This window comes from Prenolepis imparis, unplaced genomic scaffold, assembly GCF_030444845.1.
Source record: "Prenolepis imparis isolate NDT839.2.m4 unplaced genomic scaffold, iyPreImpa1.0 SCAF_1, whole genome shotgun sequence".
In the NCBI taxonomy this organism is placed as follows: Eukaryota; Metazoa; Arthropoda; class Insecta; order Hymenoptera; family Formicidae; genus Prenolepis; species Prenolepis imparis.
Window position 1 is genome coordinate 24555162 of NW_028141159.1, and position 72089 is coordinate 24627250.

The 72089-nt window shown below is 35.6% G+C and overlaps 1 protein-coding gene, 1 long non-coding RNA gene and 1 pseudogene across 3 annotated transcripts; 2 read left to right on the forward strand and 1 right to left on the reverse strand.

Moving 5' to 3' along the window:
* Positions 1-31930: 31930 nt before the first annotated feature.
* Positions 31931-37111, forward strand: LOC145934067 (uncharacterized). Its single transcript, XM_083034289.1, has one exon. It carries the CDS (start codon positions 31931-31933, stop codon positions 37109-37111), a length of 5181 nt encoding a protein of 1726 aa, XP_082890415.1.
* Positions 37112-53387: 16276 nt separating this feature from the next.
* Positions 53388-55513, reverse strand: LOC145937339 (uncharacterized; annotated as a pseudogene). Its single transcript, XR_014425545.1, has 2 exons — positions 54203-55513; positions 53388-54100 (listed from the first exon to the last, which is right to left on the reverse strand). The product of XR_014425545.1 is annotated as an uncharacterized LOC145937339 (transcript).
* A 9620-nt stretch (positions 55514-65133) lies between these two features.
* LOC145937356 (uncharacterized) lies at positions 65134-66172 on the forward strand. The gene is made up of 3 exons (XR_014425550.1): positions 65134-65623; positions 65700-65877; positions 65970-66172. It is a non-coding gene; the product is annotated as an uncharacterized LOC145937356 (long non-coding RNA).
* Positions 66173-72089: the final 5917 nt, after the last annotated feature.

Sequence of the window (72089 nt, forward strand, 5' to 3'; positions counted from 1 at the left end):
ATAACGGTGCGATTATGACCGAATTTGTAGGGCTTAGAGCAAAAATGTATGCCTTGCGAGTGGATGGCAAGAAAGATACAAAAAAGGTTAAAGGTGTCAAGAGTGACGTTGTCGCGAGAACGATAATGTTTGATGATTATACGCGGTGTTTGAATGAAGAGATGTAATGACACGTAGTCAGTCGTGTATAAGATCGAAATTGCATGAAGTATACACCATTCGCGAGACAAAAATTGCTCTAAGTCCTCACGATGACAAGCGGTATATCATACCTGAAACCACTGATACATTACCATGGGGACATTATAAAATACCTTTGTAAATAATATTTGTTGTAATATATATATATATTTTTTATATAAATATGTATATTATATGTATATTTGTATTTATAAAATTATTAGATAAATATATTGTAAAATAAACAGTGTACAGATATTTTAAATAAATGTTTATAATACATTATTTTTATGAATCCATGAGTTGTGAGATTTATCCAGTCCCAACCATTTCACATAAACATCATCGCCTTTTTTCCGCAAAATCTTTTCCACGAGATATACATCGGGATTTGCAACATGATGTAACTCGTACTCGTAGAATCCTCCGGCGACGGAATTTCCGCGCGAATCTTCAAGTATATATGTCGCAGAATTAGTTTTCTGCACTTTGATAATTTTAAATATTTCGGTAGTCCAATTTGGTGTAAAACCTTTTTCGAAGATGGTCTTGAATTTACTCACGCGTACCTGACAGCCTACTTTGAATCTTGCCGGAGCAGCAATTTTTACGTTACTGTATATCGTATTTAAAAGTTTTTCGGCAATCTCCGGAGTAACATTGATAGGTTTCATGCCGATAGTGCGATGTTTTTGCGCATTGTACTCTGCAACGAGTCGCGACAGCGCGTCGATCCACTTGTAATTGCCATTAAGTGTAAACATTTTCCACATATTGTTCTTTAAAGTACGATTAAATCGTTCCACCACTGAGGCTTTCATAACAGAATATGTCGAGTAATGATTGATGTTGTGTTTTTTTTACGAGTTTCTGCACATTTGCATTGTAAAATTCTTTTCCTCTATCGGTTTGTATGTTTCTCGGACATCTCTTGCCATCTCGAATTATCTCGGCGATAGCGTCAGCTGTTTCGCGTCCGCTCTTATTTTGAGCGGCACGGCCCATGCATACTTGCTCAACACATCGATGACGGTGAGTATGTAATTGTATCCTTTGTTGACTCTTGCATAAGGACGCATCTCGACCACGTCAGCTTGCCACAGGTCGTCGTATCCACGTACTATGACGCGTCTACGCGGAAAATTTCTTCTCGCTGGAGCGTGCAATTCCTCCATAAACATGTTTTGGAGATGTCGAGTATGTACATGCCGACATAGATTGGTTTGTAAAATTTTACTTCGAGTTTACGTAATTCTACAGCAATAAGATTTTCCGAAAAGATGCTTCTACTGTGGAAATTTGGTTTCGCAATCATTGCCTCTGCACCGTATCTTCCTTCCCAATGTGTGATAAGTTTTACATCAATCCGATTACGCACATTTTCCATCGTTTTGCCGAATACTGCATTATTCATCAATTTATATAAATTTTTTTCAAAATCATTTTTCGCGTGTGTTCTAAATTGCGTATTAAGTTCGATATAATTTCGAAGCCATGGAGATTGCGCGAATTGTAATATGCGATGTATTTTTGCAACGCGAAGGCCGTGACGCGTACATTGCTGCAGGTTGCGGTAGTGTATCACATATCGCTTCTTATCATATAGCGTTGCGAGAAGCTTATCTTCCCGCTTGCCTGGCGGCTTGTCTGATCGAGGCATATTTGTAATAATGTGATATAATTTTCACGTACAGTTCTTTATGTATCTTTTGATGTAGTTTGCGTTACAGCCATTTTATCCAGCGTTAATAATAGCGCCTGCATATTCCTTTCAAGTCTGATTATTTTTTTCTCAATTTCTTTCTGTTGATCTCTCAAAAGCTTGACACTCGCTTCGACATATCGTTTGTTGGCTGCATAATTATCATCTTCCGGTTGCGCTACACGTCGTATCTTGCGCGACCTTGCGTCATAGTCGGAGGCTGTTAGACACAGAGTGTTAACGCGCACGTAATTTCTTAGTAATCCATTCCATTGATAATATGAATTATTATTCGACGTTCCAAGTGATAATCCAAATTTATTAATCGACATTTCGATACCACTAATATTGACAGACTGACTCGTATCATGGATGTATAACTTATTTTATAATAATACCAGCTTCGTAAAGTTCCTCGATAATCGATAATATTTCATTGCCGTGGGCGTTATTGCCGGCTTGACGTGAAGCTTCGAGCAATCGCAGACGATCTACCAACTCGTTGGGATCATTCCAATGCACGTAATCAATCTTATTATTGTTTAAGGTCATAGCATGCGGTATACCTTTTCCAGATTTTTTATCAGAGAATAATGGTGCGATTATATATTTATATTTGTATCCCTTGTTACCTAATACTGGATGATTCACATTACCATTTCGTCTGTGCGCATTTGTTCTTATTAATATACTTTTGTAGTTTTGCAAGTCATTTGCAGTATATATTTCATCGTCGGGAATTCTCTTGAAAACCAGCTCGTAAAGACCTGCTGTTCCAACGTATTTTGATCCATCGATAATTATATTATCATTTTTATCCACATCGAAATTTTTATTACCGAGCATCATTCCTTTGTCGATAAATTTAACACCGTATACGTAATCCATCTTGGAATTTTTATCTTGACTCAATATAGCTGCCACATATTTTTGAGCAAGTGGACCCAGGTGATTTCGCAATGAATTTTGACCCTCAGATGTTTGTAATGAATGTTGAATCGATGTTACAAGCGATTCAGGTGAAGTCTCGAAAATTTCCTCGATAGATATCTTATCATGTAATAATTGTCTTGGTTGTACATCTTGTATCGGAGTAGAAGTAGTTGCATCCAATAATTGTTGCATTCGCCTGCTTTTGATTCGCTTTGGAGTAGAAGTTATACCGCTCAATGATATATTTGATCGCTTTGTTTTAAACTCTTTTTTCTCTCCGAGCATACTCGATGGTTCAATCTTTTCTTCACCAGACTCAACACCGACTGTATTTTCAACAAGCTGTTTCAGAGGTTCAGAGATTGGTTTAAAATGCCTCTCCAATGCATCGTCCTCCTCCATTTTACCAGTTTTCAAGAAACGATATTTTTTGCGGATTGAATCGCTCTCGTTTTCGCAATCTCTTTCACAATCTTTTCACGATCGTTATTCATCATGTTGCAATTTAGACGTTGCTCGATCAATGTGTCGAAAGCGACTAATTGCTTTGCGGTATTGCAAATTCATTAAATCCTTTTCTATATCGTCCATTAGTCAGCGGACTGTCCTTGTCAATCGTCGCGAATCCATATTTATGTTGCTAACATTTCTGGCAAAAAGCGCGAAAATTATCGTAAGACATATCTGTATTTACGTGATCGTTGTACACATGTTTCAAGTTTGTCCCATCTTGTTTAAATAAAATTAATAAGTTTGCATTGTCACGTATAAGATGCTTGGGTATCTTGGCATACGTTTGACAAAGATAGAAACAGTCGACGCTCGAGTGTCGTCCCATTGCAAAGTACTCTCTTATCATATCTTGCTTGTCGCATGCCACATCATCAAAGATAAAAATAGAATTCGGAAGCGCCTCACTCGGTGGAATGACATCGCTATTATTAGAGAATGTAAAATAACCAATTTCTTCTATCGGTGATAGCAAATTTTCCAAATATTGATATTTCGGTTGTTAAAGCGATTTCGAGTAAACGTACATGTTCTCGAAGCGAACACCATACGGGCTTTCTATCAAACTAATCAACGTGTTAGTTTTACCGCAATTCGAGGGGCCGCAGATGATACCGCGTATAGTATTTGGTAGCATGTTTCCATGTCTGCGTATTTCTTTATCCAACATTAACCGTGTTTTATCGTCGAAATTTGTAACTTTGATTATCGTCGATTGCTGAACGAACCGCATGTTTTCTCTCGAATGAATAAATGAGTCATGGAGAGCCTATTTATAGCTGCGCGGAACCATGAATCGCTCAGCATCGAAAAAATGTTTGTTCTGCTAACAAGTGCTTCCGATATTCACGGTTTAAGCGCCGAACAGCTGCAATTTGTGCCAAAAGCATTTTTATTGCGATACGAAAATCACATCCACTACGTGTGGGACAAGCTTCCGGAACACATAAAGGCGGATCCAGAGATTCAGACCTGTCGCCGCTGTTTCAAACATTATAATCGATCGTGGCAGCAAACGCACATCGACGGTCCAGCGCCGATGATAAAGGATTGCAGCGAATGTCAACGAAAATAGGTAGTGATCTCTTTAATCGCGCGATAAACGCACTTCCGATCGAATTCCATATCCCCGGCTATCAGTTTTGCGATCCGGGGACTCATTGGTAAAGCGATTGGCTAGAGGTGATAATCGAGGCAATCAAATAATATTACCCATTGAAACATGGAAATCTCTAATGCGGAAACGAGCAGACATTGAGCAGCTAACTGAAACTCCACTATGGATTAGTGATCTGATACTCGAAGCGATTAACATGTATACTTCAAAAATTATAAAAATTACATTATCTGATAATTCTTTGTACATGAAACCATCAACGTTACTACATTTATTCGATTTCGACAAATGTATTGATCATATGTATTCCTGGCTGTGTGAGAATACTCATAGTGTTAATGAAAAATTTAAGCAATTTGTAAATGTATTACAACGCAATAATATCCGCGATGTGAGCAATGCCGCAAAGGCGATACGTGATAGCAATATGTTTAATAGCGAATCACTTATAGATTGTGAATTGATAACTTGTGCTATAAATGAAATTATTTATAATGCTTGCAACAAATAAATTATTTTACTGTTAAACTGTGTTTAATTATTTCTTTCCGCCCCTGTTCTATATGTATATGAATAGTATGATGTGCACATGCATTATCAGCAAAACTCTTCAAAAAATGATGAGCTAGATGATACTCCAGTTAGAACAGAGAGATGAAGAGAGATGTAGAATTAAAATCAAGAGGGGAGCAACATTATAATATATGTGTCGTGTCATAGAGTAGCAGACTTATACTCGCATGCTCGTGCTGTGCGGTTGCATGAAACTGTATGATATACTCTAATTGAAGGGAAAACGTGTTGCAAACGTGTAGATGCTCCCTAAATCAGATTTTATCGTGCAGTGTGTCCTATTTGCACATATTAAACTGTTAAAAATTAAAACACTTAAAGTGTGAATTCTGCAAGTGCTGTGAAGATGGCAACTCTGATGAAATATATTGCATCACTGGAAAAAGATGTGTTAGAAATTGCTGCTGTGATGGAAAGAAAAAATTTAGCAGTGCGTCCGACTGAAAGTGGTAAAGTGAGTTATCTGTTCTGGGAGTTAGATTGTGATGAATGTATCGACTTGTTAGAAGGACAATGCTCACAAGAACTTTTGACATTTGTAGACCTGACAATAAACTCGAAAAACTTTTTAATTAAAAATTTGCAATCACGGACAGCTCGAATCGCGCGACTTGAAAGAGAAAGAAAATTTCTATGCAAATGTTACTTAAGCATAGATACCAATGTTCCTGCGCTTTCGACACACACTCCGGTGAATTCAATCGTCCAGATGATACATGGACGAGAAATAGGTTTGAGAAAACGTCATACAGCTACTCTACAAATTCAAATATCTAATAATTTCCTAAAACCTACATAACCCTAAGTTCCGTCTCCGCGGAACCAGGATATCTCCTTGGAGATTTCCCCTGTGATATAAAAAAAAATTTTTTTAAAAATTAAAAAAAAGATATCGCAATTTCCTTGTGAGTATGGCGACTACTTTGAGAAGGAATAAATGTAGTAAGTATCTCTTTAAATTTATAATAAATAAAAAATTTTAAAGATTATTAATATTTTTTGTGTTATACAGGAGTCCCGCCCAGCCGTCGCCTCCGCTTGCTGCTTCAAACATCATCACCTCATCATCACCATCACCATCGCTCAACACCGCCCCACATACCCCTATACATTTTATATTTTTATATTATTATTGTATTATTATATTTCATATTTTAAATTTTATATACTTTTTTACATTTTATATTAATTTATATTTTATATTTTATATATTTTATATTTTAAATTCACACACACACACACACAAAATTGTATCATTGCACACACACACCTATTTTATAAATAAACATTTTAAATATTAAATAAATGTATTTATTTTAGAATAAGTCCTCTCTCCCCTTCCTCCTATTAAAAATATTAATTAAAAAAAAATATTATAAAAAAAAGAAATATTTAAAAAATTCTCTCTTACGAACGCCTCTCTCTTTGCGTTCTCCTTCGCTGCATCAGCTCTCGCGCTCTCCTTCGCGTCATCTCGCTATCTCTCATCATCTCGCGCTATCTCTCTCGCTCTTGCGTCATCTCTCTCGCGTGCGCCTCGCGCTCTCCTTCGCGTCATCTCGCTACCTAGCCATCTCGCACTATCTCTCTCGCTCTTGCATATACGCCTCGCTTGCGTTATCTCTCTCACGTGTGCCTCGCGCTCTCCTTCGCGTTCCTCTCTCCCCGCGGACCCCTCATCCAAAAAAAAACTTCATGCGGTCTTTCGCGAATTCCTCTCTCCCCGCGGATCCCTCGCGGACCCTAAAATCGCGGACGCTCCCCCTCCCCGCGGACCCCTCGCGGACCCGGTACCAAAATCGCGGACGCTTCCCCCTCCCCGCGGACCCCTCGCGGACCCGGCACCAAAATCGCGGACGCTCCCCCTCCCCGCGGACCCCTCGCGGACCCGGCACCAAAATCGCGGACGCTCCCCCTCCCCGCGGACCCCTCGCGGTACATCGCGGACGCTTCCCGCGTGACGTCATTCCCCCTCCCCGCGTGACGTCATTCTCCCTCCCCGCGTGACGTCATTCCCCCGCGAGCTGGGTTCCCCTCGCCCCTCCCCCCCCTTATTGCCCCAGTGTTAGAACCGGCCTTATATCATTACTGCTCTCCTGAGCGTTACGCGAGAGAGCGGCCTATAACCCGCATACCAGCACCAAGCCCTCGACCCCGCCGCGTTCCACCTCACGCGCCGTCGACATCCTCGCACGTCAATATAATCGGGATTTAAAGACCCGGCCTTTTAAATTTGATCAACACGCGACACGAGACAAATATTGCGCATTCCACAAGTCGAAATTTACACGACACCGAAACTCATTTCTAACGGACAATTGTATAAGCGACCAAACACACATACACGCATACATGTACGCACACATTATATGGATACAAATCCGCACACATTAACACAAATTCTCGACCATACACACACACACACACACACACACACACACACACACACACAGCTGTACTCACGTTAAACATACAATAAACTTTGTTTTTTTTACTTTACGTAAATCACGCCTTGTGCTTTCATGCCGAATTTCCCCCCCCCCCTCTCCATCTCTCTCACCTTTCTTATAGGTATATATATATTATGTATATATTTATACTTGACTTTAATTTAATAAATTAAATTTTATATCATCGTTTCTTTGATTAAACTAGGGAATATTTATTTGATGCAATAATTAAGCATTATGACGAAGAGATAAATATATGTATTATAGTCAAAGATCAACTAAAAAGAAATAATAGCTTCATAAGGAGAAAAAACAATATAATTTAAATTAAAAAAGAAATGTTAAAACTTTTCCCTGATGGAAAGGAAAAATAAGCAAAAAAAAATGAGCAGTATATCGTTGTTGGAATCAAAAGGACAAATTATTATAAATCTATTTCATTTAGCTTGTGCATTACATGTTCATATGAATTTATATTGTAGGCATTTTTTATATTTTATTATTTATGTGTTATATTTGTGTATTATATTATATCATTTGAAATATTGTATATTCAAAGAGAGCGAGACGTTAGCCGATGTTTTATTAGGTGACTTTACTTTGTATTATTTTGGTCTTTGTTTTTGATTGTTATTTATTCTTACGACCGTGAAATCGAGAGAACCTTCGAAGGTAAAAGCGACACGATACCTATCTCTGCCGTGGATTGTAAAAGAATGATTTGATTGGTTTACCACTTAGGAGTAGGGCGCAATCGAGAAGTCCGGATATAAAAATCGCGACTTTCTGAGAAACGACACACACACATTCTCGGATCAATAGATAGGCAACACATCGAAAGGCTCAATCTCTACATCGAAGAACTCGCAATAAACATATATATATAGATATATCACTTGTGATATACTTTAATTTAAAAACATGTTGGCACCCGATTCCTCTATCCTGACAATAATCATATAACCGCACGAGAGTTGTCACCCGCTCCCGTCGAGACAAGTCTACAGTTTCTCAGAAGTGGGATACGGAGTCCGCCCTGGCGTTAAGAGAAAAATTTGGCAAGGTAAGCCATTATCTTTTCCGGAGCGCGGTGTCGGGAGTGCGGAGCGCGTAAATATATATGTTGAATTACCGCTGGATATCGGGGGCGTGTTTCGAGAAACTTTACGCGAGCGTTAATTTTTGTGAACGCGTCGGCGTGCAGCGGTTTCGTTCGATTGTTCGGTTCCGGAGAGACATTCAAAATGGAATGGGGAAACGAGATGACGGTAATCGAATTGAAAGACGCTCTTCGTCAACGAGGGTTAATAACGAGTGGAGCAAAAGCCGAGTTAATTAAACGGTTGAATGATCACGATGCGAACGTGTGGAGAGAATTGGAGGCGTCGCGAGAGAGTGCTCAGCGGGAAGTCGAGCCGAGTCCTGGGTGTTCGCGTCGGTCAACGGAGGATGACGGAGCGCCGGCGGCGAGCGTGGAGGCTCGTGCACCAGGGGACAGGAGCTTCACGGCGATGGGCTTGGAGGAACGCGTTGACGCAATGAGACGGGAGTTAGAGTTATTCCGGCGTGAGAAAGAGTGCTGGCAGCGAGAGCAAGATTTGCTGCGGCGGGAGCTAGAGATTGCGAGAGGTTCCCCCGCGACGAGAAGCGCGGCGTCGGAGGGCAGCACAGCATTTACATCGGGTGGCGTTCGGAATATCAAAGAGTTACTCCCGGAGTTCGACGGAACAAACAACACCTTCTGGAGATGGAAACAGCAGCTACGATTATTGATCCATACATATAACTTGGATGAAAACGCCACCCGAATATTAGTCAGCTCGCGATTGAAAGGACGCGCGCTGGCATGGTTCTACTCAAGGGCAGAATACCTGGTGTTGAGCACTGAAGAATTGCTCAAGTAAATGGAACAGATGTTTGACTTACGTCCGGGCAAGCTTACAATGAGAAGGGAATTCGAGTCTCGGAGTTGGAAGTCAGGTGAATCATTTTATGATTACTATCATGATAAAATGATCCTGGCAAATCAAGTACCGATCGCCGCAGACGAAATCCTGAACTACATAATCGAGGGCGTGACGGATCAACAGTTACAAAACCAAGCCCGCATGCTAAATTGCAAGGCGGGAGCCGATTTACTGAGGGCGTTCGAAAAGATCCAGCTCGAAGGAGGGAAAGGCGAGGCTAAGAGGAAGGATGTGTCGAGAGCTACGAGCGGCAGGAAGGCGGAGACATCGGCAATCGGCAGGACGAAAGAATGTTATCGGTGCGGCGAGGCGGGGCATGTCGCGGCCCACTGTAAACGAGCGGCGACGAATAATAAGAGAGCGTGTTATGTTTGCGAATCGACGGAACACATGGTGCGAGAATGCCCTAAACGTGGTCGGCCTTCGGAGGCATCTGGGAGCGCTGCGCGAGCCGCTACTGCGAACGTCGTACACCCGGTGGATGTATATACGGCCGGAGCCGTATATGATACGCGTGAAAATTACTCCCGAGAGTACAGGGGATAGATGCGCGCACATGGTCGACGCGATGATCGACTCCGGGTCGCCGATCAGTTTGGTGCGTGGCGACGTGATTCCGTGCGAATTTAAGAGCGAGAATAATGAACGTCCGTTTTGCGGAATCAATAGTTCGCGGTTGAGGGTCGACGGCGCGTTTGACGGGTGGTTGGACGTCGGCGGCGTGCGTATCAAAATGAAATTTTATGTGGTGCCCGATGGCATGATGGCATTTGACGTTTTCCTCGGGAGAAACTTTTTAAATAATCCACAGATACACGTGACGTTCGGTGAATCGATTAGAATAGCGGGTGTCGAGGAGATGCATGCAATTAATTCATTGATGCATATCAATTGCAGCGACGACATTGTTCGGTCGAGCGATGAATTACAGATCAATCCGGCGATCGGTGAGGGGGCATCGGCGCGAATTCGTGAGAGTTACAAGTCGCATTATCTAGAGACAAACGGAGAAAGATACGCCTAATTACGAAATGATCATCGCGCTCAAACACGAGCAACCAATAAGTTCGCGACCTCGAAGATTGTCGTTCGCGGACAAAGAGATACTGCGTAAAATTTTAGATGACTTGTTGGAGAGATCGATTATCCGCCCGAGTGTCTCTCCGTACGCGAGCCCGATTGTCCTTGTCAGAAAAAAAGACGGCTCTTGCCGACTATGTATAGACTACCGCGAGTTAAACAAAATTACCGTACGCGATAATTTTCCGACGGAATTGATTGACGACAATATCGATCGCTTGCGGGGAAAAGAGTACTTTTCGATTCTCGATTTAAGGGACGGGTTCCATCACGGGAAGATGCACGAATCGTCCGTAAAGTATACTTCGTTTGTAACGCCGCTTGGGCAATTCGAATATCTGCGTATGCCATTCGGTCTGGCTAACGCGCCTCGCGTCTTTCAGAGATTCGCGCACACAGTTTTTGATTCGTTGATCCGCGAGAATAGAATAGTGGTTTGTCTCGATGACTTATTGACCGCGACAAAAGATTTAGACGAACATATTGAAACCTTGTCAAGGGTGTTCGAGATAGCCGGTAGAAATCATTTAGAATTCAAACTCGATAAGTGTCATTTTGCTCGGATCGAAATTAAGTACTTGGGATATTGCGTAAACCGGTGCGGTATTCGGCCGAGCGACGAGAACATTACCTCGGCGATTGAGTATTCGATGCCGCGGAATGTAAAAGAGGTACACCGATTTGTTGGGCTGGCAAGTTCTTTCCGCCGATTTATTCCGAATTTTTCATCACTGGCGAAGCCCTTGTACGATTTAATAAAAAAGAATGCGGAATTCAAATTTGAGTCTGTCGAAATTGCGGCGTTCGAGACGCTCAAGCGTCACCTGTCCAGCGGGCCGGTGCTTGCGATTTATTCGCCGCGGGCAGAAACCGAGCTGCATTGTGATGCGAGTGCGAGCGGATTCGGCGGCATCCTGTTGCAAAAACAGAGCGATAATTTATGGCGACCAATTTCTTTTTGGAGTCAGCGGACCACATCCGCCAGATCAAAGTATCATAGTTTTGAGTTGGAGTGTCTCGCGGCCGTGTACGCTCTTAAAAGATTTTATATATATCTGACAGGACGAAAGTTTAAAATAATTACTGATTGTGATAGTTTTCGGCTGACTCTAAATAAGAAAGATATTAATCCTCGGATCTCGCGCTGGGCGTTATTTTTACAAAATTATGATTACGAAATAGTTCACCGTCCGGGAAAAGAGAATGAGCCACGTCGACGCTCTTAGCCGCGGCCACAGTGTACTTGTCCTCGAGGGCAGTACACTGGAAAAGACGCTATCCGTTTGCCAGGATAGAGACATCGAGATCCGAGGGATATAAAAGAAACTTGGAAAAAGCGATGCAAAATATTTGAATGCGGCCCTATATGCGCGTATAATTATTAATTATGACTATGACTGTAATTTCTGTGACTAGCGTTAAATTACGTGATAAGAGTTTGTTGACCGGGTCGGTCAATTGTCAGAATGGCCGAGCTGTAGGCATTTTTTATATTTTATTATTTATGTATTATATTTGTGTATTATATTATATCATTTGAAATATTGTATATTCAAAGAGAGCGAGACGTTAGCCGATGTTTTATTAGGTGACTTTACTTTGTATTATTTTGGTCTTTGTTTTTGATTGTTATTTATTCTTACGATCGTGAAATCGAGAGAACCTTCGAAGGTAAAAGTGACACCTATCTCTGCCGTGGATTGTCAAAGAATGATTTGATTGGTTTACCACTTAGGAGTAGGGCGCAATCGAGAAGTCCGGATATAAAAATCGCGACTTTCTGAGAAACGACACACACACATTCTCGGATCAATAGATAGGCAACACATCGAAAGGCTCACTCTCTACATCGAAGAACTCGCAATAAACATATATATATAGATATATCACTTGTGATATACTTTAATTTAAAAACACGTTGGCACCTGATTCCTCTATCCTGACAATAATCATATAACCGCACGAGAGTTGTCACCCGCTCCCGTCGAAACAAGTCTACAATATAATATTAGTAATATTTATTTATATTTAATTTATATAATTTTATATTGAATTTATTATATAATATTTAATCCTCTTATTTTTTCTCTAGATTTTCGACATACAAAAGCAAAGAGAGATTGTTTAACTATCTTTCCATAAAGATTCTATTACGCAGTTATTTTAGGTTCTGGCTTCCATAGACATTCCAATTTTATTTTTGGTGACAAATAATGAATTAGCTTCGTGGAACATTGCTTTAGCGAAGAATGAAAAGAATATAAGAAAAAGTCGAATGGATATTAAATATAATAGGAGTACTCCTTTATTTGGTCTAAATGCATTCAGCAATGATATACGAATACCTAACAGTCAAAAGCTAGATGCTAATGTATCCAGTTTACAAATCAACGATGTATGCAGATAACACTCAATTCCATTTATATCATGAGTAAATATTAGACAAACAAGACAGGTAAAAATTCTGAAATACTAGAATTATTAGCAGTTATTAAATTATTACTAAATCCGAATACAAAGCTATATATTTCTATAAATTTTATAGAATTTGTCACAGTTGACAATTAATGATTTATCAATCTATCAATATATTTAACAATTTATCAATATATTTAAACTCATTAATCACAATATTTCAGAAATATAGAGATTATGAAATAATTTAAAATGCAATTTTGTGTGTGTGTGTGTGTGTGTAAACGTGTATATAATAGTAACAGCAAAATAATGTAAATATATGAACAAAAAAAAAGACAGTTTCCGATGCATTTATGTTCGTTATTGCAATCTAAAATATATGTGATAATATTATATAGTTATATATATATACAAAAACTTAAAAAAAAGAAAAAAGCTAATTTAATATATAATGTAATATAGATTACAATAAAATATATATAGAAATTAGTACGTATATCTAGAATATTTGTAATGACGAAATGTATATGTGTCGTAATACTGTGTTTTACTGCTTATTATATGTATATGCTCAAGTTTACGTTAATGAAATGTTAATTTAAATGTTTGTGAATATTTCATTAAAATTAATATTTGTTTAAATGTATTATTTAAGGCTAAAGAAGAGATGAAGAATAGGCAATAGAAAGAAATAGAAAGAAGAAAAGAAATAAAAGGAAAAATGAAAGAAAAATGAAAAAAGATTTGAAATCAGAAAAGGTATAAAGAATAAAAAAAAGAAAAAAGAAAAAAAAGAGAGGGGGGAAGAAGAAAGAAGAAGCAAATAATATTTAATATTAAGTAATAATATTATCTAATATCATATTAAAATCAGCTGATTTCTGTCAAAAACATTAATCGAGTTTAAAGAATTATAACATAGCATATTATTTAAAACATTATTATTTTAATTTTTATACCATATTATTTTAAAATTAATTAGCAAATTAACACTTTAATCAGCTGATATTTGTCAAAAAATATTAATAAAGTAAAAATTTGAAAACTAAATTTTAAAATAATTATATATTATAAAAATTGAAATAGAAATATGTTGTAAATAATATGTTATAATACCTTATCTGCGATTAATATTTTTTGATAAAAATTAGCTGATAACTATCAAAAATATTAATCGAGTTTAAAGTATTATATTATATTTTATTTAAAACACATTATTATTTTAAATTTTATATCATATTATTATATTATCATATCAATATTATTATTATTATTGATAGGCGTATCATATAAATTGAATGGAGTTAAATTTTTGATGAACATGCTCTCAAACAAGCACAGAGATGAAGTAAACTAACAGATTCATTCCAAAATAATTATCATAATTTTTAGCTAATTAAGGATGAATAATAATTAAGCGAAAAGTTTCTCTATTTAAATTATTTAATAGGTATGCCTTTCGAGTTATCAATTTATATAAAAATATCATTTTTTTATGATGGATTAATTTTAAAACATAATGCGATTTGACATGACCCAAAAATTATTTAAAATAAATCCCCCCATAATTAATAATCCTGCTTAATTAATATCTTCACTTAATTTTTCAATTAAGTATGATGAATGATATATAGGATAAATCTAATTTAAATAACTTCATTTTTGGACATGTCTGACAATGAGTGCATCTTCATCAAAAATTACGTTCCAGCTTAATTATTACTTTATTTAAATTATGTGATATGCCTATAAATCTATGGATTTTTATATAAATAAAAACTTTTTTTACGATGGATCAATTTTAAGATTTAAAGCAATTTGAGAAAACTCAACCAAACTCAAAAAAAATTTCAAATTAATTCTATCTCTCTTACTTAATATTACCCTTAATTAGCTGATTAATTATTATATTTGATTTAGGAGAAACAAATATGATCTATTTAACTTCATCTTTGTGCATGTTTGAGTGCATTTTTACCAAAAATTTAACTCCAGTTTGATTATTTTGTTATTCAAGTTATATCAGATTCATCTTAAAACAATTATCAAAGATTACAGCTAATTAATAAAGAATAATATTTAAGCGAAATGGGATTGATTTTAAATTATTTTTGGGCATGGTCGGATACTATCAAATCGCATTAAGTCTTAAAATTAATCCATCGTTTAAAAAATTTTTTATTTCTATATAGGACGATAGATCGATAGACGAATCATATAATTTGAATAACGAAATAATCAAGCAAGAGTTAAATTTTTGTTAAAAATTATCTCAAACATGCACAATGATGAAGTTAAATTGACTAGATTGATCCCAAATCAATTATTACAATTAACCAAAAAATTAAGGGTGAATATTAATAAGCAATAAGTTTCTCTATTTAAATTTTGTGATATAGATATTAATTAAGCATGGGATTGATTTGATTTTATTTTTGGGCGTAGTTAAATGTTTGAATATTTCATTAAAATTTATATTTTTTTAAATGTTTTATTTAAGGCTAAAGAAGGGATGAAGAATAGGCAATCCAAAGAGAAAGAAAGAAAAAAAAATAAAAGGAAAAATGAAGAAAAAAATGAAAGATTTGAAATCAGAAAAGGTGAAATATAGGAAAAAGAAAATAAGAGAAGGAAGAGAGAGGAGAGCGAGAAGGAGAGAGAGAGAGAGAGAGAGAGAGAGAGAGAAGAAAAAAGAAAGAATAGATATTATAGTATTTGGTAATAATAATATTGTTATAAATTTATAATTTAATAATAATATTATATTTAAGTCTATAAAATATGTATATATATATTTTTTAAATGTTTAAATATTATTAAAGTTAATAATTATTTAAATGTTTTATTTAAAGCTAAAGAAGAAGAAAAAAAGAAGGAAGTTTTAAAATTAGAGAAGACGAAAAATGAAAGAGATTGAGAGAGATAGAAAGAAGAAAAAAATGAATAATTATATTAGGTAATAATATTATTTAAAATCATATATGTATAAACATATAGAATATATATACAGTGTGTTCCAAAATTACCGAACACTCTGGAATATTTCTAAGGTTATTTGGAGGCGATTTTTCTTTCGCGAAAATGTCGAAGCACTAATAACTTTTTAATTATAAGCAATTAAAAATAAAAAATTTTTCGCAAACTAAACCTTATAAAAATAAAATACTAACAAAATCACATTTTTCAGTTAATTTCAGGTAGAGTTTACTTTTATAGAATTTTAATTTAAAACTTAGTTATAAAGATACATGTTGGTAAAAATTGGGAACATGCAAAAATCGTCTCCAATAGAGTGTTCGGTAATTTTGGAACACTCTGTATATATATTTTATATTATAAATTATATATATATATATATATATATATGTATATATAAAATATTAATCGAGTTTAAAGTATTGTAACATATTATCTAAAATATTAATTGCAGATAAGGTATTATAATTTTTTATAACATATTATTATTTCAAAATTTAATTATCAAATTTTCGTTTTATTAATATTTTTTGACAGAAATCAGCTGATAACTGTGAAAAATATTAATCAAGTTTAAAGTATTATAACATATGATTTAAACATATTGCTATTATAAAACATTACTATTTCAATTTTTATAAAAATGAACTCAATATTTTTATAAAAATGTACTCAATTTTTATAAAAATGCACAAATATGTAAAAAAGATGAAATTAAATTGATCAAATTCATCCCAAATCAATTAGCATAATTAATCAGCTAATTAAGGGTAAATATTAATTAAGCGAGAAGTTTTTCTATTTAAATTATATGATATGCTCACCGATCTATCGATTTATATAAAAATAAAAACACTTTTTTTGACGATGGATTAATTATAATGCCTAATGCGATTTGACATAACCAAATCACGCCCAAAAATTATTTTATATCAATCACATCCCGATTAATTAATTAATATCCTCACTTAATTAGTCAAATAAGTATGGTAAATAATTTGGGATAAATCTAATCAAAATAACTTAATCTTTGGACATATCTGAGTCCATCTTATTCATCAAAAATTAAGTTTCAGCTTGATTATTTCGTTATTTAAGTTTTACGATAAGCTTATCTATCTATCATTCTATATAGGAATATAAACATTTCTTTGTAACGATGGATCAATTTCAAGATGAAATGCTATTTGATAAAATCTAACCAAGCTAGAAAACAATTTTAAATCAATCTCATTTCGTTTAATTAATATTCACTTTTAATTAGCTGATTAATAATATTATTATTATTATTATTATTATTATTATATTATATAATTATTATAATTAATTTGGAATAAATCTGATCAATTTAACTTCATTTTTGTGCATGTTTGAGTGCATTTTCATTAAAAATTCAAATCCAGTTTTATTATTTCGTTATTCAAGTTATATCATATTTATCTTGAAACAATTGTCATAATCTTCAGCTAATTAAGGGTAAATTTTAATTAAACAAGATGGGATTAATTAAAAAATATTTTTGGGCATGATTAATTAACATCAAATCGCAATAAATGTTAAAATTGATCCATCGTCAAAAAGAAATGTTTCTATTTTCATATACGACAAGATAGATCGATATGCCTATCATATAAATTTTATAACAAAATAATCAAGCTGGAGTTAAATTTTTGATGAAAATGCACTCAAACAAGCACAAAGATGAAGTTAAATTGATTAGGTTGAACCCAAATCAATTAGAATAGATTATCACTATTCGTTTACTGACCATTTGATTTTGTTTGATTTTTTATATTATTCAAGTAATGATCGAAGAAAGCGCGCACGTTAGCGCGCGCTGCATGCTAGTTCATAATAAAAAAGGAGCTGTAGACCTGATTATTCAAGTAATGATCGAAGAAAGCGCGCACGTTAGCGCGCGCTGCGCGCTAGTCCATAATAAAAAAGGAGCTGTAGACCTGAAAAGTGCGCGTTTGGAGTCGATATGTATTGCATCTATTATTGACTCTTTTCCGCGCATGTGATTGGCGGTCGTGAGAGAAAGGTGTGAACGTAATCCATAATAAAAAAGGAATTGTAGCCCTGAGAAGTGCGCGTTTGGAGTCGATATGTAATATGTATCGCATCTATTATTATTGATTTTTTTCTGCGTATGTGATTGGCGGTCTTGAGAGAAAGGTGTGGACGTAATCGCCGAATTTGTAATTCGGTGACAGTTTGGTGACATTTCGTGACACATTGTGAGTGGGGTTAATCTTACTTGCAATTTTATTTTTATAAGGGTCATGCTATAGCTGTTATTTCGGGAGAAATTGTTAATTATAAACGAAAAGTTTGGCCGACTTTTTATTTGACATATTTTAATGGTGCATATTGTGAAATGAGACGCAGCATATTAGTTCGTGAAACAAGCATGATATCACCTCTAACAGTATTACTATTTAATCAAGGAGAAACTCAATGTTATGAGGTGATTAAATAATTATACAATTAAATTATGTATATATATTAGGTGTACAAATTAATTCTCGGCCTTTTTTAATGAAAATTAACGTTTATTTAAACAAACTTAGAATAAACTTTAATCAATAAAGTAATCTCCGGCGGCATCTACACATTTTTGCCATCTTTTGGGTAGGTGACGAATCCCCTCTTGATAAAAGAACGCCGGTTTAGAGTCAATAAAGTCAGCAATGCATTTTTCGACCTCTTGGAGCGTTTTAAAGTGGGAATCTGCCAAATAGTGTTGGAGGGACCGGAACAAGTGAAAATCTGACAGGGCTAGGTCCGGTGAATACGCCGGATGTGGCAAAATTTCCCAGCCCAACAAATCAAGCGTGTCCTTAGTCGCTTTAGCCGTGTGTGGCCTCGCGTTATCGTGCAGCAGAATGACCGGCCTTCGTCCATTGCCCGTAAAAAATCTTTTGCGCTCGATTTCGTCACTTAAACGCAAAAGTTGAATTTTGTAACGCTCAGCAGTAACAGTTTTACCCGGTTTTTTTAAATTGAAATGCAAAGAGCAAACAATGCCTAATGTGTTGTTTATTAGACGCCATCATGTTTACTGTGCTTATGTTGAATTATTTGAAGTTATGTCAATTATATATATCGGTTTTATAGTGTATGATGTTGGTACTATACAGCCCTGAAGTTGGCTGCAAAAACTTTCCTCTTAAATAAATGTTACAGCTGATTTAATATTAGGGCCGAGAATTAATTTGTACACCTAATACGTACACATATATGTACACACATATACATATGAATGTATATAATAGATAATAATAATTACACAATTTATAATTTGTTCTGGATTTCAGAGAAATAATGGCAAAATAGATATTTTGTAATTAAGATCAATCAACGACATACTTTAAAATTTTCTTGTAATAAAGAGTAAGTATTTATATGTATGTCTTTATATTTTTTCTTTAGTGTGTGTGTATTCCAATTTATTTAAATCATCTATTCCTTTTTAGAACTCTTATTAAGTCTTGTATTTATTTTCTTTTAGGACTGCCGATGTGCTCTTAGAATTTAGGAATATTATGTGGTTACACTCATTGGAGAAGCCAGGAGTTAGCGAACGCGGTGGTGATCTTAATTCAAAACAGATATTTGAATATATATACGTTAAGTCACATGTTTTTTAATATTTTTTATAATAAAACGGAGAGCCATTTTTTTGTTTTTCTATATTTTTAAATGCGTTTTCTCATTTAATGTTCTAATCATTAACGGCGATAATTTGTGATTTTTTAAATCTTAGGGTCAAGTCCAATATATGTATCTTATATTATATTCGTGTTTTTTCAATATTTTTATTACTTCTCGTGGGACTATTTCATTATTTTCGATATTATTTCGATATTCGATAGTATTTTGATATTATTAAATCCGCTTTTTCATTTTTTAATAAGTTTTCATCATTACCGGCAATAATTAATTTTACAATATTTTAGGGTCGCGATTTAGATACCATAACGTTAAGTTTTATCGTGTCTTTTTTAAATGTTTTATTATCGACCTGAGCATTATTTTATTAATGTTTTCTTATATTTTTAAACGCATTCTTTAACATTATAATAGATTTTAATCAACAATAACAATAATGAAATTTTTCGAAATTTTAGGGTCGCGATTTACATATCATTAAGTAAAGTCTTTATATAATATATATATTATATAAGAAAAGTTGCAGGCTTTTATGATTTTAATATACAAAGATTATTTACAGATTATTTTTATACCAAACACAGTAGTAAGTAAGACACACTATGGGGCGTCAAAACAAACCCCCACCACTCACCCTCTGGCGCCAGTGACGTCACTAAACCAGCGGGGGTGCCGTCTCGTCATAGGTCATTAATCCAGCGGGGGTCTCGACCACGGTCCCATCACAGGTTAAAGTTGAGGGAGACGAGCCCCGCTCGCGTGCCAGGTAACAATATTAATGTTAGTGACAATGAGAGAAAAGTCGAACATTAGGACGACTGAGACGAATAAAAAAAAGACATTATCGCACTGATTATGATGTAATTTTAATTTTTAGAGGAAACCAAAGTTTGTGTTTCGCAGTAAAAAGGGAAAAGGGAAATGATGGGAAGAAAATACTAAATAATTTTAATGAGAAAAAGTTCACATTTATTTAAATTGGTTTTTTACATAAAACAATATTACTTTATTATATGTATATAAAGTTCAAAATATTTTAAGCACGTTTTTCGCGAAGAAAAATTTTATTTTTTTATTGTTAATATTGAGCGCTTCATGACATCTTCGAGCGTTAATTTTACACGTCCGCGACCGTTACATTAAAAACGCGTATATTAAATTGTTGCACGATATCGAGTCCCCCGGCACTCTGCGCTACCGAACGTACGAGTCGCCAAATATCCTCGCTCGTCAAGTCACGCACTGGACGAAACGATAAACCCGCGGGACCATGCGTCAAATTCGGTGAATCGAATGATATTCCTACGTAATGGTCAGATTCGCACGTTCGTATAGCGTACGCGTAAATTTCGCGGAACGCGATTTCTAGCGCGCGATATATATCTTCGTCTTCAGATAACTGTCATATCGCAAAACTCGCTTCTCTTCCGATTACGCCAAAATTTTTTTATCGTCGTGTATTCTCCGACAACAAATTTATGTATCGAAAATCACCGACCTGATGTTGTTGTTGATTCTCCAGCTGATCTTCTTCGCCTTCTTGAGCTATTGTTGCGTTGACGTGTCGATTCTCCATTTCTTCTTCAGCTTCTTCAGTCTCCGACGTGGTGTTAAGGCAATTTTCCACTTCGGCTTCCTCTACGTTCTCTTCTCTCTCATCTCTTTCCTCGTTATCAGGAAGCTGCGACACTTGTAAGATATCTGCTACATCAAGTATTACTCGTGAGTATTCCCCATCTTTCAATTTTTATCTCGTTTCTAGCCTTCCGGAGAAAAGTAAGGCGTGTAACAGATTTCTAATAAAAACAATTTACATTCGTTTAAAAATTTTAAATTAAAAGTTTTAAAATATTAAATTCGCGCATAAAATGACGAGAAATAAGATAACATTGTTACCTTCATTCACTACATACACCCGGTAGTCGTCATCGCTGTTCTCCACATTATCCATCGTAACGTGTTATTCTTCTTCTTCCTGCTCTTCTTCTTCTTTTTCCTCCTGCTCTTCTTCTTCTTGCTCTTCTTCTTCTTTCTGCACTTCTTCTTCTTGCACTTCTTCTTCTTGCACTTCTTCCTGCACTTCTTCCTGCTCTTCTTTTTCCTGCATTCTATTTATAAGCCCACCAATCATTGGGAAAGCTAATAAAATCATAAAGATGATATTAATATTTTTCTAAATTTTTACATTTTACTTCCTCATGTGAAACGTTTAAATTTATTTTAAAATATTAACTTACTGGGTAAAAATATTTCAGGATCGGCTGTGCTCACGGTGACTATACTCGCGTTATCATCGTCATCATCAATATCGCTATCTAAAAATAATATAAATATACATATTTCGTAAAATTTTTACATTTTTACTTTTTGCGTTATTTTCTTAAAATTGAAGCTTACCTGATGATAGCGAAATAACTGGAATCGACTCACGTGCATTTTCGTTTAATCGTACTCTCCCTAAAATTTATCATGTTATCTTGGTAAAGAAATTGTGAAATTTCTTAAAAATTAATATTTTATTTATACAAACTTACGTGCAGGTGGTGCCTCGAGCACTTCTTCTGCCCGACGTCTTCGGCCCATTGCAGAGACTATACGCGCAACATTCGCGGGGATATTGTTATCTACAAATTATTGATTTGAAAATTTAGAAAAATTAACAAGTTCTAAGAGTAGTTTTATTGTATTTTTTAAAAAGCACATTTCAATTACCTGCTAAACATCTTCGATAATTCAATAGCAAGAAGCTAATATGTCCTCCTACATCTTCTTCCTCGATCAAATGCTTCGCGCATTCCCATCACTTCACCCGCGAAACGTAATAATCTTTCATCTCCGTTAAAATGTCCCAATCTATATAAAATTGCTAGTACGGTATTTGTACTAGCACACGCGAAACGTTGAAAAATCGCGTAATTTGTCTCCGCCGACTCATCCGACAATTCGGTTAAATATTGCTCGCTGTTAAACCCCGGTACCAAATTTGCTGTTAAATTTACACACTTTGTCACTGTAGCTTTAATCCCCGACATTTTTACACTTAAAGCAAAAATTAACTTTAATTTTTGCCAAAATTGAAACGAGTCACAACGTGTCAAAAACAAGTTGCTCAACGCGACAACGAACTTAGAAAAACATTTTCTCTTTCGCTTCGTAGAATTTATACTCTTTTCCCTACTCCACGAAATAGGGAGAAATTTTCGTTAACATATTATTTGTCCATCTGTATAACATATATTTTAGAGGAAAAAGGCCAATATTCCTCAATATTTTTTCATTCCTGCGTATCTCATTTCTTTTAGAAACTTTTTATTTGTTGCACTATTGAAAATATTTTCTAGTTGAAGATTTATCACAGGATAAATTGTTCAATATTATCTACTTTTATCCTTTAAAATTTATTACTGTTCAATATTATTTTGAAATTGAAAATTAGAAACAGAATTTCATGCTTTCCATCTTACATCATCTCTGCGTCAACATTCCAAGTTAATTTTTTGTATATTGTTTAATTTTTTGTATATTGGTTTCTTTTTTGCGTTTATTGTTATTGTTATTGATTTATTTCTTTTTAAAAGAATTGTTATTTGAAAAACTTTGTTAGTTTTTCTATTAAAAATATTTCCTAAAACCGAGATAACGTAAATAATTGACCAATATTATATATATATTTTTTCTTTTTTTTTTTTGCTTCAGGGATTTCTTTTATTTTCGAAGGAAAATTTTAAAAGTCACAAAAAAAGCAAACATTTATCAAGAAAATTCTCATATACAACAATTACTTTTACTTTTTACAAATCAATATTATCCTAACGTCAGCTTTAACGTTGTCTGATTTCTTTGTACAAATATTTATTACCCTTGACAAATTTTTATAAATTTTTTTGCTCCAGGAGTTTCTTTTATTTTCAAAGAAAAATTTTAAAAGTCATAAAAAAGTAAACATTTATCAAATAAATTCTTTTATACAAAAATTACTTTTACTTTTTACAATTCAATATTGTAACTACAGCTTTAAACTTATCTTATTTCTTTGTACAAATATTTATTACCCTTGACAAATCTTTATAAATTACTATTACTCCGCGTTAATCAGCTGAACGCGACGCGGTACTCTTTGCTCGTACACGTGTAGAAAAACGCTAGCGCGAGTATGCGGTCGCCGCGGGTGTGCTTCCCCCCGGAACGCGGAATAAGCTTATGACCAAGTCAAGCTTTATTTTTAAAAAATATACGCAACACATGTATATATATATACGAGGGTAAGTCAAAAAGTAAAGGGACAAATAAAGAAAAACACATTTATTTTAATCTATGTGGAAAATTTTTTCCTCGTAGTGCTTCTTTTAATAAACCGAGAAGATGAAAAGATGAAAAGAAAAAAGAAAAAAAAAGAAAAGAAATACTACGAGAAAAAAAATTTTCTTTGGATGAGAAGGTCATTGCAGTGGTGCATAACTGGCTACGCATCCAATCCAAATCTTTCTTCCAGGATGAAATACAGAAGCTTATTAAGTAGTGGATCAAATGTATCGATGTTGGTGGGGATTATGTCAAAAAATGATATGTAAATTTTCCACATAGGTTAAAATAAATGTGTTTTTCTTTATTTGTCCCTTTACTATTTGATTTACCCTCGTATGTTTTTACTCACATTCACTCACATACGCACGCGCACATAATTGTTACTAAACATGTTATGCGATGACTTCTTCATTTATCAACTCGTGAGTAGCATCTAAATTAATCATTACGTGAAATGGACGTACGCTGGAAACATCCGTGGATGTCGATCGTCTGCGGATCTACGGGTTGCAGGAAAACAATTTTCGTGAAAACTTTTCTTAGACAATAAATTCTTTAAATATCGCTAGTAAATTAATCAAAGGATCAATATTGAAAATAATCGACCAAACTAGCACAAATTTTTTACACTTTATTAAAAGTTACGACGTTTCGACCATATGGTTGTGGTCCTTTTCAAGTATACAGTTATAAATGTGAATCTTAGCCAAGCATGTTCAAATAAAAGATTCGCTCACACATGTTGTCAATATTAAAGGCGAGAACGTTAAGTCAGTAAGAAACCTTGTCAATAACTGTTTTTTCTTAGACATTTATCCGACACATGTCCGATGTTCGATTCGAAAGAATTTTATTTTATTACGCCGAATGGCAAGATTCGTATCATCGGCTGCAATGTGACACTAGTGAAAGTAAAGAAGTAGAAAAAAGCGAAGCACGTAAGAACGAATGTAATATTTTGCTAAAAACGAAGAAAAATATAATCGAATTTCACGAAGGATTACCACGTCCGGAAGATTATTCCAACGATCCGTTGACTCCAAAATTGGTGATACACAATTGACGATCTTATGAGGGAATCGTCTTCGTGTGATGCTATCGTAGATCTGTTTATCAAAGGAAGTCATCATAAGAATCTCAGTGTTGTACTTATTTCGCAAAATCTTTTCCATCAGGGTCGCGGACGTGACATATCTCTCAACGCAAATTACATAGTAGTTTTCAAAAATCCACGTGATCGGGCTCAAATTCGACATCTCTCACGTCAAGTATATCCCGACGATCCGAAATTTCTAGAAGAAGCATACTACGAAGCTACCATGCGACCTCACGGCTATTTATTGCTTGATCTAAAACAATCGACTCCTGACGAATATATCGGTTTTGCACGTGCATCTTTCCCGATGACGAATTGCATTACGCCTACATTCCTCGTAGATCGAGTAGTAGGGGAGGGGGAATATAAAAGTGGTATTTGTGTTTACATTTCGTCAGTCTCACAATTTTGTCATAATGGTGACACGTGGTAAAAATATCAAAGCGACTTCGACGACGTCGAAAAATTTTTCCGACAGCGCAATAAAGATCGCTAGACGTTCCATTGGTGAGAGAAACGCTTGTCTTTTAAAAGCTTTGTGTTATTTGAATAAAAATCAGAGAGCAACGTTCTTACGTAACGCCGACAATAAACTCATAAAGTGTATTCAAGAGTGCGTTTTCAACACGCTCAAAGGTAACGTTCCACTTGCTAGTAGCGAAAAGAAAGGTTTAGCCAAACATAAAGCAATCCTACGGCGTATCGCAGTAAAACGCGATAATTTGAAGGCTAAAAGAAAGTTGTTGATACAACGGGGTGGATTTTTACCCTATCTTATCGGACCTATACTCGGTGCTATATTATCACGGATTATAGGAGAGTGAAAAAGAAAAATACAACTTTATATATTTTTTCAAAAAAATACTAATTATAAAAGAAATAACAAATGTGAAAAACAACTATTACTACACTTGTCACACCAAATAATGGAGAAGGCAAAAAAAAATGGTTTTGATTTCTACAGAAAATCTCGAAAAAATGCAACGAATGCAGCATCACCAGCAACCGGAAATAACATCGAATCTATCGAATCGAAGGAAAAAAATATGGAGATATCAGATGGAAATAATAATAACTCTGTACGGACTCCGGGAACTCATTTATCGCGTCTCGACGCGGAGATGTGACGTATTCTCAATCTCGCGACTCCTACCGACGAAGGCGAGAGATGGAAATTGTATAAGGAAACACTTCGACGTTATCTTCACTTTGTTCGGGAAGCGAAACGATCTCGCAACGATTCGCGCAATGATACGCAAGGCAACGTCGATGTCGGAGATGGCGAGCAGAACGAAGACATTGATATGACGTTATTAAACGAAGATCTCCCGGAAATGGGAACTTCAATTAGCAGTGAAGGAAACATTAGCGAAAGTAGTTTTGAAAAGAAACGTGCTTAAACGGAAATTAAGCGGAAATGATTAAAGAAATACTCAACAATGTACCTAAAACTTATCTCGTCAAAGCACACTCACTATTAAAATATTTGCTTAAAATTCCGTCATCTAAGAAATTAGCTGGGATAAACGCAGACTCGTCACTATAGACAATGAAGTTGTAACGGGGTCGAATATTACTGAACTTATAAACGACGCTGTACGCGAGAGAAAAACGGTGAAAGCAACCGGGAGAATTCAGTTTGCGAGATTACTTCGCGACATAAATACGCTTTTCAATCTCATAGAAAATCGCGATTTATTGACTATGTTTGCACGTAAATCTCAGCGTATTAAAAATACGTTGCCGTACGGGAGCTCAACTCCGAAAATTCCGCTCTCACATTCAAAGTTATACAGACGAAAATTAGACGAAACTGAAGAAGACACGGTGTTTTTATCCGTCACTGACGATAGCGATGACGGTAAAACATTAATAAGCAACGAGGATTCACTGACAAAAAGGAAGAAAGGTTTATTTCATTGGAGCAAACTCGAATAATGGAACTCGAAAAATTGTATTACGATCCCTCGCACTACGCAGGCTATTCCGCGGAGAATTTATCTAGAGCTGCTAAACCACATTTTACGCGTAACGACGTCATTGAATGGCTTAAATCGCAAGATACGTACACGCTACATCGTCCAGTACGACGAAAATTTCCGCGTTTATATTATAACGTGACAAATATCGACGATTTATGGGAGGCAGATTTAATCGATCTTCGTAATCTCAAAAGTTATAATGACGGATGTTCCTATCTGCTGACAATTATTGACGTGCTTAGTAAATTTGTTTGGGAGAACCATTACGTGACAAAACAGCTACCTGCGTGACAAAAGCCTTTCAACGTGTGCTTTTGAGAAACAATAAACGAATACCTGTATACTTGCAAACGGATAAAGGTAAAGAATTTATAGCTAGTCCTGTACAAAAGTAGAATTTATAGCTAGTCCTGTTCTTTAAGAAAAAGGCATACGTTTTCGTGTAGCCCGCAATCCCGATATTAAAGCAGCTGTTGTAGAACGATTTAATAGAACACTCAAGGAGCGGATGTGGCGTTATTTTACACATAACAATACGCGACGTTACATTGATATTTTACAGGATATCGTTCACGCTTACACTCATACTCGTCATTCTTCTATTAAAATGCAGCCTGCAGTCGTTACGCGGGAAAATGCTCGTATCGCGCGTGAAAATATTAATCGTCGTTGGAACGGCGATGACATCGACGACGTCAACAAGAAGAAAAAGTATCGCGAACGCAAAAAGTTAAATATAACGCTGGTGATCTCGTGCGCGTCGGTAGAGCAAAAGTAGCCTTTGAGAAAGGATACGAGGCAAAGTGGAGCGAAGCAATATTTCGAATTCACCGTGTTCTCGAATGGAGGAAACCCTGCGTATACGAATTAAGTGATTTAGAGGGCGAAATTACGGAATTTTTTACGAACAAGAATTAACACCGGTCAATAAAGACTTACAAGGGGAAGAATTTATCATCGACCGCGTGATAAAAAGCAAAGGACGCGGAAACAATAAACAATTGTTAGTTAGCTGGCAAGATTATCCTTTAAAATTCAATTTTTGGATTCTTGCAGTTTAAGATCTTTGAGTCAAAATGAAGGAGGAGCAATTTTACATGATTCTTCCGAGCAATAGTAGTATGAGTTACTTTCCGGAAAATAAAACCACGTGTTTTACCACTGAATTACCTCAACGTATAGAGTTACAGGGTCGATGGAAAGTAGCGCTTGCTGAGATTCAGTTTCCATATTGTTTTTTACATATACGATCAGACGAGAAAGGAATAATCAGGTTTATTGATATTAGTGAGAAGGAAGCAGTAATTAAGGCTGAGAAATCACAACTACCGACGGGAGTTTACTCGAATATGCAAGATATTATAGATGCCTTAAATTTCGCAGCCAAATCTGTTGAATCGCTATAATTTGGCAATTCGATGCTAGCAAAGGTGGTAAAACTTTCATGAAACTTTCCTGTGAAAAAAAGAAATGTTCTATGGTTCATTATGTAAATTTTTCCGAAAAAATTCACAGCATACTCGGATTTGATATACCAGTTACCCAGCGAGAAATGATTGGTCGAATCGACGTCAATTCAACATCAATTCGACCAAATTGACGTTGATTCGACGTCGAATCGACATCGATTCGACCACCATTTCTCACTGGGTAAACGTATTAGGGATCTTGATCAACAGAAAAGTGATTCTGCTATAGCAACTTCTTTGCCGGCAAGATTTTATAATGAAATCAGCAAAGGTATACACAGTAAAGAGAATCTCGATAAACTCATAAGTGGTTCAATTATCCTAGACCTTATGTTGCCTTCATGGGTTTATGATGAAGAAATTTATTCGTTGCAATTTTACAAGCTCTCGCGCAATTATCCGATCATATCCACTAAACCAGCTAGTTTGTTGCGTGCCATTCCCGACAAGCTCTTTGTCTATTGTGACATTTGCGAACCTTATATTATAGGCGATGTACAAGCTCCACTTCTTCGCGTAGTCGCACTCGATGCACGAAATAATTACGCGTTTGCATCCAGTCAAGTAAGACTTTTCTCGCACATGTATTACATTGCATTGCGACGTGTTTTACGTACGATCGAAATAGATATAAGAGATCAACTTGGAAAGAGTATACCATTTGAATTTGGAACGTTGACGGTGACATTACACTTTAGGCGAGTCGATTAAATATTATAAAAATACTCAACAGCTACGATAGAAAAAATAAAAAGAGAAAAAAGCAAATTAATTCCTATTAATGGATCACTATTCGGAATATTACGAGCAATTATAGAACGGGGCTAGTCGTGGCGGCGGAATTCCGCGAATTTTTGTCGGATCAGCCTATCAACGTGGTCACGGTATCGGAAGTTTTCTCGGAGGATTATTCAAACGCGTGCTGCCTTATCTAAGTAAGGGTGTACGGGCGGTAGGAAAAGAAGCTTTACGTGCCGGTGTTAATATAATCGAAGATGTTGAAAATAATACTCCGTTAAAGTAGCAATAAAACATTGTTTTGAAGAATCACGCGACAATCTCAAAAGAAAAGCTAAATAAAAAATAGGTAGTCTGATGAAAGGTTTAGGATATAAATTGGATGCAAAAATGCATGTAGCTCAGTTTCCATTTGGGGCGCTTGATGCGCACATCGTTAAATCAGCGACAACAACGGGACGTAAACGACGACGTACGAAAAGTTCGTCGAAAATCAAGACGCGCGGGAAAAAAAGAACAAAATTATCGAAGAACAAGAAAAAGAAGAAAAACACACGACAGTGAAAAGACTCAAGTCTGCGAAACGACAGAAAATTGGCAAGAAACGCACCGTATCCGATATATTTTCTTAAACATTATTATTTTAAACTCAGCAACAAAAAAATTCTAGAAAATAAGTATGTCTTTTCTTCACACACACTCGAGCGAGTGTTTAAAAAGCAAACTCGATCTCTTTTCTTTACCGCCTACGCAAACTAGTATCGAAAGTTTGCAATGGATTTATTACAATTTACAAGCTTGTGACCTCTCTCTCGGACGACTCACCAATAGAATTCGTCATCCCCGGTCACGGAGAAGAATATCTAGATCTCACACACACAATACTGAGTCTTCGTATACGCGTAGACCCGTTCGACGTTTCAACGAGAGGAACTACAGGAACAAGCAGCAGCAGCGCCAGCAGCGAAAGCAACGTAGGCCCCGTAAATCATTTACTTCATTCAATTTTCAATCAGATCGACGTATATTTCAATCAAAAGCTCGTGTCGCCTCCAAACAACGCTTACGCGTACCGCGCGTACATCGAGGCATTGTTAAATTATTCTTCACCCGCAAAAACTTCCCATCTAACTTCATGCTTGTGGGACGCGGATACACCCGATCACGTGGACGAATTGTTGGAATCGAAAACAGCCAATCCTGCACTCGTGAGACGCGCTCAATACATCCGCGGCGGTCGAACGCTAGATCTTATGGGTCATCTTCATTGCGATGTTTTCAATCAAGACAAATTCTTGATTAATGGTGTGGAAGTACGACTGAGACTCGTCCGCTTGAAAGATTTGTTTTGTCTTATGGAAAGTAATGGCTCCTCAAAAATTCATATTCTCGATGCCAGTTTGCTTATAAGAAGGACAAAAATTAGCTCCGGAGTATTACTAGCACACGCTAGAATGCTGAGTGAAGTTACAGCCAAGTATCCGCTCACGAGAGTCGAGGTTAAATCATTCACGATTCACAGCAGTTTGTGGGTGAATCTTTAGATAACGTAATACTCGGACAACTACCGAAACGTATAATTGTCGGTTTCGTAAATAATAGAGTGTTTAATGGTGATATAAAATTAAATCCGTTTAAGGTAAATGCTGGAGTGACGGCCGAACTCCGATAGGTTAGCACCACACATATCCAAATATATACACGTATACACATATACACACGATAGGTTAGCACCACACATATCCAAACATATGCACGTATACGCATATACACACACATATGCGTGAAAATGTTTTTAATATATAACTTTTTTATTAGACTTGCTGTTAAAGATAACAAAAAAAAGGCTTTGTATTAAATTTAATATTGTTAACTCTCTGTATCAATTTATATCGTCTTTCGTCCGGTTGTTATTATCTCCGTAATTATTTCTGTTTCTATGCTTTCTCATATGACCTTTCGGTCGTCGCGTCATGTATTGTTTAATTCTTCCGAGCGAGCCTTCGACAACGAAAAGATCACAAATCTATCGAACCATCGTTTGTCATTTCCAGTATTCTGACTTATACCTATCGCGGGTTATTATTGTTTTGGTCTCGCAACGGTAGTCTAAATTTAAACCATATATGTAGTGTATTGCGCAGACCACGGAATCTCCGGCTCGATTCTGAGAAGCTTCCAGAAACTCGACAATATATATAAACACGCGAAATGCCCGGCGACTTTGAGACTTGCTTATTTTGTCTGGCTGTTCACGACAGTCAGTTCAAGCATTTAATCGAGCGAGACGATCAGTTACTTCAATCATTTTAAGAAATTTCCGATAACGAGTTGCGAGTCTAGCGATTCATCGCTCAGTGTATATCTTTTAACTGCGATCATTAAAGATCTCATCAAATCTTCCAAAATTACTTGGTAACAATTTTCACTTCTTCTTTCATTGACATTGATCCTTGTTCATTTCCGATCTCCTTCGTTCGATTCCCATCTCGCTTTCTCGCTCTCTTTCAGTGTACTGCTTCTTTCGCTCTTTCACTCTAGTTTTTCCTCTCTCTCACTCTCTCGCTATCACACGCTCTCCATTCTTTCCCTCTTCCTCTCGCTCTCTCGGAGCAAGCCGGCATCCTCGATTTACACGCGACAAAATTTCGTTCGTGCGTAAACATAATTTGGTCCTTCGAGCCGGATTCTACTGAGGTAATCTGTACGGAATCAAAGCGGAGTGCCGTGTGACCAAAGTGACAGTCTAATCAGCAGAAATGGACGAACTGTACCAACATCAATCATCGCTATTCCATACGGTATCACGTTCGCTCGACAATTTCAAAAAGATCGGAAAGAAAAATTACACGGCCGCTAAAATCCGATCGCGAGTGACCTCGTTGAAGGAGACCTGGACGCAATGTACTCAGAATCACGCTGCTCTTCTGCATGGCATCTCACGGGATAAACGCGACACGATGGCATATTTCCGAGATCAATTGTTCGACGAACACGAGGACGTCTACCAAGAGACGCTGGACTACATGGCCGAGTGTCTCGAGGATATCGAACCACCTGGGGACCCCCTTCAGTCGTCCAGTCGAATATCCAGCCAGGGTGAATGTACCTCTTCATTTTCTTTATCGCATTTGCCGCCAATTAAAATTCCCCCATTTTGCGGAAACTACGACGAATGGGAAAGTTTTCGCGATCGATTCACGTCGTTAATTATTGCAAACAAGGATCTCACTTCGTTCGCACGTATGCATTTCTTAGCGTCCAGTTTAACCGGCCGCGCTCTTGAGTCAATTAAAACAATACCTATTACCGCTGATAATTTTGAAATCGCTTGGAAAACGCTAGTTTCGCGCTATGAAAATAAGCGGCGATTAATTGAAGTGCACGTCTGTGCCCTTCATAATTTACCAAGCGTTTCACGCGAAAACGCAGTTGAACTCAACGAGCTACGTGATAAAGCAAATCGCGCGATAGCGTCTCTCAAAAATTTAGGCCGATCTGCGGACGAAATTCTAAATGATGTATTAATTTACCGGGTGTCTCAGCAATTGGATCATGCGACGCGAAAAGCATGGAAATTAAAAGGATGCGATGATGCGAAAATTCCGACATATGCAGAATTCGATAGCTTCCTAGCGTCACGCGCTCGCGCTCTCGAAGAATTAACCTCTTCCAACGGGAAAGCTGTTCGCTCGACAAAGGTCTCGAGTACCACTGTATCTACGAACAATATTACATGTCCGTTGTGCAAAGCACCTCATTTTATAAATAAATGCGCTAAATTCGTAAAGAAAAGTCCGAGTCAGCGATTAGAAATAATCAAACAAGCGAATCGTTGTTTAAATTGTCTCAGTTCGAAACACGCGGTGCAATCGTGCATAAGTAAATATTCGTGCAGAATATGTCAGAAAAAACATCATTCTATGTTGCATCTCGACTTGACTTCAGCGTCTACCGGAAGTCTTACTGCAACGATGTCGAGCTCTCCGTCGGAAGCGTCCGATACTAAAGCTGTTACTTCGCTCTGTTCAACCGTTCCGTCGCGACCTTCTGTTTTGTTAGCAACGGCTCGCGTCAAGGTCAGCTCATCCGAGGGTCGCACACTCGTCGTTAGAGCGCTGCTCGACCAAGGGTCAGAAATGACCTTTATCACCGCGAGACTCAGCCACGCTTTGAAACTGCAGCGCATTAAAATGCCCATCGAGATCTCTGGCGTCGGCGGCATCGATGCAGGAACTTGTCGTTGGGCGGCGCACATTAAACTCTCGCCGTTCAATAAATCGCGTCCCGTTTTTACGACTACCGCGTCTATTCTAACATCACTGACTAAATATTCACCGGCGCTTACCAGATCGAATATCGCATGGACGCATCTCGCCGATCTCACTCTCGCCGATCCCGATCCGTTAAGTTCCGAAGCGATTGATGTTCTTATCGGAGCCGACTTATACGGTGAATTGCTTCTTGATGGAATACGAAGAAGCACAAGCGGTCAACCGATCGCACAAAAAACAATTCTTGGTTGGGTCCTCTCAGGCCCTACATCGATTCTGTCGCCGTCGCGTCAAACTATCACGGTTCAGCATAGCGCAACTTCTTTAGCGATCGATCAAGAACTTCGCCGATTTTGGGAGATCGAAGAAGTCCCTCGGGTAACCTTGCTTACTCCAGAGGAGCAACAGTGCGAAAATCATTTTCGTTCAACCTATTCGCGCGACGACGACGGGCGTTATATCGTTCGCCTCCCTTTTAAAAAAGGACCTCCGATTGATATAGGCGAATCTTATAATCTCGCGGAAAAAATGCTTAAAACATTACTACGGCGGTTCACTACAAACCCCGCGCTCAAAGCCGAATACACCGATTTTCTAAATGAGTACGAAAAATTAGGACATATGAAAAAGGTAACGCATACATTAGGAGAATCTCAATGCATTTACATTCCTCATCATCCAATAATTCGGGACCACAGTCTCACGACTCATTTAAGAGTTGTATTCAACGCGTCGAGTCGTACAACAAACGCGACTTCTCTAAACGATCACTTATTGATCGGCCCGAAATTACAAACTGATTTAGCGGCGGTGATTCTTCGGTGGCGACAGTATCGATATGTATATTCGGCAGACATCACGAAAATGTATCGTCAGATTAAAGTCGACTCTCGCGATGACGACTACCAGCGTATATTGTGGATCGAGGATAACACAAAATCAATACAAGCATATCAGCTGTTAACGGTTACATACGGTACAGCGTCAGCGCCGTACTTAGCCTTGCGCGTCCTCCACCAACTTGTCGCGGACGAAGGGGACGAATTTCCCATGGCGTCTCACATTCTGCAACATCACATATACGTCGACGATGTGTTGTTCGGTGCCGACGACATTCCTCTTCTACGCCAAGCTCGCAATCAGGTGTGCGCGTTGCTGCATCGCGGTAAATTTGAACTCCGCAAATGGTCAAGTAATTCGTCTAAATTGCTCGAGGACATCGCGGTCGAAAATCATGGTTTAGCATGTAGTAAAGACTTGCGAGTTGACGAGCAATTAAAAATTCTCGGGATCGCGTGGAATCCCTCGTTAGATGTATTTCAATTTCGGGCCTCTCTCCCGACAACTCTTTCAAATACGAAACGATCGATTCTATCTACAGTCGCGAAATTATTTGATCCGTTAGGGTGGTGTACTCCCGTCACAATCTCAGCAAAAATATTTTTGCAACTTCTCTGGATGACTAAACTCGATTGGGATGCACTACTCTCGTCTCATTTATTAGACCAATGGAAAACGATTCAAACTTCCTTAATCGCTCTACACGATTTAAAACTCGATCGCTGGACGTATCACGGGTCTGACACCGTGCAATGCGAGTTCCATGGGTTTTCCGACGCGTCCACCGCTGCCTATGCCGCCGCCGTATATCTTCGCCTACGATCACTTTCTGGCGAAATTAAAGTGACGCTACTCGGCGGAAAATCCAGGGTCGCGCCCATAAAGTCTTTAAGCATCCCGCGATTAGAATTAGCGGCTGCCGTGTTGCTATCCAAATTGATGGAATTTATGCGCACGTCATTGAATTTGACCTCCGCGTCGTGCTACTGTTGGACCGACTCGACGGTCGTATTAGCATGGATAGGACAACATCCCTCGAAATGGAAGACGTTCGTTTCCAATCGCGTGTCCGAGATCCAATCGCGACTTCCAGATGCGTCTTGGCGACATATTTCGACGGACGAAAATCCTGCGGACTGTGCGTCCCGCGGAATTTCGGGAGACCAGCTTTCAAGTCATCATTTATGGTGGCATGGCCCAACATGGTTGCGCCTCCCGGAGTCAGAATGGCCGGCACAATCCTCTGTCTGCGAGCTCGACGTCTCGATTGAACGAAATCCTCGCGTAACCACGCATCTCACACAACCCATCGAGCAATGGGATTTAGCATCGCGATATTCTTCATGGAAAAAATTAATCCGGGTCACCGCATACATACTCCGATATGTTTCGCGACTTCGCTCCCCGACTCATCGGCGCGCGAGTTTAGATAAAACTTCGATCGCTCTCTCCGCCGCCGAATGTCAAGCCGCGCTGAATTTCTGGTTAAAACAGATTCAAGAGCAAATTTTTCCTTCCGAACGGGCTGCGCTCTCACAAAACCACTCGATTCAATCAAAGAGTCCGATTCTCTCGCTCAACCCATTCCTCGGGGACGACGAATTAATTCGCGTCGGCGGGCGGTTATCAAACGCGCCGCTTCCGGATCAAATTAAACACCCCGTGATATTAGCAAACCACCCGTTAGTCACGATGATAATTCGAGATACTCATTTGAACTCTTTGCACGCCGGTCCGCAACTAACGCTGTCAACGCTGCGTCAAAATTTCTGGATTGTTCGGGCTCGCACTCTCGTGAGAACGGTCATTCATCGCTGTATAAAATGCACTCGCGAAAAGGCCGCGGTACCTTCATATCTGATGGGCAATTTACCCGCAGTACGCGTCTCCCCCCCTGCTCGCGCGTTCTTACATTGCGGCCTCGATTACGCCGGTCCCGTACAAATAAGATCTATGTCCGGTCGAGGAATCGCATCTCGAAAAGCATATATCGCTGTCTTCGTGTGTATGGCTACTCGCGCCGTGCACCTTGAAGTAGTGGAAGGCTATTCAACCTCCGCGTTCTTAGGAGCCTTCTCGCGATTTTGCGCCCGACGCGGACTACCGGCAACTGTATACTCCGACAACGGAACCACGTTTGTCGGTGCCGATCGCGAATTAACTTCGGCTTTTCGAGCTACTATAAAAGATCCGAATTTTCTCAATCACGCGGCTTCTCAAAAAATCGAATGGAATTTTATCCCGCCATCTGCCCCTCATTTCGGCGGTTTGTGGGAGGCAGGCGTACGAAGCGTAAAATATCATGTGCGTCGTGTCATCGGATCCCATACGATGACGTTTGAAGAGTTCTCTACTCTTCTATGCAACATAGAAGCATGCCTGAACTCGAGGCCCCTCGCTCCGCTCACGGATTCAATCGATGATTGTGAACCGCTTACCCCGGGGCATTTTTTGATAGGCGCGCCTCTCTCCGTCACTCCCGAACCATCGCTATTAGACGTCCACGAAAATCGATTGTCTCGGTGGCAAATGGTGCGCCAAATGACCGAAAGATTTTGGAAACTATGGCAGAGTGATTATTTAAACACGCTCCAACAAAGGGTCAAATGGCGGAAAGCGAACAAAACTCAGATTAAAATCGGTCAACTCGTTTTAGTTCGAAATTCACAGCTTCCGCCGTGTAAATGGGAATTGGGTCGCGTTATTAAATGTTACCCCGGTTCCGACGACATAGTACGAGTTGTAAATGTAAAGACCGCCGCATCCGAATATAAGCGTCCCGTCGTGAAGCTTTGTTTGCTTCCTATCGATATCGAGCAACAATAAATCTCGAATTAGTTGCATAAGTTTCTGTAATTAACATATCCTCCGCCTCGAATCAACGTAATGTTTCTCTCTTTCTTCTTTAGTTGATTCGTTTCTTCGTTCTGATTCGCCTTTCGAAACTATAGTTTCGAGGCGGGCGGTATGTTAAAGATAACAAAAAAAAGGCTTTGTATTAAATTTAATATTGTTAACTCTCTGTATCAATTTATATCGTCTTTCGTCCGGTTGTTATTATCTCCGTAATTATTTCTGTTTCTATGCTTTCTCATATGACCTTTCGGTCGTCGCGTCATGTATTGTTTAATTCTTCCGAGCGAGCCTTCGACAACGAAAAGATCACAAATCTATCGAACCATCGTTTGTCATTTCCAGTATTCTGACTTATACCTATCGCGGGTTATTATTGTTTTGGTCTCGCAACGGTAGTCTAAATTTAAACCATATATGTAGTGTATTGCGCAGACCACGGAATCCCCGGCTCGATTCTGAGAAGCTTCCAGAAACTCGACAATATATATAAACACGCGAAATGCCCGGCGACTTTGAGACTTGCTTATTTTGTCTGGCTGTTCACGACAGTCAGTTCAAGCATTTAATCGAGCGAGACGATCAGTTACTTCAATCATTTTAAGAAATTTCCGATAACGAGTTGCGAGTCTAGCGATTCATCGCTCAGTGTATATCTTTTAACTGCGATCATTAAAGATCTCATCAAATCTTCCAAAATTACTTGGTAACAATTTTCACTTCTTCTTTCATTGACATTGATCCTTGTTCATTTCCGATCTCCTTCGTTCGATTCCCATCTCGCTTTCTCGCTCTCTTTCAGTGTACTGCTTCTTTCGCTCTTTCACTCTAGTTTTTCCTCTCTCTCACTCTCTCGCTATCACACGCTCTCCATTCTTTCCCTCTTCCTCTCGCTCTCTCGGAGCAAGCCGGCATCCTCGATTTACACGCGACAAAATTTCGTTCGTGCGTAAACACTTGCAATCTCACTTTTTATTGTTTACTAATATTTCTTCATGTTAACCCTATCGCGTATACTATATTTTATGCACAGATAAACTGCAGAACTATTTTTATTAAATAAGTATTGTTACGAGCTGACATGAAAGAAGCCGATAACAAAACTGTAATTTTTGATTTTTATATGATTTATATATGGAATTATAGCTAACGCGGTCCGTTTTTATAAGTACTTTAATCGTGGAAAAGGATTTATTGATCTGTATAGTCAATAAAAAGATATCCCAAAATAATCTCTATATTCGCATTCAGTCGGTAAAAACATACCTCCAGCATCCCCTTAACTTCAAAAATTACGGAATAAATTTCTTCTCGCTGTACGTCGACGGCTCACAAATTCCTAATAGACCGTTACAGTCAATTTTCTCGTCGGAAGAATCTCTTTACGTCGAAGCTTATCAAACTCTCTTTTCGGGAACGGGTATCCATTTTTTAAACGAAGGAAATTCTATGGTAGTAGTAGAGATGATTATTCTATAGAAGTAGAGATGATTATTCCAAGGGATATACACTTTTTGCTTTTGATCTTACGCCTGATTTGTCAGCTAATTGCGCCGGACACTGGAATCTCGTGAGACACGGAAGTTTACGATTAGAAGTACGATTCGAAAAAGCTCTCACCGAAACCATTAATTGTATTGTCTACGCAGAATTTGATAACGTGATAGAAATTGACTCGTCAAGTTATCGTTGATTTTTCCGGCTAGATTTTACGTCACTCAAAATAATACTCCGTTAAAAATTTTTTTCTCGCATTTTTCTCATCATTCAAAATATCATCATCACTGACATATGTACATTGTAAAAAACATGTAATGAAAAAAGAAACATGTAATGAAAAAGAATTCAGTTTTTTTCGAGACACGAACGTCGTCGGTTCGCAAAAAAAGCACCTCCGCATTATGGATATAGTCGTCGACATACAAGGCTTCCGTGATATTAACGGTGAATTCATTACTAAGGAAGTAGCCGTTGTTGCGATTAACACTGCAATCGTCAGTCATTGGCTAATATTGCCACCGCATCCGTTTGGTGAATTACCCGAAAGAGTAAGACGAGAAAATAATTGGCTCACAAGAAATTATCACGGCATCGAATGGTTCGACGGCGACGTTGATCTAAAATATTTTGCAACGCATCTGCGCGACATTACAAGACACGTGCGTTACATTTATGTTAGAGAAAACGAAAAAGCACGATATCTACAGAATCTACTTTCCAGATATATAAATAATTTAGAAGGCGTATCGCCGGCATTCAAAAATCTATTGCTAGAGGAAGAATACAGACGACATTGTAATCATCACGGATTTCAAAATTTCGTCAACTTTCATTGTGCATTACGCAACGCGTACAAATTAAAATCTTGGTTAGTCGAGCAAAATAATCTTGATACTGACGTCACGTACTACAAATGTCATCCTATTTGTAGTACCCCCGAAAATTGGGAAATAATCACCGACAACAACACCAAGGATTGTACTTTCAACATTGAACCTTTCGAACTAAACCCGAATATTAAAGTACAATCTGATATTGAAAAAGTAGAAGAACAACTCGACTCTGACAAAAACGCAACAAAACAGTCGAAATCAAAGCTTTTGAAAAATATTTGCTTGTTCTTTTCATCAAAAAGAAAAAAATGAACTCACGTGAGATACTACATGCATTGCGTCAACTCAATGTCAATCATGTGGGTGTCTATTCTGCGGACAGAGTTCCAAGAGTATGGACAAGATCAACTGCCATCATTGCTAATACAGACGATCATAATCGACCTGGAGAACATTGGATTGCTTTCTTCCTCGACAAAGACCATACAGCTACATACTTTGATAGTTACGGATTGCCACCTTTGGATCCCAGATTTCTGGTACGGCTTCGTCGAAACTCTATCATCCATCGTTGGAATAATCAACAATTACAATGAACTTTCTCTCTAACTTGCGGACAATACAGCTGTGTATTTTTATATTACATGAGTAATGGTTACGATCTCAATCAGTTTCTTACTCTTTTTATCGAAAATTATGAACAAAATGATCGAATAATCTTACAATTATTTCGTAAAATTTTTCTTTGCGAAAAACGTGCTTAAAAAATATCTTGAACTTTATATACATATAATAAAGTAATATTGTCTTATGTAAAAAACCAATTTGAATAAATGTAAACTTTTTCTCATTAAAATTATTTAGTATTTTCTTCCCATTATTTCCCTTTTCCCTTTTTACTGTGAAACACTCACGTTTTTTCTCTAAAAATTAAAATTACATCATAATCAGTGCGATAATGTCTTTTCTTTATTCGTCTCTGTTGTCCTAATGTTCGACTTTTCTCTTATTGTCACTAACATTAATATTGTTACCTGGCACGCGAGCGGGGCCCCTCTCCCTCAACTTTAACCTGTGGTGGAACCGTGGTCGGGACCCCCGCTGGGTTAATGGCCTATGACGAGACGACACTCCCCGCTGGTTTAGTGACGTCACCGGTGCCAGACGCAGTGGTGCCACAAACGGGCCTCGGTAGTATGCGGTAGCATTGGAGGGGATGACGCGCCAACTACAATGCTACGTAACGATACATCCGAGATCGAGTCTCGGCTCGCTCTTTAATTTTTTAAAATGTTCTTTGCTTATATTTTAATATTTTTTTTCTTTTTATATATATATATATATATGTACAAATATAAAAAATAATAAAATCCATCCACTCTTGGCCAAATATTTTTTTTTATTTAATATATTTTAATAAAATATTTATTTTTAAAAGACATGTACATGTTGGCCAAGAGTGGGTGGATTTTATTATTTTTTATATTTGTTACATATATGTATAAAAAGAAAAAAATATTAAAATATAAGCAAAAAACATTTTAACAAATTAAAGAGCGAGCCAAGACTCGATCTCGGATGTATCGTTACGTAGCATTGTAGTTGGCGCGTCATCCCCTCCAATGCTACCGCATGCTATCGAGGCCCGTTTGTGGCACCACTGGCCAGAGGGTGAGGGTGGGGTTTGTTTTGACCCCACATAGTGTATTACTTACTACTTCAAACGAATATAAGTCTACAAATTTTTCTATTTAATATACATAATATAAGAATGTGTGCGTGTGCGTGTGCGTGTGTGCGCGCGCGCGCGCCGCATAGTGACCGCGGCGACAGTGTCTATATTTAATATTTAAATACTATCCAAAAATTCATCGCTCGTATATTTCGATGGATTTTTGGCTAATTTTAAAATGTTAAATGTTGATACAATGGTCCATATTCTGGATCTTGTTTTATCGATAAAAGAAAATTCAGAATATGGGTGTATGTCCTATGTCGCCGCAGACCCTATGCGGCGCATTAATTCTTATATCATGTATATTTAATAAAAGAATTTGTACGCTGGTGTCTGCATGGTACCAAAATTTTCTGTAAACAATACACTATCGAAATATATAATGGATGAATTTTTTGGCTCGCCTTTAAGTATTAAAAATCGATACTTTGTTGCTGCGGACCCTATACTGCGAATAAATAAATTATGTATATTTAGTAAAAGAATTTGTACGCTGGTGTCTGCATAGTGCCAAAGTATTCTGTAAACAATGTAATATCGAAATATATAAGCGTTGAATTTTTGGCTCGTATTAAAATATTAAAAATCGACACTATTTCGCCGCGGACACTAAGCGTCGCATTTTTATATTATGTATATTAAATAAAAGAATTTTTACGCTGGTGTCTGCATGCAACTAAAATATTCTGCAAACAATGTACAGTCGAAATATACAAGAGATGAATTTTTGGCTCGTCTTAAAAGTAGACAATATGTTGCCGCGGACTCTATACTGCGCATACATAAATCATGTATATTTAATGAAAAAATTTGTACGCTGGTGTCTGCTTGGTACCAAAATTTTCTGTAAACAATGTACTATTAAAATATATAATCGATGAAATTTTGCCTCGCCTTTAAATATTAAAAATCAATACTTTGTTGCCGCGGACTCTATAGGGCGTAGACTTCTACTATGTGTATTAAATAAAAGAATTTGCAGACTTGTATTTGTTTAATAAAAAGAGCCAACAATTCATCACTTATTTTTTTCACTATTACATTGTTTGCATATTATTTTTGTACCGTATAGATACGAGCTTGCAAATTCAATCCGTTAGTAAAATTAATTATTAATAATAAATAAGCAAATAAATTAATAAAAATATAAATAAATTTTAATATGATTTTTTATAACTTAATAATAATTTAAAATTATATCACAAAGATTAAATGTTAATAACAACTTAAAAATAAAATTAATTTATTTTGACATAAATGAGTGCTTAATAATTGAATTTTGTATTAAAAAGTATATTATTGAGATTTTAGTAATTTAGTTAGTAAACTGAAGAAGCCGCGCGCGTTAGCGCGCGCTGCGTGCTAGCCCCTTTCTAAAAAAAGGCATGTTATTGACATTGTTGTTTCCACGATGCTGATTGGCAATCTCTATTCTCGTTGTGCGTTATATTCATAGCATCAAACAGCTGTCGTCAGCTAAGGATTAACAGTTTCACAGTTTTGTTTAAAATAAAGTTAAATAAAATTATAATTATTAAAAATATTAATTATTACATAAAATCGGATAATGGCGCGCGCAAAGCGCGCGTTTGTCTTGTCTAGTAATATATAAATTAGAAGTGTATTGTAGAAATTAGCTGTGTGTGACTTACAAATAGGTCATTGACAAATTATCAAATAGCTTTTAATTATATGTATTTATTTAAACTTAAGGAGTTTTTTCTAAGTCGCTGAATACGAATGAGAGAGCAGAAGAGAGAAAGAGCGAGAGAGAGAGAGAGAGGGGGGGGAAGAGAGGGGGGAAGAGAGGGAGGGAGGAAGAGAGAGGGAGGGGGAGAGAGAGAGAGAGAGAGAGAGAGAGAGAGAGAGAGAGAGAGAGAGAGAGAGAGAGAGAGAAGGAGAAAGAGCAAACGGGACAGAGTTTAGTTAAATATGTAATTAAAATTTTAATTATTTATGTAATAAATAATTATCTAATTTAAGTCGGGTTTAGTGTCATCTTAATCGTAGAAATCTCATTAATCCATTAAAATTATTTTTAAACTGACAATATTAAATTTAGTTTCTATTTTATTAAATGTTTATCTTCTCGACGCGCTAGAACAGCTCAGAGAGATCAGCTAACTCGAGAATCATATCGATTGCGAGAGCAAGAACAAGACCGTTAGTGAAGAACGTGTGCGCGTGTATGCGTGAGCGCGTGGACTCGTGTGCGTGCGTGCGTGCGTGCGTGCGTGCGTGCGTGCGTGCGTGCGTGTGTGTGTGTGTGTGTGTGTGTGTGTGTGTGTGTGTGTGTGTGTGTGTGTGTGTGTGTGTGTGTGTGTGTGTGTGTGAGCGCAGATATCAGTTTAATGAACGCACGCGAATATATGTGTACGTGAACGCTTGTGCGTGTATGTATATGCGGATTGTATGCGCGAGCGAAATATACATACAATGTATGTGTATGTACGTATACAAGTACACGGTTAAATATAGGTCGTATGCATGAACGGCCGAGTACAATATATTCGAATGCACGCAAATGCGAGTGTATATGCGAATATATGAGTGCACGGATATATGTGAATCGTATGCATGAACGGATAAATTCAGATGCACACAAAAATATGTGTACGTGAGCGCTTGTGCGCATATACAAGGTATCAGTAACAGGCAGGACAAAATTTCAGGGTGATTCTACATGATAAAACAAAAATCAAGAATCACCCCTTAAATTTTGTCCCATCCGTTGCCGAACATCTGTATATGCGAACGCGTGAGCGGCGGAATACAATATATTCGAATACGCATAATTAATCGTGATCCTGGGTGTTAGGGAATATGCCGAGAGACGAAATCCTCGTCCAAAGCGGAGAATTCTTCCACTTTGAGTTTTAATCGGCGTTGTGAACCGTTGAATAAGGTCCGTATTTATAGTCGTTTTTCAAATCTCAAGAGCGTCTATTAGGTTAAATACTCAGATTTTATGTCTTGAGATACAGACGGTTCAATAATTACATTTTGATTAAAAATTAACTGAAATTTTGAACTGAAATTTTCTCTTGAGTATCTCTACTGAATCGAGGTTACAAACGAAATCAAATTGATTTTAAAAATTCATCTATTAAATCATATCATGTCTCAAATCTGAGATGAGATTTGAGAAACGACTATAAATACGGACCTAATGAAGCCGCGTTTCCACGTTTATTATTAGATATTGGTTTGATGTGCGATATTCGTAAACGATTAGGATGTACTATGCGGCTGTTTCTCTTTATTTTGATCTTTACATTATTTTTATTTAATATCTCTAAAATTTCATGAGGTCCGGTATACTGGTCTCCGAATTTACCTGGTTTTGGTCCTTTTAACAAGAATACCTGATCTCCAGGTTTAAAGGTCTAAGGGTTTATTTTTTTGTCGTAATATTTTTTTGATTTGACTTTTGCTGTTACAACGTTTTCGCGCGCATTATGTTGAATCGTGTGAAGTTGTGTGACAAGATTTATTAAATAGTCTTCATAATTTGCTAATTTATCTTCAGGTGGGAGAAGTTCATTTGACGGAACTCGTGCTATTTTTCCGAAAACTAGTTCGTACGGAGTGTGTTTTGTGGTTTCGTGTACGCTAGTATTATAATTGAACATAGCTAATCCGATCCATCTGTCCCATTGTTTTTGCTCGTTTGCGTATTGTTTTAAGTATTCGCTGAGTGCGTGATGTGATCTCTCCAATGATCCGTTTGATTGAAGATGAAAAGCTGTTGTGCGAAATTTTCGTATTTTGAATAATTTGGCAATTTTCTTCATTAAATCGCTAATAAAATTTCTTCCTTGATCTGTAAGTATAGCTTTCGGCGCTCCGAGCACGCAAATAAAACGGTCTACAAAGGCTTCCGCAATGGTTTCTGAGGTTTGGTCAGGTAGCGGTATCCCCATACAATATTTTGTTAGCTGATCTTGTAGTGTTAAGATATATTCGTTGCCTCTTTCGGTCTTAGGTAGTGGGCCTACGATATCCATAGTTACTTTATCAAGCGAAGTGCCAGGCGTATCTGTGATTATCATTGGTTGTTTTGTCTTAACTCGAACGAGTTTTTTCAGTTGACATTGTAAACATTGTTGTATGTGTTTTTGAACGTCCGATTTCAAATTTTCCCAATAATAATTGTGTTTAATTCTATTATATGTTTTGGTTACTCCGCGGTGTCCTCCTGTTGGTGAGCAATGCATTTCGTCGATTATGACAGAACGCAAATCCTTCGGTGGATATTTAATTTGTCCATTGCAAATAATTATTTTCGTAGTTGAGTTAATAAATATCAATTGTAGTTGTACCTTGATATTGTTCCAGGGAACGTTATTAATGAAATCGGTTTTTGCAATGCTAATTGTTTCTAATTTTAAATTTTTGATAACGTTATTTAAATCTTTCAAGGTTTTTAAGATGTGATCTAGAGTTGCCGTAAGGCCTACTCGTTGTTCGTCGTTAACAGGTAGCGCGATATGATACTAGTGTTTGTATTTTATGGCCTTGGCTTCGCCCAAGGTAAGAGATCCTAAATTTGGTAGTTCGTTTCGCTCGGAAAGTTTCTGAGATCCTGAGTCTAAAGGATTTCCTTGGGTGTCGACAAAATATGCTACGTTATCTTTTCGTAGGAATAATAATTCGCGAGAATTTATGATGTTGCTTTTAATTATTTTATTTTCGATAATTCTGGGTTTCGCTTTCCTTGCTTTTAGATTTTGATTAATAATGTCTTCTTCGTCTTCTTCTTTCTCTTCGGCGTCGAGGTCCTTGTCTGATGTGTCGTTTTTTTCTTTGTTTTGTTCAATATTATCTTCTTCCTTAGTGGGTTTTTGTTTATTACCTTGTCCTGCAGTGGCTTCTTATCTGTATTCTGTCTTGTTTAGGTGGATCGTGTATTAATACTTTTTCTGTAGTTTGTATTACGGTCGGTTCATTTATTTCTTCGAGTGTAAAAGGTATAGAATCGTTATTGTTTTCGACAAAATTAGCTTCAAATATGGGTTCTTCGTTATCTGAGAGATATAAATGAAAATCGTCTTCCTCTTTTTCTTCTTCGCTATCTGATTCTTCTAACATTTTTGAAATTATTTCTGTATCTTCGGGGTTGTTTGGATTTAAGGTTTTTCTTTCTTTTATTAGTTTACAATCGATTTCTTCAAGATTTATTGGATTTTTTGATAATGCGTCTGCATTTACGTTAGTTATTCCTACCTTATATATGACATCGTATTCGTATTCGGTTAATTTTAGTCTCCAGCGTAATATTCGCATGTTTGCGTCTTGAGCATTTTTAAACCATAATAATGGTTTATGATCAGTGACTAAGGTAAATTTTCTCCCATATAAATACGGAAAATGTTTGACGCAATATACTATGGTTAAAGCTTCCTTTTCGTATGTGTCATATTTTATTTCGTTATCGGTGAGGGTTCTAGAAGCGTACGCGATCGGTCGGTCTTTATTTATTTCTCCCTGTGATAATATTCCTCCTACTGCTATTCCTGATGCGTCTGTGGTTAAGATAAATGGTTTCGAAAAGTCAGGATATTGCAATACAGGTTCTTCACATAATTTTTGTTTTAAAATTTCGAATGATTCTTCTTGTACGGCTGTCCATTCAAAGCGGGTGTCGTTTTTCAGTAAAGAAGTAAGTGGTTTTGCAAATTTAGAAAAGTTCGGTATGAATCGTCTATAATAACCTGCAAGTCCCAAAAATTGTTTAATGTTCTTCGGTGTTTTGGGTCTCGGAAATTGTTGTACTGCTTCTAATTTTTTTTGATCAGGTTTTACTCCATCTTTGCTAATTACGTGTCCTAAATATGTTACTTCATTTTTTAGAAATTCACATTTGTCTGGTTGTAATTTTAAGTTGGCTTTACGAAGTCGCTCTATTAATGCGTTATATTTTCGTTCATGTTCTTCTAGAGAGGTAGCATAAATAACAATATCGTCCATATAGACAAATAATTCCTCGCCTTGTAATCCAGTCAATACTAGGTCCATTAATCGTTGAAAGGTAGCAGGTGCATTTTTTAATCCGAAAGGCATTCGATCGAATTCATAATGACCGAAAGGAGTGGTAAATGCTGTTTTATGACTGTCGGCAGGATCCATTTTTATTTGATGGAATCCGGAAGCTAGATCACATACTGAGAAGTACTGTGCTCCTCCTAATTGATCCAATATATCTACGATGTTGGGTAATGGATAAGCGTCATCGATAGTTTTGTCGTTTAACGCTCGAAAATCGAGAACCATTCTCCAGCGTTTGTTTCCCTTCGAGTCTTCTTTCTTTGGCACGATCCATATGAGCGTATTATAAGGTGATTGAGACGGTTTTACGATGCTTCCTTCTAACAGTTCTTCTACCTGCTTGTTTATTTCTTCTTTGTGTAATTGCGAGAATCTATACTGACGAGTGTTAATCGGTCGAGCGTCTATAATGGTTATTTGATGTTGTAAAACATGAGTAGCGGTCAGTTTTTCTCCAGGAACATGAAATCGATCTTGACTGTTTGTTATTAATTTTAATACGTTCTCTTGTTCTTCTTTATTTAGATGTTCTAACCGCAGTAATTCCATAATTTGAGTAAATCGAGTTTCCTTTGGTTGTTCGGAAACTACTAGGCAATTATGTAAATTGAAATTTTCTACATTAACTCGTTGTTTTTCTTTGTGTTTTGACTCTCTTCTTCGTGGAAAATTTTTTATAATTTCTTGAGACCTGTCAAATAAGGATGCTGAAATTTTTTCAGACGGTTTATGTTTATTCTCAAATGTTTTATTATTTATTTTTTCAATATTTTTGTTATATTCTTGAGTTTCTCTTAGAAGATTTTCCATTGTAACTTGAGAGGTTTCTAATTCATTTTCATTATTTCTAACAGATAATCCAGTTTTCGGAAATGTAAGTTTTGGAAGGGATAAACGATCCTTTGAATTTTTGGAAAAAGGTTGTGTCGAATTATGAAATGAGGTTTGGTAACTTCCCTCTTCGGAATCGACGGAGCTAGAATTTTCTGACAAGGTTTGACATTTTTCCTTCGAAATTCTAGGAATTTTTTCTTTTGGGAGATTTTTATAACTTTCTTCTCCAATAATTTCTGGATTATCAAAATTTTGAGAAGAGGTTTGGTAACTTCCCTCTTCAAGGATTTCTGGATCATTATAATTTTCAGGAGAGGTTTGGTAACTTTCCTCTCCAAGGATTTTTGATTTATCATAATTTTCAGGAGAGGTTTGGTAACTTCCCTCTTCAAGGATTTTTGATTTATTATAATTTTCAGGAGAGGTTTGGTAACTTCCCTCTTCAAGGATTTTCGATTTATTATAATTTTCAGGAGAGGTTTGGTAACTTCCCTCTCCAAGGATTTTTGATTTATTATAATTTTCAGGAGAGGTTTGGTAACTTCTCTCTTCAAAGATTTTCGATTTATTATAATTTTCAGGAGAGGTTTGGTAACTTCCCTCTCCAAGGATTTTCGATTTATTATAATTTTCAGGAGAGGTTTGGTAACTTCCCTCTCCAAGGATTTTTGATTTATCATAATTTTCAGGAGAGGAGGTTTGGTAACTTCCCTCTCCAAGGATTTCCGATTTATTATAATTTTCAGGAGAGGTTTGGTAACTTCCCTCTCCAAGGATTTCTGGATCATTATAATTTTCAGGAGAGGTTTGGTAACTTCCCTCTCCAAGGATTTTTGAATTATTATAATTTTCGTTTAAATAATTTTTATTCCCTCTCTTACTTTTAATTTTATTCTTTCCTTGAATCATTATTGAAAATTCATCCTCATTGTCTCTAAATATCATCGTATCTTTATCTTCATGGTCCGTGTTAACGTTAGTCTGGTCGTTATCTGACCCCTCTTTCTTGTTATCGATAATTTCGATATCGTCGTCAAATAGTTCGTTCAGTGGTTTTAAACGGAGTGTCGGTACGCGAACTTCTATTTCTTCATCTAGAGTGCTTATGACATTTAGATATGCTTTCCAGAAATATTTTCTACGATAGTATCTCCTAGGAAAATTCCATGTTCTATTTTTAATTTCGGTATATATCCTATTTTAATCTCAGGGTTCTCTATCCTCACAAAAAATAGCGATTCTGATCTTGGAGATACTATTATGGTTTCCGGGGAGAAAAAGGGCACATTAATTCCGGAAATATCTAAATGTCCTTGAGCGTAATCTATTTTTGAAAAAGTTTGTTTGAAGAAATCGTTTCCTAATATTCCGGATTGTGGAATCGGAAAATCGTTGGCAACGATATAAAATAATACCGGTAATTCAAAAAGTGTTAGTGTAATTTCTCCTAGGGTATATACAGGATAATTGTTTATGCCATTTAATTTTAAAATATTCGAATAATTAATACTTGTATTTTCGGGCACAAAATTTTCTTTAATTATATTCGGTCCGGATCCCGTGTCTAACATAAAGGTTATTTGAATGGTAATTTTATCGATTTCGACCTGTACCGTAGGCGCGACTATGTTTGTCGAGGCTTACAGTTACGGGCCTGATTTCGAGTTCGTAGTTATTTACTTGGCTTGCCGCTGCACGGATGGGTGTGATGTTCGCTCGGCCCCCGATTTTACACCCGATGTCGAGGATCCGTTGTAGTTTCCCTGCTTTTTTTCTTTGCGGCGATTGTTACTCGTAATTCGTAATTGACATGTATCGAGAAGATGGCCTTGTTCTTTGCAATATCGGCAGAATAAATTGTTTTTATGTGTTGGTATTGGATTGATTTTAGAGCGGCAATTTCTAGAGATATGGCCATAATTGTTACAAGTTTGACACACGATATTAGTATTGCGTTCATTTTGTTTCTTCCAACAATTATTAGCCGAATGACCGGATTTATCGCACCATTGGCAAATTACTGAAGATTTATTTGTTTGTTGATTAAAGTTATTCTGTCGACATGATTTTGCATTATGACCAATCTTAGAGCATAATTGACAAGTAATGACCTTTTCCTGAATTACGTTAATTGATTGTCGAGATCGTGGGTCGCGTAACCGACATTTATCTGCGCTATGCCCGCGTTTTTTACAAATTTGACAGATTAAAATATCCGTTCCGGTGTTTCCGAAAGGATTTTGATTTTGTGGTGAAAGTTGAGTGAGTTTTCGACAACTACTTGCGGCATGCCCTTCTTTATAACAGATTTGGCAGACTTCTCGAGATAGATTAACGGGTAGCGGTGAATTTTGACTTGATTTAGCGCCTTGTCGTAAATCTGTCATTTGTTGAAGCTCTCTTTCTATTTTTAACGCGTCGGCCACGGTTTCCTGTACGTTTAGGTCTCGCGCTATTCTTTGTTCTATTTCGGGTTTTAGTCCTCTAATAAAGCATTTACACATATCTGTTTCTATAATTGCTTTTATATCTTGTTCAGGCATAGCGTTCCCTGAGCTTCGAAATGCCTCTAGTATTTGTTTTCCGAGAAGTTTAACCCGATTCGCGTAAGTGACGACATCTTCATTATTTTTCTGATAAATGCAACCTAATTCTCCTTGTAATTGGTAGAAGTTTTTGGAGGGACCGTAAATTTTTTTCAAATACGTTGTTAATGCAGCTACGGTATTAAAATCTTGATAGTAAAATCTGTATAGTACGACGCGCTTCCCCCACTATTCGCGTTCTTATAATTTTAGCGAATTGACACTCTGCCTCTTTAGGGAGCATAGATTTTGCTTCCTCGCATCCCTCAATAAAATAATTTAGTGGGGTGTTACTACCGTCGAAAAAGGGAACGGTTTCGACCGCGTATTTTAAAGTGGCGAAAGGATTAACGTTAGCCATGTTTATTGGTGGACCTCCGGATTCGCCGTTAGAATTATCGATATTAATTTTGAAAATCTGATTTTTTGAGTCAATAAATTCGACTTGGTCGGATTCGTCGGGTAATTCACTTATTTCGGTTAAATTAGAATCTCCTAAAAAATGTACGTGTCGAGGCGTAGATCCTGTGAATTTTGATTTAGATTCACGTGTTCTGTGTGATGTTTCTAACGCGGTCTTGTAAAGTTCATCTATTTCGTCTTTGTCCGTTGTGCTTCTAGTCCCTTTACTCATTCCTATTCCCAAAGATCGCACATTTCAATCCCGGACGAGCCCCCAATTAAACGTATGTTACGTCCTGGCCTGCACGAAGGAAAGGCCGCTCGAAGGTCGTAACAGCGTTTTCCCGAAATCGGAGTGATTTCGGGTCGAACGGACTGTCTGGCTCTTTTGCAGGTCAACGACTGGATAGTCGCTTTTACCTGGCTTATCTCAGGGGTCCGTTCGTCGGTCCTTTTCGGTAAGGGAATTAAATCACTTTTACGCGGGATAGGACCTTGTGCGATCTCGGGGGATATATGAAGGAACGCAGGGGTTTAAATAAGACTTTAAATTCGCGTAATGTAAATAATTATCATTTATTCAAAAAAATAAAATCTTAATAATATTCGGAGAATTAGACATTTGAATTTGTGGACATGTATAAACAATTATATATGAGTGTGTGTGTAACGTTGATGTGCTATGAGGCGGTTGAGGATTCGCGTTGGCTTTTGATCGTCCCGTTTCAATCGGAGAGCGCGTTTCAATGCTCGACGGGCAGCGATTTCCACTACTTATTAAGTTTAGTCGCGATTCCGGGGATTTATTCACTTCCGTGTGGGCGGAGGTGTAGGTTGACTAGTAGCTGGTTGTTGAGTCCCGATGGTCACAATATATGTTTAATGCGAGGATCCAGTATGAAGTGCGTAACTGCCACGACGTAGGCGGAATTAAAGAGAGCGTTCTTGGAAGATTCGCTGCTTTTATACTATTCGTCTGCCCTTCTTATAGGGCAAAAGGCGTCTTCTTTTCTTGTGACTCATAGTCATACGTTCGGTATTTAATCCCTTTTGCGCAACGTATTGCTCTCTTGTATGAAGGGTTCTTTCCTAATTCTGATCTTTGGTCCGCTGATAGCGTGTGTCGATCGTGATATTTCAACATTACCTATGACTTATTGATCAAAGTGTAGGTTTCGTAATCTCACCGGTCGAGTTGTTTCACAATTGTCTTTCTCCGTTTAATTCTTATAACTAATTTCGGTCTTATAATTAATATGTTCGCGGAACGCGAATCTGCGTAAATCGGGGAGGAGAAAAGAATCGTGCAGTCCACAGGACGTAACACAGGAAAGGGGTTTCGTGAAACACAAAACGCGGATATTTAAACATATACTCGTCAAAAAAATTATCGCACATTATACACACACACACACACACACACACACACACACACACACACACACACACACACGATGGGCAAAATCCGACCAGCAACTTCCCCCTAGTGCCCATCGGATAATGCTAATGTTGGCGGTAATTGAATATATAGGCAAAAATGCATAGGTAACTTTGATACGCCGTAACTTCGCGAAAAAAAATCGTACGGTATTCAATTTTTTTTTAATTTGTAGAGAAAAGTCCATATTTTACGATAGTAATGATGATATTTGCGAAAAAAATTTAGTACACTCCGTAGAGTTCGTCAAACTATGCAATTTTTTGAAAAAAAACACGTTCCTCCTTTTAAAGGGATGGAGAAAGGGGGAGAGAATAAAATCAAAATCGAACGAAAGTTCCTTAAAGTAGAGACTTTACCCTTTAAAACAAAAAAAAATTTTTTGAAATACGACAATTTTTCGCAGAGATACGCTTATTTGAATTTATGCTAAATTTTGATATTAATTACACTGACAAGGGACATGTCACAACTGTCCGGAACCGATTTGATTCTTCTTCAAATATGTTGTTAAATACACAAATCTAAAAGACACGTATTTTTTTATATGTGCGGATATTGAGTTTTAAGGGGTGAAACACCCCTTTAAAAAAAACGGTATTTTTCTTTTGGATCGAATATCTGGTAAACTATAAGAGGTAGAAAAAAAAGACGTACAACAAATTTTAATGGCTTGAAGAGTACTTTAAAGTTATATGAACAAAATTTTTTTATTTTTATTTTTTTTTTAATACCCCCACCACTTAATTTTTTTTTTCCAAATTAAAAAAATTTTTTTAACTAATTTAAAGCTTATTTTTTTCCAAATTCAACCATGTGTAATAAAGTTATGTTACGAAATATCATTTTCGAAAATTAATTATAAACGCTCCCGTATATACACTCATCCGTGCTATGTGCGTAAGTAATTACCGTCGAACAATAAGATATATAAAAAATGTTTATGTATAATTTTTATTTATGTTTTCTATGTATTTATAACTGCGTATTGTGTATATTTAGATTTAAAAAAATATATATTTGCATTTTATATTATTCACTCATTATATACATTACAATAATGATATTCGACAAAAAAATGTTTCAAGCGTAATGATTTCTTGCACCAAGAACATTTTACTACAGCTATATTATTGCAACCTTCGATTTCACATTTTGTTGACGTTTCGTCTAAACTAAAGTGTACTGGATTTTTAAATTCGTCTGGTCTTTCATTCGTATAACCACTTTTAAACCACGAATATTTAAATAAGTTTTGATATCGTGGGGATGACAATTGATTATGTATCAAAGATTGCAATTTTATTATATTATTTCGTTCATGTAAATTTATATTACTTTCCAACAGTAAAACCGTATCTGAAAATCTTTTAGCAAAATTTTCCCAAATTCTGAATCCATAAACATCTAATGGTTGTATTTTCCCTGTAGTTCCTTTCGGTATTATCATAGTAGTAATATGTGTTCCTGGAGGTGTTAAATCCGAAATAGTATTGGGGCAATGTCCAGTCCATGAATCAATAAGAAGAACGCTATTAGGATCAATGTTTGCAAAATAAGCTTCTTCTAACCACATTTTAAAATGATCTGTATAAAATATAAATGTTAATTTAATAGTTTTTTATGACTCTTATTAAATTGTTAAATGAAATAAGTTTGTTAAAGAAAGTAATTATAAAAGGAAAATACCTGATGTCATTTTACCAGATTTCGATGCTTTTACAATAACATTTTCTGGTTTAAATAAATTTTCTTCTACTCTTGGTCCAAATTTACCATTAGCTTCTTTTAATACAATAAATAAAGGTGACAACAAATTGCCATTACAGGATATTATTGGTTGTATCGTATATGAATGGGTTGTTGATGATATGGATTGCACGACACGTTCTACTTTTTTTTCTCTCTGGTTAGGCAATGATCTTCCAGAATGAATTTCCAATTGGAAACCACTTTGATCTGAATTGTAAATATTTTCAGATCCAAACTGTTCAATAAGAGGTTTTACTATTTCCAGAAAATCATCAGCTGATTTTTGCAAATCAACAGAATCTTCTAATGTTCTTCTAGTGACAAACTTCGTAACTTTTCTTGAAACAATTCGGTGAGACTTCTTGCTATCCAACTGTGAGATGCTCTAAATATAGGATTTAAATTTCCTATTTCTTCTTGAGCTTGTAAAGCCCATCTTTTTAGATCAATATCATGAACCATGAATCCTGATTCAACAGCTGCAGTAAATTTATCATGTGTAAATTTGGAGATGTAAGATAATTTTTCTATACGACTTCCACCTGATTGTATTTGTTCTTCCCATTTAACTGACGTTCAGATGAAACTCTTCTAAATTTACTTTGTACTACTTTTAGAGGACGATTCCTTTTTTTGTCATTACTGTTTTCATCAGTGTCCCGATGTCGCCAATACTCAACAGCTCGTCTTTTATAAGAACTATCAAAATTTGTATCATCATTTGAACAATGAGGATGAGAATTTAAATTATCTTCCATGCTTCTTCGTCATCTTCAATTATTTCAAAACTATGTAATTTATAAGGTTCTTCATAATCGAGATATATTTCTTCCGTTACTTCCACCCCATTATAATGAAAAACGCTATCCAGTAATATCTTTTTTATGTTTTCCTTTAATTCCACTTCTGCTTCAGTTACTGGCGTTTCTGTTAGATATATTGAATTTATTGACATCAATAAAAGTCTAACAACGTTAAGCGGATTGATAATCATATTCAAAGATGTTAAATTTTGCTTTTTATTGCAATAGAAAAACAGTTTACACAGATATTATTACAACGAAAAGACTACATTGACTGTGAGAATTATGCTGCTACATGAACAATTTATATTAACTTATCAGAAACACGTAATCACATAATCTTATGATTCATTTAACGTAAGATATAAAATTTGTTTATGCCAAATATTGCGACATCTATTTATTTGCAAAGATTTAATTGTAAAAATTATAACTTATCTGGAACACGTACACATAATCTTATCTTATGATTCATTTAAAGTAAGATATAAAATTTGTTTATGCCAAATATTGCGACATTTATTTGCAAAGATTTAATTGTAAAAATTATAACTTATCTGGAACACGTACACATAATCTTATCTTATGATTCATTTAACGTAAGATATAAAATTTGTTTATGCCAAATATTGCAACATCTATTTATTTGCAAAGATTCAATTGTAAAATAATTTTATTATAGAATAAAATTGTTTTTAATTTTTATAGAAGAAATTAAATATTAAAGAAATAATAAAATAACTGGGGGTATATTTAAAATAATTCTTATTAATTATATTTAAAAATGTTTTTAAAAATTTAAATATACACAATACGCAGTTATAAATACATAGAAAACATAAATAAAAATTATACATAAACATTTTTTATATATCTTATTGTTCGACGGTAATTACTTACGCACATAGCACGGATGAACGTATATACGGGAGCGTTTATAATTAATTTTCGAAAATGATATTTCGTAACATAACTTTATTACACATGGTTGAATTTGGAAAAAAATAAGCTTTAAATTAGGTAAAAAAATATTTTTAATTTTGAAAAAAAAAAAATTAAGTGGTGAGGGTATTTAAAAAAAAATAAAAATAAAAAAATTTTGTTCATATAACTTTAAAGTACTCTTCAAGCCATTAAAATTTGTTGTACGTCTTTTTTTTCTACCTCTTATAGTTTACCAGATATTCGATCCAAATGAAAAATACCGTTTTTCTTTAAAGGTTTCACCCCTTAAAACTCAATATCCGCACATATAAAAAAATACGTGTCTTTTAGATTTGTGTATTTAACAACATATTTGAAGAAGAATCAAATCGGTTCCGGACAGTTGTGACATGTCCCTTGTGAGAAAAAAATACTGTTGACTCAACAACATTTTTGTAGTTAAATTTTATTTTATTAATTCAATGATATTATTGTTGATAATAATATCATTGAATTAATAAAATAAAATTTAACTACAAAAATATCAATGATATTTTTTATTACAAAAACGTTGTTGATTCAACAGTATTTTTTTCTCAGTGTACACGCACCGGCATTAATGGTGTCCGGCGTTAGATGTGTGCGAATACGTGTATGACAGCCGAAAGTCATAACACGTATGTCGCGTTACGTATGTGTGCGTATGACTTTCGGCTGTCATACACGTATTCGCACACATCTAACGCCGGACACCATTAATGCCGGTGCGTGTACGTGTTGCGATAATTTTTTTGACGAGTGTAGATAAGTTTATTCAAAAACAATAGAGAAATCGAATACAATTGGAACCGCGTTCATATAAATATTGATATGTGTGCTTATGCGGATCGCTGCATGTGTCGGCGTATATTTTCGATGTTTGATACGTAAACACACATTCGATGCGTGCGTCTAAGCCGCGATGTTTTCGGTCCTTAAATCATCGGGCTTTTAAATGCCCCCCTCGCACGCGATTGTTTTGTTGTTGTTTTGACGCGTGATAACGACGCGTGTCTAAAGCCGCGGAGTCGATTGCGCGGTGAATCTGCAGCGTGTATCGCATGGATCCTTCTTAAACGTATTAACGACTTTCGCTCCTTCCGTTGTTGCCCATCGCGGACGACCACCGCGTCGTGGAACCATGAATGATTCGCGGTGACGTGCGGCTCTCTATCTTTCGTCTCGTGGCGTCATCGCTTCTATCAACGGCACGCGATTGTGGTAAATGCACACGAACATGTGTTGTCTTCGTTCATTTAGACCAGAGTTTCTCAAACTTTTTTGGCTCATCGCCCCTTTTTCAAACAATTTTTTTCAGCGCTTCCCTCGGAAAATCTTTATCTCAATCTTAACTAATAATAAAATTGTAAGCGTAGTTGAAATAAAACAATTTGGAACTAAATAAGTGTTAAAGGTATGTATTAAAATAAAATAACAAAGAAATTGCAAAATAAAATAACAAAAAAATTGCACATAAACATGTAAGATTGCTCACTATTATTAGTAATTTCATCAAATATTAAGTAAATCTGTAAATATTAATAAAATTAAAAATAATTATTAATGAAAAGGATGAACCTGGTGTGCTACCAATTTGTTTATGTTTGGCTCTATATTTGAGCTACTGCTCGTTACACAATTCAGAACCAGTCTAATAGTGAATTAAGATTTCTCACGTATTTATAGTATTGTACAGTGAACTTGATATAACATGCACAGTTTCCTCTCGCTGTGCACTGGATTTGTAAGAACCTGCGTAAGTCGAAAGTGCGCACAATTACATACATGCTAGCGCTCGTTTGTTAAGACCTATCGTCTTGTTTTTTAGACCAATCGGTTAAAACTTGTATTCTGTACGTTTTCTTGTAAAATAAAGCATGCCTGACATTATACAACTGTTGTTGTCAATATGTATTAATAGTTGTTACATATGATTCTTGTGATACATAATTGTATGTTTATATAATCAAGTGGATAAGAGTTTGCTTATGCCCTATCTACATCTAAGGATGATCCTACTCGTGGCTCATCCGACTGCTTTCGGTCGTCTATGGCTGCGGTCGAGAATACACTACGAATGCTTTGAAACATCATTCTATCTTTGTTCTACATTCCAGAAGAATAAAGATAGAATAATGTTTCAAAGCATTTGTAGTGTATTCTCGACCGCAGCCATAGACGGGCGAAAGCAGTCGGATAAGCCACGAGTGAGATCATCCTTAGGTGTAGATAGGATATTAAAAAAATACTTCAACGCCTCCGTACTGCCCCTAAAGCGAACAAAACTCCCTCAGATCCCTCCAGCGTCCACAGGAGGGCGGTAGCGCCCACTTTGGGAAACTCTGGTTTAGACAATAAAGGGGCAAATCGGTATACGCTTGTTTATTGTCTCTTATTAATGATTTCGAGTTTATGCCTCTTGATTTATGACTATCATTATTTTAATACCACCGTTCAATGTTGAGATTTTTTGCAAATTCGAAAAGATTTCCGGGATTATCTGAACCTCACATAATTAATGCAAGCTCGAACATTCCACTCGCCATGTTACCATTCATAAAATTATTAAACATTCTCTGGGTTGGCATCCATTTAAACAGCATACAAAGACTCATATACCTGGTGATATGTCACGACGTTTAAATTTTTGTGAATGGCTTATTGAACACATAAGTTTATTTAAAAATTTAGTTCTATTCTTTTGCTGTAACGTACCAGATGTTGTCATTTACTTGTAAATTATCGTCATACTAATTTACTCAGTTTATGCAGGTGAATTTCAATGATGCCGGAAATGATATATATTTTTGAAAAGTATTCTCTGGTCTGACGAAGCAGTTTTTGGAAGCGATTAATCCATAAACAGACATAATAAGCATTACTATGCAGAGCATAATCCACATGGCATAAGAGAAACAAACGTTCAAGACAAATGGACTGTGAACGTGTGGATGGGAATAGTAGGGGTTCACATTATTATGCAAATTTTCTGCTCTATCGGCTCCATGAACTGGAGGATGTGCCACTGGCTAATACAAATGATGTTCCAACTAAAATACAAATAATGTTCCAACAGGATAGACATCTCACCCACACTTCTCTTTTAGCGAGAAACATTTTAAATCAAAAATTTCCCGAAAAATGCATCGGACTTCATGGTCCTCAGAATCCATGGCCATCACGCTCTCCAAATCTCACACCCATAGATTTTTTTGTGTAGAGTTTTTAAAAAATAAAGTATATTTTTATATACTTTATTTTTTAAGAAGCCCTACACGAAAAAATCCATGAGTGTGAGATTTGGAAAAATATATCTTGCCGAAAAATGCGGAAATTTTAAAAAATAGAATACAAAACGCATGTGCAGAGATCACTCTACTGAAATAAGTGAAAGAAAATTTCATGCGCAGAATTGTTTTATGTTTAGAGGAAAATGGTGGCCACATTAACCATTTATTGTAATTTATTATATTTAAAGATTAAAAATATTTTTATTCAAATTTATTTAAAATTTTATTTACGTTGTTATCTATATTATTAAATAGCCAAGTTGGATAGGCAATAGAAGAGCTGACGCAGTAGATAAGACGCATATAAACAAAATTAATAACAAAATTAATGTTACGGATTAATGCTTAAATAAAGAGTAAAGTATAATTATGAGTGTAACGGATTAACAGTATAATTACGGACTTTTCGAACCGTTTTTAGCTCATCTTCAGCGTAATATAAATACTCTAATACAAAAATAATATAAAAACTAAAGACCGTCATAAAATAGATATGTAAATAAAATTAAATCATAAGTCATAATATAAAATCAAACAAATTGTGCCCATTTTAACACGGATTGTATTGAAAGCGATATCAAAGTGATCAAATTCAGCTTATATTCTATAGAGTGCGTCATTCCCCGGTAACAAGCCGGACAGTGTAGTGCTTGATGGATATTAGTAAGTTTGGCGAATATCTGTTATAAGCCATGAGTCGTGCAGATGTCTAGAAATCAAAGAATTTTTTTTTCAATAACGAGTGGAATGATAAGTATTGCGGTAACCAAAGAAATAAATGCGTTACACTTTTCCGTTTATTTAATATATTTGATATTACTTTGATAAAGACGTACGACTATTAAAATTATGGATAAGTTTTCGTAAGACGATTATTAAAGGCAATTTAAAAGCGAAATTTCTGCGCAAATCGACAATAACTTGATACTTTTGCATCTAATCGTAAGTCAGTATTTTAAGATTTTGGAAAAAAATTTAAATATCAGAGATCAAGGACTTTAAACAATCAAAGAATCTTTTTACAAAAAAATTGCTATATACAATTGGAACTTAAAGAAATACATTGTGAAATAAGAACGGCGCGCATTCATCTTTTTAAATTGTGTAAGACTATTTACTGTTCTATTCCGGTCACAGTCACTAACTCTTTCTTTGATAGACAGTGCGAGTCATTACATACCTTTCCTGTAAATAAACGTACAAGGCTAGATAGGAAGTTCAATTATCTGTTAACAAAGCACACACGGGAAGAATGCAATATTAACTCGATTCATTATTTTTACAGCTCTTCCTGCTCCCATCATAATCCAATCGACGAGGGGAAATTTAACTTTATTTGCTTAAATCTAATTTCTCACCTAAAACTCAATCCCATGAGGTTAAGATTGGTTCTTTTAATGACAGCCAAGTTTATATACAACAAATTAAAGATAAATGGTTTGTGAATTTATCATCGACTTCCATTCCTGCAGAAGTCCAGAGCTTACTTCAATTAGGGGAAAATTTTTGCTTACCCATTACTAATAAATGCAAGCTCACATTCAAATTTATTAAAAACGTCGAAAACAATCTAAAAAAATTCCTACCTAATGTACAGTCTTCCATTAGAAGTCGTACGGTAAATCTCAAAGGCAATCTTCCATCGTATTTAGTTCCTAAGAACAACATACATTCTGAGATCAAACTATTATTAATAACCACCAAACAATATTTAAACAATAACCGGAATATAATTCTCATACGCGCGGACAAGGGCAACGTCATAGTTGCTCTTGACAAAGATAAATATTTAGAAAAAATGTTTGACATTCTCAACAATAAAGACACGTACAAAATTGTCAACAAAGATCCGACAAAGAAATTAATTTCTAATTTACGTGATATATTATCGAGATGGAAGAATTCTGGATTTAAATTTATATGCCTACACTTTATATATTTTTAATATTTTAATTTCTGCTGAGAGACTTCAGTTTACTCTTGATATAGCTGAGAATAATAATTTAAATTTTTTAGACGTCACTTTGATATATGAGACTAACTTTCTGATATTCGATTGGTATCACATACTGACCTTCTCGGGAAAATAGTTGCACTTCTGGTCCCAGCACCCCTCCATCATAAGAGAGGTATGGTCATAAGTTTAATAGATCAAACGCATTTTATTATCGCATCCGCGTTTCTATTCAAAAAATTTTGACATAATAATTGAGATTTTATTGGACAACAACTATCCTTTTAATTTTATTTTTACAACTCTCCACGAGCATATAAAAACTTTGATTCACAAATTCGAATTAAAACAGTTAAACTCTATTGATATGACTACAGATACATCCTCTTTTTTTACTATACGATACGTTCCTCCATTATCGGACAAAATTGCAAATACTGTTAAAGATTTAAATATCAAAATCTCTTATTATGATTTCAACAAATTGAGTAATATGATTAGAGTACATTAGAGTACACAAAGATCAGCTTACGCTATCTTCCTGTTGTTTATAAAATTAATTGCAACGATTAATTGTAATTAATTACGCCTCATATGTACGTTGGCCAAACGGGAAGACAAATGAAAACAAGAATATTGGAGCATCGCAGCCACATTAGGAGAAACATTACCAATCACTCTGTAATTACAGACTACAGATTAGATTTTAATCACGAATTTAAATGGGACAAAGTGAAGATCCTCGATCAAGAGTCTAATTTAAATAAAAGACTAATTCCAGAAATGGTTTACATAAAACGACAAATAGTTTAAATTTTCAGACAGACACGGAGTGCTGTCCACCCGATCGAACTCTATCGATTCCAGTACGAATCACTATACATCCGAAAACATACATTAGTCTTATTAGCTCATTTGCGATGTGCGGAACGTGACTTTGCGCTAACGTCCCAATTCTATCAATACAATCTGACTTAATGCATTATTTTAACTGTGTTAACTGCGATCCGAATCCGTCTGATTTTTCGTTTTCTTTTTATTCTGTATTTTTTTTTTTTTTACCCAGTTTGACAATTTATTTCTTGGTTACCGCAATACTTATCATTCCACTCGTTATTGAGAAAAGAATTTCTAGATATCTGTACGACTCATGGCTCATAGATATTCGCAGATATTCGCCAAAAAACTTACTAATATCCATCATGCACTACACTGCCCGACTTGTCAACCGGGGAATGACGCGCTCTGGAAACGTAGAATATAAGCAGAATTTGATCTGACATCGCTTTCAATACAATCCGTGTTAAGCTAAGCACAATTTGTTTGATTTTATATTATGACTTATGATTCAATTTTATTTACATATCTATTTACTATTTACATATCTATTTATTATTGACGGTCTTTAGTTTTTATATTATTTTTATATTAGTATTTATATTTATATGCTGAAGATGAGCCAAAAACGGCTCAAACCGTCCGTAATTATACTCCTAATCCGTTATACTCGTAACTATACTTTACTTGCTATATTTAAGCATTAATCCGTAACATTAATTTTGTTATTAATTTTGTTTATATGCGTTTTGCCTACTGCGCCGGCTCTTCTATTGCCTATCTAACTTGTATTATTTGATAAAGAACCTATTAATATAATTTATTTGAACTATATCATTAAATATATATTTTATACATATTATTAAATTTCACAACTGTTCACTATGCTAAAGTCATAAAAATCGATTTTGCTTTCCTCACTCCCCACTGAACTCGCATTCTGATCTTATTCTGCGAGCCCAGCAAAGCATGCCCCTGTCAGTAAACAAATAGGCAACCCGACTTAATGATATGTATGTTACGGAAACACTCTACTCCAATGTAAAATGTGATGCACGCGCATGCGTGTGTAAGTCTGTGTCAGTAAATATAAGGATCCTACGGTTCGTCACTCCGTGATAGTTATTTCAAATCCTCTCTGCTGTGTGTGTGTGTGTGTGTGTGTGTGTGTGTGTGTGTGTGTGTGTGTGTGTGAGAGAGAGAGTGAGTGTATGTGTGTTGTGTGTATGGAGCATGCGTGCGCACCCACATCCACACTTACCAACACACACGTACACATGCACACACGCACGCACGCACGCTCCACATTCATAGACACATACACACACACACACACACACACAGTAGAAAGGGTTTGGAGTCATTAACTACCGCGGGAGTAACGAACCTTGGGATCCTGATCTCTGCTAATACACACACACACGCGCATTACACTTAACATTGACGTAAACATACGTCATACATGATGTGCAAAAAATCCGACCGAGCAACCTCTCCATTCGCCATACATGATGTGCAAAAAATCCGACCGAGCAACCTCTCCATTCGCGTTAAGTACACCTAATACGAATGCCGACGGTATTATTAAAAATCTTGCAAATTGCAGGGATGATTATAAAACCCGATACCTCCCCAGTGAGAAATGGTGGTCGAATCGATGTTGATTCGACGTCGAATCAACGTCGATTTGATCGAATTGATGTCGAATTGACGTCGATTCGACCAATCATTTCTCGCTGGGTCGGCTCCTAGGTATAGTATAGCAATGTTTTTTGAGCCATTTTAAAGGGGAAGATTCCCACTTCAAAACCAATGTAATGATATTTTTGGACCCATTCCTGCTTTTTTCATGGATAACTACAAAGTCATGAAATTTCCAAAATTTATTCACGATCTGATTTTGGCTTTCACAACAAAAACAGTTCGATGAGGCGGACAATGCAATCTTACTTACCTTTAAAGTCGAGGCTATACCCGTTAAAATGCGTCCAGAAACGTTGTCTTACAATCTCTTTATGATAAGCTGAGATATGGCTTCTTAAAATCGGTAAAGTTTGCAAGTTTTAAAGCGCTCCCCTAATTGTTTTGCGTAGTGTAATTTGCACTGAGACTTCATTCAAAATACTTTAAGATGTGTGTGTGTGTGTGTGTGTGTGTGTGTGTGTGTGTGTGTGTGTGTGTGTGTGTGTGTGTGTGTGTGTGTGTGTGTGTGTGTGTGTGTGTGTGTGTGTGTGTGTGTGTGTGTGTGTGTGTGTGTGTGTGTGTGTGTGAGCGAGCGATACGAGCTTCGAAAAGAACGATATAGATTGCGAAAGTGCGATGTGAAGCACGAGAGTCGAAAGCTGACAAAATTTTTAAACAGAGCGTTAAGAGAGAATAAGGTCAAAATCGTTCAAATATACACAGTATAGATGGTTGACGCTCGGATCAGCTGAGTTTAGCTAAAGAAAAATAATGAGAGGAACGTGATAAGACGAGCGGGAGTCGAAACCGTATGCAGGATTCACACTGCTTCCGACGACCGATGTACGACATCCGATATCCAATAACAGAGCTTGTTTTCTAGAAATTCTAGCTAAAGATACTTTATCGTATAATGCTCTTTGTCGTAACGTACAAAAATGTTCACCAAGGTTGAACTTTTTCGTACGATTTTGCACATCAAAACCAGTCGTAACGATACATGTATCGATGGAACGTTTAGGAAGAATAGTTCCTATCTAATCAATCATAACCAATTTGTTTTTGCTATTAGATAAGTTATGTTTTTCTAAATGTTCTAAATATTCTTCTATGTTGATCTTTGACGTGCGAAATTATTCAAAAAATAATATTAATTAATAATATTGTATAAAATTTATACAAATTTTATAAGTTACACAATTTATTTATACACAATGGATGATATAGTAAGTAAATAAATAAATAAATAAATATATATGTGTTTTGAAAACGTCTCGACAAGGATTACAAGAATATGCAATAAAAAATAGGGGGTTCTGTATAAGAAAACATCGATAACCTTCACTTGACCTTAAATAGGTTACTCAAGGTCAAGTCCATATTTTCATCATCTGTCCCCCTTCAAGTCCTACAACTTTTGTCTGAAACATTTTTCCATATCTAAAGCCGTTTCCGAGATAAAGAGCCTGGGTCAGACTTTAGAGACATCCTATATACATATATGAAAATAACTTACATTTAGAATTATATTTACTTCACTTATATTTATTTATAAATTTATATTTAATTTTTTATATTTGTGTTCAAGCATTTATATGCAGATTGTGGGGAAATAATTGAGGATGAAAACCACGTATGTGAATTATTAAATGAGAATACAGAAAATTGGAAATTGAAGACAGTACTTTATTCTGAAGTTCAAAATATTGAGGAACTAATTATAATGAAGTTTTCAAGCAATCACCATTGTGGAATAGCAGTCTTCCATATGAAAAGCGGGGACCATCTACGATAAAATCTTTATAGTCAGAAATTGAGAAAAAATTAAGTAAGTTTTTAAATTTTTATTTAAAAAATCTATTTTTATAATTTTTCACAAAATTATAACCTTATATCTTTTTAAGACTTATGTCCAGGAATAACAAGCATTAAGTGACGTAATTTACGAGACACATATGCAAGAAAATTAATTGAACAAAACAAATATATTTCAAGTGGAAGTGTCGCTGCAGCTAAAACAAAGCCATCATGGCCATAATTTGAATTAATGGGATTTTTACGATCAACAATAACACGTAGAAAGTTTGTAAATTATTTTACAGTTTATCTTTAATTATATAATTATTATTAATTATCTTTAATTATAACATACTTATAGATGAATTATTTTTTAGGACATTCAGTAATATAAAACCATCTGAGTCTTTTACTAATGTAGATAAACATTCCGTAAAAGAACCATCAGAGATAAACTTTACTTGTCCAACGACTTCCAGAAGTAACATTTACAAAAAGGATACTTCTTTAGAAGAACAATATCTAACATCAAGTTCTGATACAAATAATGTAGAAAATGTAGGAAAGAATTTACAAGAAAACTGTGATCCTCAAAATTGATATAATTTTAAATCGATTACTCCTGATTATTCATTAAAACGAAAATATGTTATAAATTTGGAAGAAACTAAAATATCAAAACAGTCTTTAAGTGATAATGCAAATATAAAAAATGTTATAGCACCAGGTATGACTATTTTACATATAAAATTATATCTAGAAATATGTTACATTCAATATTTTTATTTGGTATATATATTTATAATTTTCTTATTTATATATATACGAGGCGCATTTTTAAAGTAAGGTCCGATTTGAAATAAAAAAGGATCTTAACATATAAAAATAATTTATTATAGCCAAAAAACTTCTACAAGCTTACTTTATTTTTTCACATAATCACCATTGACTTCCACGCATTTTTGATATCGCTTCAACAGCTTCCTAATTCCATTGTCGTAATAGTCCGCCACCTGTGTCTTGAATCAATTAGTAATGTCGTTCTTTAGTACGCTGTTCTTTTCGTTCTTTAGTTTGTTTTAGGAAATTGAATAGACAATTCTGAAACCGTAAACTGCTAATTTTTAATAATTTTTGTATTTACTTCTTCTATTAAACCTTCTATCATCATTGTTGGGCGACCGCCACGCTCTTTGTCATGAACATTTGTTCGTCCTTCTCTAAGCAAACGACACCATTGCCTAACTTTACTGTCATAATATTTGATCCAAAAACCTCACAAAGTTGTCTAGTAAATTTCCTAACGGCGAACTAAAGAACGGCGTTACTATAACTAGTTCAAGACACAGGCGGCAGACTCTTAAAAAAATGGAATTAGGAAGCTGTTGAAACAATATCGAAAATGGGTGGAAGTCAATGATGATTATGTGAAAGAATAAAGTAAGCTTGTAGAAGTTTTTTGGCCATAATAAATTATTTTTATATGTTAAGATCTATTTTTTATTTCAAAACGGACCTTACTTTAAAAATGTGCCTCGTAGATATAATTAACGCAGCGTTTGCCTCGAGACGTTTCTTATTTGAATGTTCCTCATTCTCGATCGATTTGTTTAAACGTTTTAAGGTGAGCGGTATGTTAAAGCTTTCTAAAAATTTATACTAGTAGTGTCATTGTACGAGGGTAAGTCAAAAAGTAAAGGGACAAATAAAGAAAAACACATTTATTTTAACCTATGTGGAAAATTTACATATCATTTTTTGCACATATCCCCACCAACATGGATACATTTGATCCACTGCTTAACAAGCTTCTGTATTCCATCCTGGAAGAAAGATTTGGGTTGCGTGTGTAGCCAGTTATGCACCACTGCAATGACCTTCTCATCTGAAGAAAATTTTTTTCCTCGTAGTGCTTCTTTTAATAAACCGAAAAGATGAAAAGAAAAAAGAAAACAAAAGAAAAGAAATACTACGAGAAAAAAAATTTTCTTTGGATGAGAAGGTCATTGCGTGGTGCATAACTGGCTACGCACCCAACCCAAATCTTTCTTCCAGGATGGAATACAGAAGCTTGTTAAGCAGTGGATCAAATGTATCGATATTGGTGGGGATTATGTCGAAAAATGATATATAAATTTTCCACATAGGTTAAAATAAATGTGTTTTTCTTTATTTGTCCCTTTACTTTTTGACTTACCCTCGTATATGTTTCGGTCTTTCTTATGTATCTGCGGTGAATTTAAGTTTGATGGAATATTCGTGTTGAACCTTTCTCGAGCGAGCGATTGACGGATATATAATCATAAACGGAAATATTCATAAATATAGACGGAAATAGTCATAAAGCCAATGTAAATAATTGATATTACGAAATTAATTGATGTCAGTTATACAGGATGTCTTACAATTCCCCCTAATATCCTCCCATATATTAAGAACACATCAAAGAGGTTTAGTTGAACACTTAAAAACACTAACTCTAACACAAAAATATCGTACACGGACATTAATAAATTAATTAGTCACATCCGAGCCTATAAAGACATGGTTTCTAAAGATCAACATAAAAATGTGTACAAAATTTCATGCTCTAATTGTGATGCCACATATGTTGGGCAAACGCGTTTCTCAATACCAGAGTCCAAGAACATCATTTACACATTAACAGAGCTAGTACACAATATTCTGTTATTATAGAACACAGATGAATGAACCATGAATTTAATTAGGGCGATATTAAAATCTTACATGAAAGAACGTAATTTAGGGAAAAGATTAGTATCCGAAATGATACACATTAAAAGACAAAAGAATAGTCTAAATTTGCAGAGCGACACGGACCGCCTTGATCAAAGATATTTCCCTATCATAAACAGCACTTCTCTACTTACGTTTGAGACGACGTATTTAAATGCCACATGCTTGACAAAATTATCAGGATTCTGATTGTGTTGTTCGACCCGGTATGACAGTTATTATGTTCGTCTGCTCTCTTCGTGCATTCCGAACAGTGAGTCACTGCGAAATTATCTATTTTTTAACAATATCAAGAGACATGGTAGTGTCTCGCGCCAAGTTTAATAAGCGTAGCTTTGCGTAGCGACCGCGAGGCATGCCGTGTGTATTATACGCGAGTCGGACAATTGAGAGTATCAGATACGCCATAACGGCTGAAGCGATCGAGTTTCTTACTACGCTCAATCGATAGATTGAGTTCAAATTATATAATAAAAGTGCCTTTATTTTTTCTCTATGTGCTTTATAAACGGAGATATTATAATGTAAAGTTTGTTTTTATAAAAAATTGATTCAAATTTTGGTCGTCATCGACCTTCTCAATACGCATGTACCAGAAAATGTTCAGTTCGAGCCTTAGAGCATATAGATATAGATATGGAGGGAGAATACTGGTCTGAAAGTGTCCACAATATCTATGCGAGAGAGAAAGGTATAAGTTCCTATTCATCTTCTGTGCACAAGCGTTGTTTCCAAGCAACTGTTATTGCTATGCAGTTGTTATCTATTTTAAAAGAAATTTGGAGCTATCATTTATATGTCTGCCAGTTTAGCGCACGCGTATAGAGAACGAACAGAAATTACTATACCTTTCTCTCTCGCACAATCTTGGGGATACTTTTGTTTACCGGAAAGTATATACTATTCTCCCTCCATGTCTATATGCTCTAAGGTTCGAGCATTCATTGCAAGACAGCGTTGATGTCGCTTCATGAATGATGTCATTAGGTTATTAGTTTTGACACATAGATTCAGTTTTAATGTAGGTTAATTTATTATATTTGATTAATTCATTAATTAATTGATTAAAAGAAAGTAAAAGAAACTTGTAATTGTGTATAAAAAAAATAATTGTGTATAACACAAAAGTTAAACGTGAATAAAAATTAATACTAAAAAAATAACATGAAAAAAGGTCAGTAAGAATTTGATAACTCATAGTACAATTACAAATGCTATGAGTTATTCTCTTTATATTATTTATTATATTATTAGCTTTCATTCATTTTCTTATTTTATATCAACAATTATATATGTACTTATAAATAAATAATAGAGTGATAGTTATAAAAGAAATATAAATTGCTTTCTTGTCATGCTACCATCCTACTATTTCTTCACAAGTATATAATTGTTGATATAAAATAAGGAATTGAATAAAAGCTAATAATATAATAAATAACGTAAGGAGGAAAGTTAAATAATATGCATTTTTGATAAAGATTCAAGTTTTTATTTTATATCAACAATAATATATTTATGAAGAAGAATTAGGAAGATAGTAGCGCAATAAGAAAGTAATTATTATAGTAGGATGGTACGTAACAGAAAAGTTATTATTATAAAAGAAATATAATTTATCACATATAATATGTAGTATTGCATATTACATGTATGTAGTATATAGTATTGTAAAATCCTGTTATTTCTTTTAAAAATCTACAGTATGCAATACTATACTATATACATGCGATAACATATATGTATATGCGTGATTTTCTTTTATAACAACCTTTCTTGTTATGCTTCTATCATACTATTTCTTCATAAGTTTATAATTATTGATATAAAATAAGGAAGTGAATAAAAGCTAATAATATATAATAAATAAAATGTAAAGAAAAAAATTATAAATAATATATACATTTTTGATAACTCAAAGCACTCATAATAGTGCTATAAGTTATCAAATTTTCAATACTTTTTTGCTTCTTTATTTTAAAATGTGTAAATAAATATATACTACAAAAAAGAATGATATCCATAAAAAAACTTATCTTTTTTTAAAAAAAAGGTAAAAAAATAGCGCTAAGTTTACGCGCCATGTGAAAAAGTACTATAAACTTGTGTTGTAAAATTAATATTTCTAAAAAAAATAATGATATCAAAAAGTTGCGCCAAATAAATAAAAATTTATATAAAAAAATTGAAAACTGAAAACTTACGCGAAAATTAAAAATTAATACAAATTATAAAAAAATAAAAAAATTTTAGATAAAAAAACTTGGCGGTGCTAAATTTCAAAATTACTGTAATGTAAAGTAACAAACAATTAATTTACTGCAATATATCTTAACATCACAAATAATTAATTTACTGCAATGTATTTATATATCTTAAAATAATTAATTTAATTTTAAAAATGCAGAAACATTTGCAATGTAAATGCACGGAGTTTGACATTAGCATAGTGTTTAATTAATTATTGCAATGTATCTTAAAGTTAAAACAAATAATTAATTCTAGATAAACCTTATACTTTAGTAACAAATAATTAATTTACTTTAAACATTACATCATAATAACTGAAATATTAATGGAACAATTAACTGGAACATAAATGTACAGAGTACGTTAACATTATTAGCATATTGTTCAATTTAGCAGCGCCAAGTTTTTTTAACTAAAATTTTTTTATTTTTTTATAATTTGTATTAATTTTTAATTTTCGTATAAGTTTCTTATTTTCAATTTTTATGTATAAATTTTTATTTATTTGGCGCAATTTTTTGATATAATTATTTTCTTTAGAAATATTAATTTTACAACACAAGTTTACAGTACTTTAAAACACAGTTTTTTTTTTAACACACTTTTTCACATGGCGCGTAAACTTGGCGCTATTTTTATACCTTTTTTTAAAAAAGTAAGTTTTTTTATGTATAACATGCATAATGGTTTCCACATAAAAAAGTTGCAGCGCATCCGATCCCATTAAAAGCGCTGAAGGGTGGCTCGACGTGAGAGGTAGCAGGAGAGTAATCAATTTTTCCTTTATATAACGATTCTACAACGATATAATGAGTGTACCGTATTTAACTCCTACTCGAAAGATCATAAGTTTTTTTGTATGTAATGATCCTATTATCGTTTACATCTAATGCATTCTTCACTTTTCTGTTAATATAGAATTTTATTTTTTTCTCTTTTTTTCTTTTTATTATAGAGTATGTAACTGAGGATAACCTGAATTGGGTCAAAACGTTTTGCAATTTTTACGAATAAACAACATATTACAACCAACATGGACTGTAAGGAATAATTTTTTTTTATCTTGGTGAACGAGGACCGGCTCATATTAGCCATTTATTGTTATTATTAATTGTCCCCCTACAATATTTTATGAGCGTATTGTAGAGGTAAAATTAAAGTAAAACCAAAAATTCTAATACAAAAATGTTGTCTCGAAACGTTTCTTGTTTCTATGTTCCTTATTCTCGATCAATCTGTTCAAACGGTTCAAAATGAGCGGTATGCTAAAGCTTTCTAAAAATTTATATCAGTATCATTGGATATGTTTCGGTTTTTTGTATGAATCTGCGGTGAATTTAAGTTTGATGAAATATTCGTGTTCACGCGCGAACTGTCCGTTTTTTGTTCGTCGCGGCGAATTGAGAAGAGAGAGTTTGCTGATCGCGAGAGAGAATCGAAGTCGGAAAGAGGGAATGTGATTCCGCTAAGACTGAGGAGTGAGAAGGATA

Coding starts and splice junctions, on each gene's coding strand:
- LOC145934067 (XM_083034289.1), top strand. CDS start 31,931: ATGGACGAACTGTACCAACATCAATCATCGCTATTCCATACGGTATCA.